Source organism: Phoca vitulina, unplaced genomic scaffold (assembly GCF_004348235.1).
Source record: "Phoca vitulina isolate PV1807 unplaced genomic scaffold, GSC_HSeal_1.0 scaffold2, whole genome shotgun sequence".
NCBI classification, from domain to species: domain Eukaryota; kingdom Metazoa; phylum Chordata; class Mammalia; order Carnivora; family Phocidae; genus Phoca; species Phoca vitulina.
The window spans coordinates 22085469-22157557 of NW_022589705.1; positions in this window are offsets into that span (position 1 = coordinate 22085469).

Sequence of the window (72089 nt, forward strand, 5' to 3'; positions counted from 1 at the left end):
CAGAAGTCTTTGTTGCAGTCTTGAGTCTGAAGGTAGTCTGGAGGCAAAATTTCTTCCTCTTCAGGAGACCTCAGTCTTTTCTCTTAGGGATTTCAACTGATTGGATGAGGCCCACCCACAATATGGAGGTTAATCTGATGTACTTATAGTCTCCTGATTTAATATTAATGACATCTAAAAACACCTTCCCAGCACCATATAGACCAATGTTTGACCAAACAGCTGGGTACCATAGTCTAACCAAGTTAACATATACAATTAAACATCACATTTGGCATATTTAGGAAAGTTCATGAAAACACTGAAAAATATCAAATTTAGAATACACAGCCATTTTTGAGAGGTAAGAGTCCAGTGTTTTCATTAGAATGTCAAAGGGGGTTCTTTTCCAAAACATATTAAGAAATGTTCAATTAAAAGCAACTTACAAAATGTTAAAGAACATTGCAATAGAGTACCATTTATTGAATGCCTTCTATGCGCCAGATATTGTAATGCATAAAGTGTGTTACCTAATTTTATCCTCACAGCAGCACTGCTTACTGAATGTCAACATCTAAAAAATGGGAATAAGAACTAAACCCATAATACCAAGGTCCCTATTCATAACCCTCACATTACCTCACTTTTACTGCTAGCCAAGACACAACTGCCCAGCCTAGAGAGCCAGATCCATTCCCTTCCTATTTTACTTCTCTTTGTTCTTCTATAAAATAAACCTTCTATACATTTTAACTAAGCCTAATGCCAAAGTTTTAATGTTAAAAGCATAAATTCCCACAAGTATTCCTATAGGTGTCAACAAACAATTTTATCAAATAATCCTTGAATTGAAGCAGGGGTGACAGGTCAAAGGGCACTGGGCTGCCATATTGTGTCATCACCAGCAACCACTCCACATGCCTGATGAAACAGTTGCCCCCTGAGAAACTGCTCCCAGCAATAGGACTTTGCCTTTGGAGGATGTAAAGCTAGTTCGATGGTATAGTTTTGGTGTTGGAAGTACTCTAATTTGTGTTTTCCCAGAGAAAGCTGCTATTGATGGAAGCCTCAAGAGAATAAGGCGTAGGATGGATAGTGCCTTTTTTCTATGGGAAATCCAGAATTTTCTTAGTAGATGATATTGAAGAACAACTACTTGATTGATATTTCATCTGTGCTCACCTGTCTTCCTCAAAATTATTGCCACACACTAGAACAATTGGTCTCATCCATCAAATGGGCAAGGCACTGCCTATGGGGATGGTCTGAAAGCATAGGGGAGACTACCTGTGAACACCCCCTAACGTCATTAATGGCTGAAGTTTCAAAACAGATCTATGTCTATATATATATATATATATAATATATATATATAATATATATATTTATATCTGTGTTCAGATAGTTGTTATTATTATACATACAAAATGCAAACATTCCTAGAAAGAGTACTAAGACACATTAAATGAACATTTTCAACTAATTTCTTCTGTGAGAGTAAAGATAGGAAAATGAGTTTGAATGTTAAAGAAGGGGAGGGGAGACAGAGGAACAGAAAGAGATTTGTAAGAGGAGAAATGTCACAGAAATGGGAGAGAAAATTAAAACCACATTTCCTAACATAAGCTCAAATCACATGAACAAATTAGTCTGTCAACTTCGGTGACTAAACTTAGGATATTTTTGAATAACCAACAACAGTGAAGTGAACCTTATTGCTAGTTAATGCCCTGAATTATATTAATATTACACAAACATCTTTCTTTGAGACTTTTCTATAAGATTTGGCTAGTGGAGTATTTGATTCCATTTCCTCATTTTAGGCAATCAGATTTCCCTTTGGCTTTAAAACATATTTTAATTGGATACCATCTATTTATTGTTCATATTTTACATAACTAAACCTGTCTTTAAGGATTTTTTTCAATGGCCATTTTTGGCTTTCTGCTGGGAATATACATGATCATAACTTCAATATATTTATTCTAAAGTATTGCAAAAACAACATTTGCTGTTGGTGGTGGTGCTGGTTCTTGTTTAACAAAATGTTATTGTCCAAAAAATCCTTTCCTATGAAATTCATAGGTAATAAGAGCCTTAGTAATTCTGTACCAAGTTATCTCTGATTTGGCCAACTTACCCAAGAGCTAGTTAATGAGATGCAAGCCATCGTTATCCTAATTTCCTGAGAGCTATGAAAAGAAGAATGTGCTTTTAAAGAAAAAAATTGAATATTAGCATCAGTCTGAGTTCTCACTTTTTCTAGCAAAATTTATTTCTTGGTTCAAATGGAGAGGGGAAAAAGACTCTGAAACTTGAAAGCCTCAATAGATTTTGGAGTTATCAAACTGAATAGACAAATAGAAATTCTACATAGACAGGATCACCTAAGATAATATAACACATCAGTACAAAGTGTCAGTACTAGAGCAGAACTAAATTTGCATTTAAAATATATGTGTTTTTCTAGATATCACAAAAGAAAAGGTAAAAATAAGCTCTGTGCATTGTTTGTGCTATCACACCTTCTCTATTCTTTAGCTGCTGTTCCATCTCCCCTCATTCATGGTAACTCTACTTTTCCTACTTTATACACCCAAAGTCTCTTTGCAAAACCAAAACTCCACAGGAAAGGATCTAATTGAAGTAGTTAATATCTTTTTTTTTTTTTAAGATTTTATTTATTTGAGAGAGAGAGAGAAACAGCATGAGAAGGGAGAGGGTCAGAGGGAGAAGCCGGCTCCCCACTGAGCCGGGAGCCCGATGTGGGACTCGATCCCAGGACTCTGGGACCATGACCTGAGCCAAAGGCAGTCGCTTAACCAACTGAGCCACCCAGGCACCCTGAAGTAATTAATATCTTAAGGAGAAATTAATTTAGCATATGACCACCATCTTAAGTCTTACCTCTAAATTGCATAATAGAAAGAATTTGCCAACAACTGAGGAAACTCATCCATGAGGACAAAGTATATGTAAAATCTGTCTTACCTTCTACCCTAGCAATGAACACAACTTGTAACTTCTGTCTCTGTACCTTAGCTCATATTTATCCCTTTACCTGGAGTGACTTTGCCCTTATCCATTCTTCAAAGTCCAACTCAAAATTACATCTCCTATGAAGCTTTCTGTGGCTGCAAATGCTCTCTGTCTGGATTCCCATTGCCATTTACTTATACTTGCTTACAACACATCACTTTCTACTTTGTCTCAAAATTAATTATGCTCATGTCTTATAACCCTCTAATAAACTAAAAGTCTCTTGATGGGATTATTATGTATAATTTTTTAAAATATTTCAGTGCCAGCAGAGTAACAAGCACACAATAGGGGTTTAATAAATGCTTGTGGAATAAATGAATTAAAATGAATATGAATTTAATTATAATGTTAAGTGATAGAGTATAGTTTCAAAGAGGATTAACTGATCCTTTGTGCCAGTATTTCTTGATCAAATGTGAAAATATTCCTTTCAACCTTTAACAAATTATTGTCAGAACCCAGAGACAAGACTTTACTGATTTTAGTTTAAAATAAAACTAAATCTTGATATACTGTCAATAGATACAGCAGTGAAATTAGATTCAAATTATATGATTTTTGTAATTTCTGGATTCCCATTCCTTAAGAATTGTAATTTTATGTTAAATGCAGTGTAAGAAAGGGTTGTGAATAACTTGATGAAAATTATAACAGCATATAACCAATAAAAGCAAAAAAGAGAAAAGTTCAAATAGAAACTATTAAATTTGTCTATGAACCAGGAGAATAATCCTCACCTATTACCAAAAGTAAATCATGCATTTACTGAGCCATCCGTATTTTTTTATCAAAAGCCCAGCATTAGGGAACTGCTGAGATACAGAAAAAGTGATAGGACGTAAACCCCTCTCGTGATTTAAGATATGTCAAAAGATGTAGTTACCTTCAAAAGAAATAAAGGCCACCATCACCAATATTTGCTGAAACCATCTTATAATTGCTTGTGGGGTCTGGGGGGTTGCTAAAGACTGCAGCTGCCTCCCCAACTACTGTTTTCCACTTTTCATGATAAAGAGGCTAGTCCCCATCATGCCTCGGGATCTCCAGAGCAGTTCCCGTTTTACCTCCAGGCTAAGAGAAACCTTGATTCAGGATACTCAGTTTGTTTTCTGCCTGGAGAAGGAAACTCCCACCAGTTTGCTATGGATTTCCCTTCATTCCCTTTGTTTCCAGGCTTTTTCTTCACGGTACACGCTGTAAGTTTGCCCTTAGCAAAGCTGAGGGGAGGCTCAGTCTTGAGCCTTGTGGGGTTCAGGGTGGGGAGGAGAGGGCTCAGCCCAAGTCTAATTTCTTCCCCACAGATAGTTTCAAGCTGATACTCCCTCGCAGAGGAGGGCTGTGTTCTAGCATCTACATATCTAGTATCATCTAGATAATGGCATAATCTGGTCTGCTCAACTCAGACTGCACCCTTATGCTAATCTGCTACCGTCCTGCAGCCCCTTTCTGGATGAGCCCCCTGCCTTACCTAAGGGGGATGTGCTGTTTCGTGGGAGAGATGATGCAATCACATCTCCTTCTTCTGATGAAGTATTTAAGATGACCTTGCTATAATCTGCAAATAAATTATTTACTCTTCTAAGGGCCAAAACTTGTCCAGGCAAGCTTAAGTAGCAATAAATTTCATAAATTATTACAGGTCAGAAAGCACTCCTGAGTGACTCCAGTTGGTAGCAGCCCATGGAAGATCCTATAAAACTCTGCTTCCCTCTGTCTAGGCAAGGCAGAGTGGTTCACATAAAGTTGAGTTATCAAATCTTACTTTTCTCTCATCTGCTCTCAGAAGCATACAAGTAATAAACTATTTCATATATTCTGCAGACAAATTGATGGTGGGGCGCTCTCCATTAAAAGGATAAAAAAAATGGTGCTCTGTTTTCTTCTTACACAAATGGCTACTGAGATTCATTCGGTTTTCATTTTCAGGATAAAACAGTAATTTCTGGTGTGACCTAAATGCACCACAAAATACAGTATTTGTGCCACATAAACATTCTTAGAGAAAAATATTTTATTTTTTCAATAAAGAGGACTGCATTAAAAGACCTATGGCTGCACAAGATATTATTCAGCTATTGTCCCTTTGCATCTAAGACAGCTTCATATCAAATTTCCTTTTCGGTTTAAGTGTTCACTTTTTGTCAACGACCTTTGCTAATATACCTGGGAGAGGGAAAACAGAGAATCGAAACCACCTTGGCCTCTATGCATGACCCTTCTGAATTTCATTTTATGAATCACTTTGGTTTCTTTTAGCAAAAGCAAATTTGCTAACTATCAAGTATTCTCAAAGCCAGAGCATCATGCAAAACAGAGCTCCTGACGGTTCAATTACCCGGTCATTGATTCTAGTGAGCCTTCCTGCGTTCCACTCTCGTGAGATGGAAAGTTGTTATTAAAGAATAATATATGGAGTTCAGGGTAGCTTAGGACCTACCAGAGAGTGTAAGAAACACTTCCCAAGGCCTCAGAAGCGGGCTCTTTACCCTCACTAAAACAAATGCATACACAGAAATGACTTACAAAACTGGTGAGCTCTCAAAGACTCTCACTTTAAAGAAGGAGAAATCTCCAGTTCCGGGAAATAGTGACAGAAAAATATGCAGAGAAATGCATGGCTGTCACAATCAGCACTTGCCTCCACAATTTCTCATTGTTCATAGTTACCTTCTGCTGCATGGGCTTGAAATATGAATATTTCCCATCATGCCCAACAAATACAGTGTGGGCCGCGGCAGTGGGCAGCTACCAAATACCAGGCACGGAGAAAAGAAGGACCGAGTCTCTTTCTCAACTAACAGTCTGAACGAAGACACTGTCCGCATTTTAATTTTAAACAAAGTTTCCATCTTAAATGAAGGGGATGGGAAAATTAAAATGAAAAGAGGGTTGGTGGGAGGCAAGGACCTATTTCTATTCATTTTCTTTGTTTCTTCCACACTGAACACACACTTACAAATCATATTCTTTGCCTGCTGAATAAAATCCATCTTTGGGGCGCTTGGGCGGCTCAGTTGGTTGAGCATCTGACTCTTGATTTCGGCTCAGGTCATGATCCTCCTCAGGGTCTTGAGATCAAGCCCCGGGCCTGGCTCCGTGCTCAGCAGGGAATCTGCTTGAGATTCTCTCTCTCCCTCTTCCCCTCCTCCTGTGCTCTCTCTTTCTCTCTCTCTCTCTCAAACAAATGAATAAATCTTAAAAAAAAAAAAAAAATCGTCCATCCTAGAGTCCTGCAGATCCATCGCAATCTGATCGGGCCCCTCTGCACCTTTTCAGCCTCTTCTCCTGACCTGTTTTTCTTCTCAGTTGTATTTACTTTCTCAATATCTGGCAACTTTGCATCTCTCTTCTCCATTGCCAGGCTTTTTAATGTTCCTGGGCTTGCTTTGAACTTGCTGCTGTTGATATCTTCGGGAATGCTTGTGCATCATGTTCTATGCCTGGAAAACTGCTATAACTACCCCTTTAAGATACCGTGAAAATGCCCTTTTCCCTAGGGGTGGCTTCCTGACCTCTGGGAACAGTCTTAGGCACACCCTCTTTTGGATCTCTAGAGCACTGTCTACATAATTCCATCACCGCAGCCATTTTATTAATTTGGAATTATGAGTTAAAGGATCTGTCTCTTCTCTTGGCTCAGAATTTCTCAAGGGCAGGATCCTTATATGCATAAGGCATAATAGAATCGATGACACATAGTAGGTGCTCAATTCAGATACCGATAGAATGAATGAAGAAATGATAATGGCCAACTCCAGTGTCCTCTACACTGACAACTGCTTATGTGGAATTTCTGTGCATCAAATCCTCCAGACCATTCCAGCTCTAGAGAATATCACGGGTGAAAATAAACTAAGATTTATTGAAGGTGCATCGTGAAGAAATACTCAGACACATGAAAAGATCCTCATTATCAAAAAATGAACATCACTCCTCATCAGGGAAATGAAAGTCAAAACTACAGTGAGTTTTGTTTTTTTTTTTTCAAAATTACAATGAGATATTACCTCACACCTGTCAGAATGGCTAAAATCAAAAGCTTAGGAAACAAGTGCTGGCAAGGATGTGGAGAAAAAGGAACCCTCTGTGCCCTACTGGTGGGAAGGCAAACTGGTGCAGCCACTGTGGAAACCAGTATAGAGGTTCCTCAAGAAGTTAAAAGTAGAACTACCCTATGACCTAATAATTGCACTACTGGGTATTTACCCCAAAAAATACAAAAACACTAATTCAAAGGGATACATGCACCCCTGTGTTTATTGCAGCATTATTTCCAAAAGCCAAAGTATGGAAGCAGTCCGAGTATCCTTTAACAGATAAATAGATAAAGAAGATGTGGTATCTATATACAATGGAATATTATTCAGCCATAAAAAGAATGAAATCTTGCCATTTGCAACAACATGGATGGATCTTGATGGTATGCGCTAAGTGAAAGAAGTCAGAGAAAGATAAATACCATATGATCTCACTCATATGTAGACTCTAAGAAACTAAACAAATGAAAAAAAGGAAAAAGAGAGAGAGAAACAAACCAAGATACTCTTAACTATACAGAATACACTGATGGCTACCAGAGGGGAGGTAAGCTGGTGAAATAGGTGATGAGGATTTTAAAAAAGAGAAAAAAAGAGAAAAGAAACTCATAACAAAATTTGAGAACAGTAAGATAATTTTCCAAAATTTGGGTGCCTGGATGGTTCAGTCAGTTAAGCATCCAACTCTTTGATTTCAGCTCAGGTCATGATCTCAGGGTCCTGAGATAAGCCCCCATTGGGCTCCGCATTCAGTATGGAGTCTGCTTGTCCCTCTCCCTCTGCTCCTCCACCGCTCATGCTCTCTCTCAAATAAATAAATAAATCTTTAAAAATAATAATAATAATAATATTCCAAATCAAGTAAAGCCTCTAATCACTCTTTTGTCTCTTTTTCCGTATAGACTATTTTAATATATTTCCATTTTGCAGAAGTTGAACTACATATCATGTTAATAAGTTACTAATTAATAAATGCTTCATTAAAATTCCATGTGATAATTTGGGGAAAAAAATGGACAGCAACTGGACCCTGATCATCTCCCTGTGCTTAAAACATTCCTGTTAAATCCCCCAAGTCTTTCCTTTCTCCAAAAATGTGTTCAAATTATTAATGCAACTATAAGTTATTTTCCTTTTTTATTTTCCACAAATAACCAGCACCAGTCAACTACTATAGTTCTTCTTCTTCTATGCAAAAGCAAAGCAAAAAATACATGTGATTATTACCAGATACTTGGTTAGTTTTATCTTTACAGACATAGGCTACACCTAGGGAGAATCTGTACTCAGATGATTGAAGTTATGCTTTTAAGGGTGGCATGGCCTGGCCTTTCATTTCCTTGACATCTTCTCTAATAAGTACCCAAATTCTCAACCTTAAATGTACCAGCATTCCAAACATAGTGTAGGCACATGTATTAGTTATGTCAAAGCTATGACCATGAGCCTTGCATCACCAATAAATGCACCTCCTCCATGATTTAAATTCTAAAAACCTAATCACTCCCCAACTACCATGTCCTGTGTTTCCAGCTTTACCTGTCTTGTGCATGTATTCCAACATTTACTGTCTTCACTGGAACTGTCAATCCAGTCCATGCACCCTACCATTCCTCCCCTCCTCCTCCCCCTCCTCCTCCCTCCAGTATTTGCTTCCCACCTTTACAAGCTTATGTCCCCTGGATTGTCATTATAAGAGTTCCTTTGTGTAAACCCACAACCCCTTTGCTCCTCTCTCCTTCATACTCATCTAGAAACCTGGTTAAATGAAGGTCTTTGCCAATTCTGAGCATACACTAAGGGAAGCTGAATATTATTGGGGGGGGGGACCCACACACATAATTATATTACATAGTCTTACTTAAAATACATGACTGTCAACATCAAGTGAGTTTTTAGTGGTACCTGGCAGTCCTATTATGCTACAGTTTTTTCACTCTACTGCTAAGTAAACAGCACTGCCATTTTCTAGTTACTCAGTTCCAAACCTTGTTGTCATCCTTGACTTTTTTTTTCTCCCAAAGCCTATATTCAATCTATCAGCAAATTCTATTAACTCTATTTTTCACATGTATCCAAACATCCGACCATTTCTCACCACCTCTACTGCTACCACCCTTATCTGGTTTGAGCCACCATCATCCCTTGCCTAAATTGCAATAGTCTAGCAGGATTTCATGCCTCCATCCTTGACTTCCCTATAAATTATTTTTAAAACATCCAGGGAGGGAGCCTGTTAAAATGAGGGAGATACAGAGGCAGATTTATAGTGGAACTAATGAAGCTTAAGCATCAGGGTCCCTTTCCTGAAACAGGTCACTTACAAGGCCATGAGAGGGGTCAAAGTCTAAGCAGTGTGGTCACATGGTCATAACTTTTTGTGATACTTTCAGATCGTTTCTCTCCTCTGTTCAAAACTCTCTAATGGCTTTCCATCTCACTCAGAGTAAAAGTCAAATGAAGGCTAAAAAATGCCCTTATTCCTCTCCTGCTCATTTCCTTTCACTGGACTCAGCCACCCAGGCCCCCTTGCTGTTTCTGGAATCTACCAAGTGCATCTCTATATCAGGGCCTTTCCATGTGTTGTTCCCTCTGCCTAGAGGGCTCCTTCTTGAGCAAATCATGAAGATCTCCCTTTTTTTTCCCCAGTCTCTCTGCTCAGAAGTTGCAATCATTAAAAGAGAGACCTTCACTGATCAAACTATATTTTAATCTTTTTGCCTACTGATCCTTGATGTTCTCTCCCTGTTAACTTAATTTTTTTAAAGCACTTATCACCTTCTGCTTGGTTAGTTGTCCCCCTACTAGAATATTTGTTATGTGTTTCCATTAGTAGAATATAAGCTTCATGAGGGCATAAAATATATCTATGATGGTTTCCTCAGGGCTTAGAACAACAGTTGGCACATAATTGGAGATAAAATATTCATTAAAAGATTGTTAAACAAATGTTGGAAGACTGATCTTTGGATTCATTCATTTAAGAGATATGTATCAAGTGTTCAGACACTAAGGAGAAAGCAGTGAACGCAACAAACAATGCTCCTTCCTGTGGCACATGCACTTTTGTAGATAGAATGCTCCTGTCAATTTTTTTGCGGGGAACTGTAAATGACTCAGGTATACCTAAGGTCTGACATGCTTGTGGATTATTTTGATAATGAATTAGTGAATATTCCCTATTTGATACTTCTCATTTCCACAAAAACCTAGGTAGAATTTAAAAAAAAATTCTAAAAGAGTTTTACTCATTTATTTAAACAATGAGCATTAGGGTAGGCTGTGGTAAAGGATGTAAAAATGGATCACATTGTTCTCATCCTGAAAGATTTGTTAACCCAGGAAAAGAGATGAGATACCCAAACAAAGACAATATAAAATATAAAGTGGTACAGTGTACACGAGGAGCCTATTCATTCATTCATCATTAATTCATTTAATGAACATTAGCTTCCTGTCCTACATCTTATCCCAAAGCGAATAAAAGAGGAATTATATAGGGGTATTGCCCCTGAGGTGTTCACAAGCTAATGTGGGAGTACAATTCTTTATTTGTACTATTTATTGCTACTTAAGGAGGAAGATTTTTATACTTCTATTAGTCAAGCTTTAAGAGTCTAAGCATATTAAAAATAGTTACCTCTTGTTTCTAAAATACTAATATGAGAAGAATCTTTGTACTGTCTATAAAGCATATCTTAAGAAGCATGTAATTTATTGATTACTTAATGGGACAATTTTTTGTTTTCAAAACATACTTGTAGAAAGAGTATATGTGCTATGTACTATCTTGTTTTTTTGTGGCAAATATAAATAGTAACGTCATTATGAACTTTTTAATAGAGTTTACTTTGTTTTAATATTTTCTACTCCAAATCTCAAGTTCGCTAGCTTGGCTTCTAAGTCTACGGTCTTCACCATTACACTGTATTGCAGTCATTTGCAAATACAAATAAGTTAGATTATAAATAGAAGTGAAACATAATTAGAGTCTTCAGCACTACTATCTTGGTAACTGAAAGAACTTTCACATATTGCTTGTGGGTATATAATGGTACTACTTTTTTTGGAAAACAGTTTGGCATTTTCTCATAAAGTTAAAAGTGTATTTACATATGATCTAGTAATTCTACCCTTAGTTATTTACCCAAGAGAAATGAAAACACATTCACATAAAGACTTGTGCGTGAATGTTTATAGGAGTTTTATTCACAATAGTATAAACATTGGAAACAACTCCTGTGCCCATCAATTGGTGAATGGATAAACAACTTGTGGTACATCCATACAATGGAATGCTACTTAGCATTGAAAGGAAGGGACTGCAATAAACACAACAGCATGTATGAATCTCAAAGCATAATGGAGAGCAAAGGAATGTAGGAACACAAAAAGGCACATACCAGATGATTCTTTTTATAAGAAACCCAAGAAAGACAAATTGCAATTGTGATTGCCTGGGTCAGGAGGTGGGAAAAAGGGATTGCCTAGGTAGAGGCAAAAATGAATTTGGGGGAGTGATGAAAATGATTTTATCTTGACTGTGTGGTAGGTACATGAGAGTATATATTTGTCGAATTCATCAAACTATACAATTAAAATGGGTGCATTTTATTGTTTTTAAATTATACCTCAGTAAATCTGATTAAAAGGGAGTGGAATGTGAGCGGACTAAATGGGCCTCTTCCTTAGTTTCAGGAAGCGATTTCTCAGTCTGCAAAATGGACGAGAATGCTCCTGTGGTTTATGAGTCTTCTGCTTCATGCTGACATGTTTCTCTTTGATTGCTTGGAAAATAGCCAATTTCCCAGTACTCTCTTTTTCATCCTAGAACTACTGGAAAATGACAGTATTTGACAATCCATACCTTTCTACATTTGAAGGATATAGGCTGCCACCCTCCCCAACTCCAAGTCCTCTGGATTTGTGAAGTTTCATCATGGAAAAAAGTAAAGGTAGATATCTGAATAAAACAAAATGCACATGATGGTGCTTTAAAATGAAAGGTGATGTAAATGTAAAGAGCAGTGTCAGATTCGTGGAAAGAGCTAATGAAATTCTTACTTAATTGAATTGAATGTTTATCATAAGATGCAAGTTTGGATTAATCACAAAATTGAAATTAATCATATTCCCTGGAAAGCAGTTAGTATTTGGTCCAAAGTCCAACCCTCTATCTCTTTGAAGAGGGATTTGGCAGCAGGAGAAAAATCTGGCAAAAGAAATTTGGGGGTTGTCAGCATTTGATACATGATACTTAGGAAAATATTATAGGATCTAGAGGTTAAGTGGATATGAGTGGTGACAAATTAAATGATAGAAAAGCTGGTTGAGATGATTTCACTGTATTTTTAGGTATAGTGCGATGGGGAATACTCTTAGAGCCATGTTATTTTAAAATTTAAAACAGTATTTGGGAATGGCTGACCCAATTCCCTTAGATGATAAAATGAAGGAAGAAGCGTGTTAAATAACTTGCTCTTGGATTCTCTAATGAGTAGAAGAATCTAGAAAAGAAACTAGGTTTTCTGACGCTTAGTTCAATGATTTTTCTATACTGCTATGTTGCCTCTTAAACATATCCTTAAAAGAAAGTGATAAAGGCCACTATCTAACCCAGAGGAAGGGCATAAGTGGATATTTTGAAAGTCAAGTATTTGGTGATGGTAACACAAATTTCAGGGTAGAAGTGTTTCATTGCCTATGAAGAAATTCTGTTTTATTATTATAATGTGAAAAAAATCACCAAAGAAATTTCTCCATTCAAGCCAATATTTTAAAACAGTATGAATCCACCTCGTACGATAGAAAATATTTTGTCACAATATGATACATAGAAATACAACTTGAAGCATCAAAAATTAACACTTTATACCTGAACTGAAATCCCCTAAAAGCAGGTAATGTGAATTATTTAAGGGTAATTTCGATCTGAAAAAAATTCTCCAGCATCATTTGCCTTTGGAAATGCAGAAAGCTTATCTTGTAATTCACTTTATAGATCTATAGGTTTGTTTTCTGGCTTATAGTATAGTATTCTTTTTATCAGTTTGTTTTTACAGTTGCACAATTTAGAGATGTAAGATCCAAACTAACTGCAGGAGGAATGTTCTTTTTAGTGTTTAAAAATTATTTTTTAATCAATACATGCTAAAAATTAATAAAGTGTTCAACTAGTACTCAAATAAGATGAATTTGAAACAGAATATAGAATAAACCATATATGAATTGAAGTGATTTCCTGTTATTTTAAACCAGTGTATCAGATAAATTTTGTGTCATTTTCTTTTCCTTTTAAAAATAATAATACTGTAACCACTATCTAGAGGAGTCAATGATGAGCGCTCCTCTGCTGTGCTTTATTCTGAAAAGAAAAAGAGAAGCTCATGATAAACTGAAAAAGATTTTGGTGAAATGCAGTGGGAAAAGATTAATATTTGAATCCTCCTCAATGCTAGCACTTCTCTGAGGAAGAGAAAAATTCCTTTTTAGATAAGAGGACATTTAGGGAGGAAACAGGAGAAAAGTTTGTGCAAGAAGAGAATAGTAACAAGGTTTGAAGGGTTTGAGGGCGAAACTCACAAGTGTATGTTTACAAGAGGCTCTAAGGCAGGGCACCAAATAAGGAAATGAGACTGGGTTTTTAAGAGGAGTGTTCAGTACATAATGTTTAGCTTTTTGGAAAACAACTTCTGCACTTTTGCCTGCTTGAAATTTTTTAGAATCCCAGTTTCCTTTCCAAGTGTTAATGAAGCACTGAATTTTAGTGGCTGTCTCTAAATAGTAATGTTTTAGCTCAACTTTTGTATTTTTCTCCTCAAAACTAAATGAAAATACTTAATTGAGACATCAGTGTGAAGTATTTATTTATTTTTCAAGTATTATGAATATTCTGGCTCCTTCTGCAGAGAATTAGATAGGACCCGAGTCACTGAGAGAACCTTCACAAGACAAATCCGTGTGGGATTATGGAACTTCAGCACGACTCCCTGGGTGTTTGCCAAAACAAATGGGGTGTGTGTGGTCAGCTCTGAGAATCTATAGCAAGATTTTGAAAATTGACCTTAACTGCTGAAAGGGCTAGCCAGTCATGTAAAGTTCAGAGACATCTCCAACTGTGTCTTAAGATTCTTCCACAAGGTCTGGAAGTAGTTAATGTAGATGTTCAACATCTGGGGAGAAGAGAAACTGGATACAGTGGCTTTTATGTATGTTCTGCAGTTGGACTGTATTCTTTAGCTAATTTAAAACCCTTGTGCATTACTTTGATATTTGAACAACCTCTTTTTCCAGCTACTGTTGCAAGATATTGTCAGAACTTTTGGTGATATTTATAAAATAATTTTCTCTTTTGCACAAAGCTGTGTCAACAAATAGGAACAATAGTTACAAAGCACCTTTTATTTATAAGTTACTTTTCTGGGGGTGATAGAAGAAGTAGAAAATGTCATAATTCAAGACCTTCGGGGAACTCAGGCAAGACCTACACATAGAAATCGCTGACTTCAAATGCCATATCCTCCCAGAGGATAATTTCAGTACCACAAACAGCCTCTGGCGTGATTGGAACTTTTTTTCTCTGTATGAGGAAAACAAAATAGAGGCCGAAGAAAATAACAATCCCAATATCTCATTCAGTGACACTAACATGATACCACAGTCAGACCCTGAGGTTTAAAGTTTACCTCAAATGAGTCTCATTCCCTCCTCTTTTGGTGTGGGCAAACCCTACCGGAGGGAACAACATCTAATTGAATTGGATAGGATTTTCAAGGGAGAATTGAAAGCATACTTAGGGGAGAGAAACAAGTTTCAGAGAAAAAGTCAATGTCTTAAAAGGTAAATTTAATCACATGGTTAGAAGCTGGAGGAACAGAGAAGTGTCATGCAATGACTTTAGAAAAGGGGTTCAGAACCAAGGTAAAGACCAATGAATGAACCAGTATTGAGGGTCCACTTGATCTATATGGAACAACAGAAAGTGTAATGGCTTAAAACAGTCATGAGATTAGGCATCTCCCGCTAATACTAGTTCTATATCCTAATTTTCAAATAAGCCATAAGGACATTAAAACTGTACGTATACATGATATGTGAGAAAAAAAACTGAAATAATTTAGTCAAATGGATACTAGTCTATTAACTAATTCATAAAGAAATATTTCTGGAACCATTTAAGTGAAGTTATGAGTCTGAAAGGCATTACATGAAAAAAATGCTCTTGGAAAATTCTGATGAACAATAAAATGGATATCACCAAATGTTATATGTTTGTGGATATGTTTATAGTTTAGATATTATACAATAATATGGTATAGGACTGAGCATGAAAGACTTTATAAGGAGGATCTTCCAATGTATTTTGACAAAGTAGACAATAATAAATCCAAGTATATATGTACCATGCTAAACAAATCCTAATCTCTTACGACTTAAAGTAAATTAATCGAAGTGTTAACTTAAAACTCTGGCAGGAAAAGGATAAAGAACATGTAGTAGCAAGTATTTTGTATTTAAAGGTGGTTGTTAAATTGAACATGTAATAATTCAAAAGACAGCATTTTATACAAAATAATTTTAGAATTATACTCCCAAATGAAATTTTAAAACCAAGCATTAGAAATCATAAGAATATTATCAGAGAAATATCTGATCACTCTGAAGTTGAATATGCCCCCTAGAAATGAAAGGACAAAATAATCAAAGGAGAACAAATTTCCTTAGAACATAGATAACTGGTATGAAAGATTATTTTTCCAAAAGTTGAGAGAAAGAGGAACACAGAGATAAATTTGTAAGATGATAAATGAAAGGACTCTAAAGCAACAGAACTGCTTTCTCACTCATTTTCATATAAATTCAGGTGAAAAACTGCAAGTGCATTAAGACATCAATTATGAACACAGCATATATGATAAATGCCTTCGTTGTCAATACCTTGCATCTTGCAGTTATCAAAATTTGGAAAGCATTCATGAATAAAATACCATTTCCAGTTTGAAGCATTCAATACAAGTATTTGATTTCAGCTTTCAGCTCCTTTATATGTCTATTTCCAGCTAACCCAAACAACACCTGTATTTTCTTTCTTTGCATTTTAGAGATAACCCACTGTACAGTGGGTTAAAAATCGATAGGTTCTAGTTCCACACTCACCCCCAATAAGGTGTAACTGTGGGAAGGTCATATCACCTCAGGGAACTTTAGTTTCTTCTTCCACAATTCAAGGGAGGAGGGAATAGAAAACTGTTAAATTCTAGAAAATCCATGATTTTTATGTCACTCACTGACTACTTGGTTATGTACCATTTTGAATTATTCAGTAGTCATCTTGGTTAGATTTTAAGTGCTTTAGATATATTTCCTGTTACCTAGCACACTGCTGGGTGATAACTAGATATTTTAAAAAACACTTTTTGATGGACTAAACATTCTCTGGAAAAATATTGGAGGCCAAAAAAAACCTTATTCACTTACTTGAATATTCTCTAGAATTGTCCTCCATCAGCGGTGTGAAACTGGATGGTTGAAGAGTTTGAAAAGAAAGACTTGCATTATCAGTTTAAAATACACTATCTCCCAATTGTTATGTTACGTTATCTAAAACCTAGAGGACTTGTTCATGCATAATTTTTTTACACATCTGAAAGTAAAATGAGTTAATGTGTGACCTACCTACAGAAATAGCAGAAAGTCATTTTAAGACAGCCTGGAAAAGGTGGAGAACTTTCAAGCCACATTCCTATGTAGCTGGCATATATATAAACTTTATTATCTTTTCCTGTCAATTCTAAGATATATGTATATATTAGGAGAAAAAATGTACTCCAAAATTAGCTTCTTTCTTATCCCTGATAAACTGATTACGCAATTGAGATTTTGTTTGTTCGTAAGGTTCTTCATTGAGGATGAGCTATGATATTGTTGTTGTGATACAGATAGTGGAGGAATCAGCTAAATAGCATACCAATGAACTTCAAATGTTGCAGCAATAGTTACAAGGAAAATATGTTAAAAATACTAAGAAGTTTAGTAGGGTTATCAGAAGCATATGGCATTTTTTTAAAAGTTTTCCTGAATGCAGCAGGGGTTCTGTGGATTCATTAAGAAATGAAAAATGATGAAGGAGAATGTGAGTGAGAAGTAACCTTTTATCTTGTGAGCCTTTTCCCTCTCAGCCCATCTGCCTCAACCAAATCACACTTGGATGTGTTGAAACTATCTACAGAGGTCACATTTATTTTTGAAGTTCAGTGAACAAGGTTATGTCTCTTGAGAAAAAAATGCAATAGACTATACTAACCACTGAAGAGTCAAATAGCAGATTCACCTACTAATACAGATTTTTTTGTAAGATAAAACATATGAGAAGTATGGGTTGTAAATAGAATTGTTTTGCTGTCAAATTAGAAGTTCTTTAAAGTCATAAGAGAATATGCAAGACAAAGGAATGAGAACCTTTAATATATTACGAAGTCACATTATCTTCAAGGGGCAAGGGACAGTTTTCATTTGGGAAAAGCAAGATGCGTGTTTTTCTTTATAGCCCCTTTTCTCTCCTCAGGAGAAAACATGCCTCTCCTTTTCTACAAGGGGTCTTGTAGATCTAAGTTCTTTCCAGTTTTGGATTTCTTTTGCTCCTGTATTCATATTCTTCTCCAGTATCTCCCCATTGTTTTCCATCTGCTTCCAAAATGCACGTCTCCAGTCTTGAGAAAACCTATATGTAACTTGTAACTATGAAAACTTTCTTGTTCATTCATTTACTGTTAAATGATCTTGGATGAGTTATCAACCCCTAAACAACTCATGACTGAGCTGGCTTCTTTCTCCCCTACTCTGCTAACATAGAGTGTTCACATCTTTCACATGTTAATTCTTTGTGTCCCCATCTTGTATGTATAATCTTTGTAGAGAGAAACTGTATCATATAGGTTTTTTTTTTTTTTTGTATTCTTACCACTGTACATTGAAAAATAAAAGAATAAATGAATGAGTTCAATTTACCAGTGGCCTTTAAATGCCTAGTTGAATCCACACAACTATTAGAGTAAGAAAATCACCCTTTTTACAGTGTACTCTTCTCTGACCTGGGAGATTTTCCCCCTAGCCAACTCCCCATCTGTACTTCCTCAGGTAGAAAAACACTTATGATTCTTTCTTCTTTACACATTCAGTGTCAATTCCTAGGAGTCTCAGCCTGGAAATTACAGTGTACAGAGTAACAAGTGTGGGGTCATGAGTTTCTAATATCATGGGAAAACAGGATGGCACCAGGAGAGAAATTCAGATGTCCTAGGCTTCTATCAAACAGTATTTATTAAGTGCCTAGTACCTTCTCTCTAGCTCTCAACAGGCGTGGAAAATATATTTGGATATGAACCTTGATCTGAAGGAGCTCATACTTTCATAAGGCAAACAAGAATATGGGAAGTAATTTAAAAATTATTTTAAGATAGACTGTCCAAGTCCTCTCCTAAAAATGGAAATACTGTGAGCTACCCTACCTAAATTATGATATTGCTCTGAAGATCAAATAGACATGAAATTAATTGAAAATGTAAAATTATAAACTACACATGTGCAAATAATTTTGGCATCATGTTACTTATAAAACTTATTGAATTTTTAGAAAACTTACTGAATTCTTGTACCTACAGATAGATATAGGCTTTTATATATGCTGTCCTAGAAATGAAAGAATAGGTCTTGAAGACATAAAGTTCAAAAGACCAAATCAGAGTTTACACAATTTGATGCTTTCTACTAAAAACTCTAGGAAATATTTTCAGTTAAAACACACTTCTAGGGGCGCCTGGGTGGCTCAGTCGGTTAAGCGTCCGACTCTTGATTTTGGCTCAGGTCATGATCTCAGGGTCGTGAGATCAAGCTCTGTGTGGGGCTCCCCACTGGGTGTGGATTCTCTCTCTCCCTCTCTCTCTCTTCCTCTCTCTCTGCCCTGCCTCCCTCTGCCCTCTCTCTCTCTAAAAACAAAACAAAACAAAAACAAAAACCAATCAAACAAAAACATACTTTTAAACCATACAGAATCTCAAAAGCATTTAACTTTTTTTCTTATTCAGTAGAGGGTGGGACACAGCCTCAGTCGTCATGACTAAGGAGGTGGAGTTAAGTGCTTCGAGATTTGGCCACTTTTGAATTATGTGGTAGTGACCAATCATTTTAAGTCCATTTTGATTCCAGTTACAAATATTGGATTACAAGGTACAAAACTTATTTTTAAGAGTCTGCCTTTTGTTTAAGCTACCTTTATTTTTCTAACATCATTAGATGTTATGGATTTGACCTTTTAGCACTAGAAAGAATTTGAAATGTAAAATGAAGTACAGGATTGCAAATCCTAAAGTCAGAAGAGACTTTAGAGGTGCTCTAGTCTAATTTGTAAGATATAAAGCAATGAATCTCCTTGATCATGTCCCAAATAAGTAATGATCTAAGGTTGTCTTGCACAACTGTAGTGGCACAATGATGTTCTAACTAATCTACTGTTCCACAGTTTCCTACACAACAGGCAAAGTGATTCTTTTAAAAGTTAAGGTGAATCAAGTCATTCCTCTGCCCCAACTCCTTCCCTTCTTACTCAAGTAATTCTAAAGCTTAATCTAGAAGGTCCTACATAATCTACCATGCCTGCAACTGTCTAATTTTATCTGCTATTATTCTCCCTCTTGATCACTCCAACCCAGCTACTGGCCCCTTCGTGTTCTTCAAGTCTACCAAGTGCGTGTAGTTCAAGGCCTTTGTACTTGCTGTTTGCTTTGCCTGTAATACTGCCCTCCCTAATAACACAGGTTTCTGTTTCTCCACTTTTACCAAGATTCTACGCAAATGTCACCTTTACAAGAAGTTTTTATTAAACACTCCATAAATTAGCACTCTCCCTAAATCACCTTATGTTCCCTTGTTTTTCTTCATAGCCTTTAGCACAGAGTGGCAGTATTATTTATTGATTTATATTTCCCTTATATATAATTTTATATATTATACTTATATATTTATATTATATACTCATTTATAATATATAATATATTTATTTATAATTTATATACAAATATGAATACATAATATTTTATATAAGTCTATAATAAATATTACATTTATTATATACTTATATGTAAATATACTTATATTACACATTTATTTATAATATATAATTTATGTTATATATTTATTTATATATCTTATACACACACACATATACCTAATTATATTTATCATCTGTCTTACTCCACTAGAATGGAAATGCATGAGAACATAGGATTTGCTAGCTCTGTTCACTCATGGCTCTATCCTAGAAAAGTGCCTTATATCTGGTTTGATGTTCAGTAATTGCTGATTAAATGAAAGGAGAACTCGTAACCTCATAAGTGACCCTATTGTCCTTTAAGATAGGTCTAATGATTAGAAAATTCTGTAATACTGAGTTAAAACTTGTTGCCTTCTATGGACCTCTCCTGCCTGCAGAATTAATCCTACCTTCTAAGTCACAAAGAACAATTCTAAACTTCTCTCCCTTTTGCCAAGGCGATGGGTTCTGGGATCCAGCCCTGCCAACAGGCTCCCTGCTCAGAGGGGAGCTTGCTTCTCCCTCTCCCTCTACTGTCTCCACACCACCCCCCCAACCCCCTGCTTGTGCTCTCTGGCTCGCTCTCTCTCTTTCTGTCAAATAAATAAATAAAATCTTTAGAAAAAATAAGGATGATGATAATAGTAAGTATAACTCATAGGATTATGATGCAGATTGAGGATTAGTACACAAACATTGAGCAATGTGTCCTCCAGAGTCAGCTGCCAGGTGGATAAGAGGGTGTCTCCAAAGAAGAGAAAGAGGGAGAGGAAGAAGAAAGAATGGGGCTTCCTTCACAAGGAGCAGACTCGAGGCCATGCCTTACTTCTCCAGGTTCAAGGCAGGAAGGAGAGGGAGAAAGAAAAGGGGAGAATAGGCTGGTGTCTTCTCACCTCAAGAGGGAGTGGTCAGCCCTTCTTAATCACTGACTCTGTGGAAGCAGGAGAAGCCAAGCTATCCAAAACCCAAAGCACTTAGCATTGAAAATGAAACCATTTTTGAAACATTTTGCCATCAAGCCTGGTTGAAAATACCACACACAGTCTTAAGCATTTAGTTCCATTATTACCCACGTTACAAATGATGTGTCTAGATCACAAGTCCAGACTTGTAAAGGGAAAAATATCAAGTAAATGCAATAATGTTGTCCCTAATGGATTTTAAAGCAATGGACTCCAGTTTCTAGAGTTCAGTTCCGTGAAGTTGCATGTTAAATCATTTTCCTTCTTTAAGATGGGTTTTAAAGAAGCCTCACTATCTCGGTCCATCATTAATCTCTTCCATACTCTGAAATGTACTAAACAACAAGCGTTGCGCTCTTTTTAAATGAAGTTAAAATGGTCAGACAGCTATGTGATAGGTTCGCATAGGCACTAGTTTTCTTCTTGGAGTTAATCATTGTAGATTAATTCTGTTCTAGTCCCTGGAGATAGAACCCCTTTCATGGCTACCAAGCTGGGTTTGGATGAAACTTTGTAAACTGAATTAAGACACAGCTTTTCTGAGACCAGCACTCCTGGGAAAAGAAACAAGGAAAGTGTCTCCCTTTTGCCAAGAGATTTACACCTGCTGATGAGAAAATATGCCACAGTGCTCTCTGAGGGCACAAACCCTATTCACCCCAATGCCGATTTTCACTCTTTCAAGAACAACTCTCACAGAAATTCCAGAAATATTGCCTTTAATATTATTTTTGTAGAGTCCTGGTTGACCTTCCTCTTATTCACATTTTCTTTACAAAATAGTGAAGCATTTTTTTGATTGCTATGCTTTTGGCATAATTGCATTTAACTTGTCTACTAGATCACTGCTATTTGAGCTTTTTGGGTTTCCTACCTGCATTATTTTGGAGACTTCCTAACTGGTTAGCCCATCTCAAGTCTCTCCTTTATTTTCTGCAAGCTACGCAACACTGTTACATCAATCATTTGCTAATCACACTCCAGTGGACAAAATCCTTCAGTAATTCCCCTTCACTGACTGGAAGTATACCAAATCTTTGCCGTTCTGTCATCTGGCATCAAATAATTATATCTCCCACTATCTTTTACCTTCTTATCCATTTAGATGAATTTCTGAAGTATGAATTTCATGTTTCTGTTCATGCTGTTTCCTTCACCTAAATGCCTTTGGTTTAAATCCTATAGATATTAGTGCCACCTTTTTTGCACAATCCTAACCTTGTCACTAATTCCTCAGGCTTTGGAGTTATTCCCGTCTCCTCTGAACCTCCTAGCATTTTACTTGTATCTCTCTTCGTAACACTTTTTACGTTTAACCTCAATTAAGACTGTGGAGGTACACAAGTGCCTCTTTTATCAACTGGAAATACCTTGGGAGGGGGAACCATGTCTTGCTTAACTGAGTGTCCTTCAACGTGTCTAACACAGTTCCTGCCACATGGTAGATTTTTATCCATTAGCTTTTATCCATTAGATTCTAGACTATGAGCTGCCTAAGTGCAGGAGAAACATGTCCGTATTTATCATCTTTGTAACCAGCTGCCTAACAGTGTGCCTTGAACAAAATAATGCATAATAAATGTTTGCTGACACACACACACAAACCCCAAAACCACAACCCTACCCGGTGGCTTTTTTATGGAATTACTAAAAATAGTATGTTCAACAGACAGAAGTTCAGATCTCATCCCTTCTTATGTCATTTAAATAGAAGGAAAATCATTTATAAAAGAAGAAGCCTCTACAAACAACTTTCTTCATTTTCTTCATACAGAAAACCTGTGATCTTTCCTTTGAAGGCTCCAAGAAATGTCAGAGGCATTTTTTATTTATCCTTTTTCAAAATAGGATGCATACACTTTTTATAAGCTTCTTAACTTACTCATAAACATTTTTACAGGAAATACAGTGACCACTAGCACAAAGGGATAGGGATAAATAAATGGGAAAAAAAGGTAGAGTTTTGAAATTTAAGTGTTTTGTGCGAGTTGTTGAGGATGCTTACCTTACTCAAAACAATCAAAGGCTATTGCCACTCTGTTACCAAGTTGTTTTCATCTGACATTCTATTTCTTATTATTTGCTACTGAATTTTCCTAGGCTGTATTATTTATGCTTAGAAAAAAAATCAATTCTTTCCCTTTTATTGAAAAATTATGTCCAACAAATTGTAACTATAACCTAATCTACAAGGTTTAATGTAGGCGGCTTTGATTTACTGGCCCGTTCATAATCTGCTGACGATTAGCCTCCCTGGAAACAATCTACTCACTTGTCTAAGTGATATCAAGGTGTTTGTTTTTAATCTGTCCAAAATCATCCTATGGACAAATGCATTACCGAAGAATTATATTTTAATTTATCTTCATGCAGTGCTTTTGAGGGGCATTTGCATTAACACAATATGATTATGCTTCTTTCCACCAGTATCTTTTCAAATCAGAAATTACCTGCACATACAGTCTCAGATGGTGGTCAAAAATTGTACAAAGAAGTAAGAAAGGACTTCTTAATATCACACAGCCCTGCTGCTCATCTGTGAGGCTTTTTCTGTTCTAATGCTTTTGTCATGTATATGAAAGTCATTATGTAGTTTAGAAAACAGAAGATGAAGTGAAAGAGGAAGATCAGGGACCTAGGATGCATTAATATTCCACCAGCATCAAAGATATTTCCCTCGAGGGGCTCCTAGAGGCCACGCTGTTATTACAGTGCCTATCCATTATCTTGTGCTGTTCTTGGTATTAAGACAATAATGGAGAGAATAGGATTATGTGCAGATGATAGGAAATGTGAAGGCAATTCAGCAAGATAGGAAATGAATGGAGACATGATTCTTTCATCGAACCCAGGGATGGTTTAGCGTAGGGTAAGAGAGAAGATAAATGAAGCAAAATGGAATCTTTACAGGTTAGCAGGGGTAAAATGAGTGTTTTCATCCAATCCTATGAGTTTAACCTTCTTGATAGAAAAATGCCATGGCATCTTTCTTTAAAATCCAAGTATATGTGCCTGAAGAGATGATCTGTTTTTGTTCTCAGAATTCACTTGTTGTTGGAAAAGCTGTCCAGTGCTTACATGGTCAGAAGGTGGCCTTAAGGAGTGGCAGAACCTTTTAATTCACTCCCATCCCTGAGAAATTCAGGCCGTTATTTAAGATTCCCCAGTGGAAATGATGAGCCCAGCAACTCTTTCGACCCATCCCTTACCAAACAATGCCCAATAATCAAGACAGTAATAAACTGGACACCAGACAGGAGAATTCCATTATGAAAATGCTTAATCTAGTTGCTTAGAGCCCCATTTTTTGGCACTAACCCTCCCCGTTCCTATGCAGACAGAGAGCACACAAAGTCAATCACCCAGACAGACTTTGAAAACAGGAAAGAAAAGCCCTGGCTTTTTGAAAAGATCACCTATATTGGATGCCCAAGGCTAATGTGACTCAAAGGTTGGCATTTATGATGATGGCGGGGAAGCAAGAGCGGCAGATTGTGTCATTTGCAGGGCACTGGCATAAATAAATGTTTCTGTTTATATATAAAAAAAGAACATTTAATTAAATGAAGGCACACTCATCTACAGACAATATGATGGGGCCAGAGAGAGTGCTTTCTGTGTTCACATACACTGCTTACTCTCCAAACACTGCATTTGATCCAGACTTAAATTGGATAGAAATTTAACCAAACTGAGATCAACAATATAATAACATCCTCTAACTCAAAGAGTTGCCGAGGGGAATTGAAGAGAAAATATTAGAGGAAATCAGCATGTAGATACACTGTATCTATAAGCTTATCTAAGAATGTGAAAGCTGTGGATAGCCAGGCTGCATATGAAATATAGATTAATATATCCTGCATGGCATTGCACTGCAGCCAACACAACTTAGTTCAATATTCGTTCTTCCTAAACAGGGTTAAAGACTAGTTACAAAAATCATATATATATATATATATATATATACACACACACACACACACACACACACACACACACACACACACATATGTGTATATATGTATCCTCAAATAAATAGGTGACTGAAGAAAAAGCAAGCAAGAAGAGGAAGAGGGAAAAATATATATATAAGTTTTCATCCAAAGCATGGACCTGCTATTTGTATAGGAAAAGAATCGTATATAAAGAGAAAAACGTAATCAAGACTTTGGACAGCTTTTGGACCTTTTCTCCCCCCTCCCCCAGCCCTTTCTGGGCTCTTTGGCGCTCCTTCCTGGTTCTCTGGTTTTAAAAATGGCTCCATACTGCTCTCTGCTGCTGGTTTATAATTTTCTCCTTGGAAAGCTCAGAGCAGTTCCTGCTGCTCTTGCTGTATGTGAGGTCCTGCTTGGAACTCATACCTAATAGGACTGTCTCCTAATTTAAAACAAGGCAGACGGATATTTTGTAGATTTGGACTGCAAAATCTAGCTTCCTGACTACATTTTTTCCTCCAAATTATCTGTACTCTCTGACCTTAAGGAGATCTCATTCTAGCCACAGAATCATTTAAATTTAAAAGATTGTCCTCCTAAGGAAATTATGTGTTATTGAGAAATCCCACTGTAGATTCATATCTCTAAAAAAGTGAGGTGGAAAGGAAAGGACATTTTGGAGATAGATGTGGAGACTAATTAATATCACTCCTTAATATCCACATCACATTGAATTCAATTTCAAACAAGGAAATTAATAAAATAATACATGTGTGATAGAGCACAGCACAATGTGCGCACTCAATAAATGTAAAGGAGATTTGAATCAAATCCAAGAAATTGAAATAGATAAAGAATTGTAATTTGGGAGAAAAAATTAACCTCAGGAAAAGTACATTTTAAACATTACATAAAGTATTCGAAGTGTTTTTTCCTCTCCTTCGAAAACATAAGAGTGGGAAAAAAGAGTGATTTGTTTAATATAAAATACCAGAATGTTAGGATTTTACCAAAAATTATATTATTTCATGGGGGCTAATCCATTCAAGCATAAAAATGTTTACTGGGGCTTATTCAATGATAATATATTTTCCCCTTTGGAAATAAGGATGATTATGAAAGACAGTTAACAGCTGTAATTGGACATTTTAATGTGTGGCAACATGACCACATGACTTAATCCAAGAGCATATGGTCAATTGTGTGACCCTGCTTGACAGACAGGAAGTTGTTATAATCCATGTCATTGTTTTGAACTGCATCTAAAGCACACAACCTTATTACCCTGCTCAAGAGAAACCCGAAGGAAATGAAAAGGACAATGGGAAGTAAGATGTAAAATTGGTGGGTATCACTTACCACGGCCCTTGTCCTTGAAATTTATTGTTAATCTAGAGGGATTCTGAGTTGTGTAGATACCCCACAGAATCAGGATGGATTTACACCCCAGATTTGGTTTGAATGTCGAGACTGATAACACCACACATATATCAAAAGATATAAAAAAGTTCGTTACTCTCATAATGAGGCTTTTTGGAGACAGCAAGGTGATTCATAAGCAAGTCTAGGCAAGTCCCTGGCTTTATAGAGCAGGGAAAAGAGACAGAACTGGGGTTTTTATGATATTTAGGAGGCATGGCCAGGCCGGGGGTTCCAGACGTTGTTTGAACTTCCCACAGATGCCAAAGGAAGGAGAACCTGGCCTCTCTAACCCACTTGCCCAGGGGTCGGGCAGAAAGGGAAAGAAGGGAGAGTTGGCCTTAAAAAAGCTTTCAACAGGCAAACATTAAAAAAAAAAAAAAGAAAGAAAGAAAAGAAAGTAGAGGCAAACACTTTACTACAAAGGCCTCCAACTTACATTAGCAGCAGTTCCGATTTAGTTATTTAGATGATGGTGAAAGCTCTCTAAACATCATCGAAGATACCTCTCTGAACCCAAACTAGTAATCTCTAAATTTAGATCATCTCTCAAAGGTAATAAAAAGCAGCCAATTCTACACATAGACAATGAGGGCTTCAGATTCTAGTTTTTGAAGTGAAGAAACCAAGACAAAAAGAAAGAGATTTTGTTTTATAAACACCTTTATCCAAGTGATTCTGTTCAGTAAGCACGTATTGAAGTGACCACCTGTTTCAGGTGAAGCTGATCATTACGGACACCGGCCCTGCCCTCAAGGAGTTTTCAGTCTACAGGTGAAGAGTGCCTCCGTAAAGAAATAATTTCAGTATCGGCAGTGTTAGGAGTACATATGAAGGACGGAAGGAGCAGACAGAGATAGGAACTCTGTCCTGAGGGCTCAAGAAATAAGAGGAATTTTGAGAAAGCAGGATTTTCAATAATGAATGCAAGATTACCAGGCAAATAAGAAAGCAAAGGGGATTTGAGGCAAAGAAAAACACCATGGGAAATCAATGAAGGTATAAACCTCGTTGGCGTTTTCTGGTCACTACAGGTAGTTCAGGCTCACGGATGCATAGATTGTAAGGGATGTAGTGAGTACAGATGAGACTGAAGAGGCTAGAGTGAAGGCCAGAGCCTGGATTTTATTCAGCAGTGCAACAGCTTTCAACTTTTTTTGGTTTTTGTGGGTATTTTTTCAGCTTCTTTGATCACACATTCCTAGCAGTACACAAAATTCGATTATTAACCCCCAGTGTAAATACATGAATTTCCCAAATTATTGGCAGGTATTGTCTTTTGCAGATATTAAGGTACAGTAAACATCTAGTACAAATTCATCATTAATGAAATTTCTAAATTGATTCAACTCAAGCATGTGGCTGTCACTAAGACATAAACAAATATCGACTTCCATTAAGTCAAAAATAATCACTTGGAAACAGAAAATAAGAAATGGAACTAAAAGTTAAAAAACAGAAAACCCAGCAAACCATTAAAATGACAATTCCAGAAGCTTCAAAATTCTCCTGGAAACAACCTGCATGTTTTTGAAAGTTTATTAAGCCATGATATGAATTTTTTTCATTTCTCTTAGAATTGTTGTGATGGTTAATTTTGTGTGTCCACTTGACTAGGCCATGAGGCGTCCAGATTAAACATTACTTCTGCATGGGTCTGGGAGGATGTTTCCAGGTCGCTCAGTACATTGTCCTCCCCATTGTGAATGGGCATCATGCAATTTGCTGAGGACCTTATTAGAACAACAACTGGAGGGAGGGAGGATTCACTCCCTTTCTGCCTGCCTGCTATAGAACTAGAACATCAGTCTCACTCTACCACTGGGCTGGGATTTACACCCTCAGCTGCCCCTGTTCTCAGGCCTTTGGACTCAGACAGGGTATACACCATCAGCTTTCTTAGGTTTCTAGATCTAGGTTTCTAGATCTGCAGATGGCAGATCATGAGACTTCTCAGCCTCTGTAATCATGTGAGCCAATTCCTCATAACAAGTAACCTCTGGGCGCCTGGGTGGCTCAGTCGGTTAAGCGTCTACCTTCGGCTCAGGTCGTGATCCCAGGGTCCTGGGATTGAGCCCCGCATCGGGCTCCCTGCTCCCTGGGAAGCCTGCTACTCCCTCACCCTCTGCCACTCTCCCTGCTAGTGCGCGCTCTCTCTCTCTCTCTCCCAAATAAATAAATAAATAAAATCTTTAAAAAAAAAAAAAACCTTTTATATGTTACTTGTTTTGTTTCTCTGAAGAATACGACTAATACAAACCTATATAAGTAAACTACCTTCCTGGGCACAAGGAGAACATCTGCCTACTGCCTGTAGGTAAATACAGGTATTTTAAGGCTTGGAGTTTATACAATTTGGGGAATCTTCTTAATGAAAAAAGGATACAAAAAAACCTCACTTTTGTAGTTTTACAATATATGATCATGTAATACATTGCTAGGATCATACCCCCATCTTTGTAGATGGTCCATGTACATGAAGACGACTGCAATTCGGGGTTTAGAGGATAGTGAATCTAATTCCTTCTCTGCTGCTGCCTGTATCCTGGAGTGGTGGCCTCCTTCTCCCTGCTTGGTTACTCCATTTAAATTCACAAGGAAGCTGAGTTCCTTGAAGATCTAAGTCAACTTTATGGTGAAAATTTTTCTTTTACCAAGGACTGAAATAAAATACTTAAAAAATAACTAACAAAAAAAAAAAAATACCTGGGCTGTTTACTTTGGGGACTATTTTACTAGCATTCCTGAAGGATTAAAAATGAAAACATTGGAGATGGTGTCGGGAACAGGTATAACAATACTGGATACAAATTCCATAAAAATACTGCAGCATTGCATAATACTGTTGGGATCTAACATTGTGTTAGAAAACTGCTTAGGAGCCATTTCTCCAACAGTTCACAAGTTAAAAAAAAAAAAAAAGGTACATACAAAGCACTATTAAATTTGCAAATAAATATTTGCTACCAGCTCTGTGCACTGGCTTCATGCAATATGTTCAGCAGCATTTGAGTCTAAGTCCCACAGCAGGAAACTTTGGCAACTGGTTTACTCCGCTAAAGTAATCCTAGGGCAGAGAACTTTCCAATTTAGAAAGGAATGTACAACATATTATAAATTGACACTTAAGAACAAAGCATGTAACATTTCAGCACACATATATAAGATATTTCTTATCTCCTTTTTGTTCCACGTTTCTAGATGACTGATGCCATAAGGATACCTCTGCAGGACTGTGCATTGTGTTTGGATAAATGGTAAATGTCATGTATATGGTATCACCCTTTTTTCTACAAAAAATCATTATAATTGTTATTTTATCAAATGTCAGTATTATTGATTGTTATTCTTTTCCCCCGTGCTGTGTGGTGTCAGTTACCAGAAGCATAGCCAAGAACAAGCACAAACTTACTATGTGAAAGATTGCTTTTACACTGAACCCAGACGTGGCATCTAGTGAGTTGTTGTAAAATTATTCACACCTTCTGGGTTAAAAGCCAGACACAAAGGGCAGGGATTATTGTTATACCTAAGTGTGAATTATCCTAGAGCAAATTGGAAACAAGGTTTATTCTATACTGCAATTACTAACGTGCACTCTTAAGCACTAACAAGAGTCTGGGGCTTTTCTGGACAACTGTCTTCTTCTGGGACTTATTGAAGCAAATGAGAAGAAGGTATTTCATGGTTCCATTTTTACCCACCGGCCTAGAGTGTCCACTATAAAACATAAACTGTGAGTGCATGTTGATGCACATTGAGTAAACACCCTGCTTATTTATTCATGAGAATGATGTCACCAATCAATAGAAAACGTATTTTATGGAAAACTAGTTTTCTATCGATCAAAGAGGTTATAACCTTTTGGTGCTATTTTGACTTAAAGTATTCCAATGACTTTATTTCAATGTATAAAAAAATAAAGCCTCATGAATCCTAGGACCCCCCAACCAAAACCCCTAAAGATCCCCCATTCTACATTACAATATTGCCAATAGGATTCTTTCTTTCTTGTTTTTTGTTCCTTTCATTATCCTACTTTTTTTCTATTTTATTTTCCTCCTTTTCAACAATTATACCTCAACTCTTATTAATTTTCTTTTTCTTAAGATTGCAGATTTTCTCTTTCCAAGACTCAGTTAAAATTTCATTACTTCCATCTTATTTTGTGCACATATTCTAATTGATTTCAATCCCCACCGCCATACAGTAGTCTACAGAAACCACAAATTTCTAAACCGCCATACAGAGATCTAACCACCTAAGGAAGCATTTTTATCTTCCACCAAGTCAGCTTTTCTTTGGAAGTGTCAGTGATTGACAGTGAGGACTGCTGAGGGTGGTACTGAGTCAGCAGAACCACCATCAGATGAATAAGCTAGAGGAATGCCAAATGTAGAAGAAAAGGGAAGCTGAAATAATGGACTAAACTAATAACAAAAGAACAGTAACTGATTAAAGTGTTTCCTAAATTTTAGGTAGCCATAACCATATAAACTTCAATGAAATAGATATTCTATTTTAAAAGCCCTTGAGCCAGGGGCTCCTGGGTGGCTCAAATCGGTTAAGTGTCTGACTCTTGATTTCAGCCCAGGTCATGATCTTGCGGTCCTGGGATGGAGCTCCCCGTGTTGGGCTCCCCTGTCAGTGTGGCGTCTGCTTGTCTCCCTCTTCCTCTGTTCCCTCCCCCTGCTTGCTCTCTCTCTCTCTCTAGCTTTCTCTCTTAAATAAATAAATAAATAAATAAATCTAAAAAAAAAAAAAAAAAAGCCCATAGGCCACATATCGCTTGGGCTCTTGATATTCTACCTAGAGTTTGCCATTTGCTAAAAAAGTTAGGCATTTTTACATATAAAAAACTATCTTAAAAATAAAAAAAAGTGAGCAATAAACTTTTCTATGAACAAAAGATACAAGTTAATTCACAAAAGGAAAAATACAAGAATGATTGATAAATTAAGAAAAATACTGCTTTATTAACCATTAAAGAAATGCAAATCAAAGACATCATCTATTGCTTATCAGACAAAATAAAAGAATCCTCAGTGTTAGTCATATATTGCAAATTTAACTAGACATGACTTTTTGAAAACAATTGGACATTGTAGCAGCAATTTCTCTTGCTGCTTAGCTTATGAAAATAATTGGACAAATAGGCAAATGTGTATGTATATACACATGTTCAACTAACATTGTTTAGAAAAGCAAAAAGCTAAATGTCCAATAGTTTGGTATTAGTCAAATACATTTTAGCATATCTCTATAGCTGAATATCATGTAGCCATTAAAAAATGATCATGCAGGGGCACCTGGGTGGCTCAGTCGGTTAAGGGGCTGCCTTCAGCTCAGGCCAGGATCTCAGGATCCTGGGATCAAGTCCAGTATCTGTAGGGCTCCCTGCTCTGTGGGGAGTCTACTTCTCCCACTGCCCCTCCCCACTGCTTGCTCAAAAAAGTGATCATGCAAGCTATATAAATGGAATACAGATAGAAAGATGGCCTAATCTACTATTAAACAGAAAACAGTTTAAAAATGTGTATGATTCCTTTAAAAAACATGTCTGTGTAATAAATATTTTACAGAAAAGAATTTGGAATGATTTATCCAAATATATCAGTGATTATCTCTGAAGAGTGAGATTATTCATATGTCCTTTCTTCTCTTTGATGATCTGTTTCATCTAAGCTTCTACAACAAATATCAATCTATACTAAAAACATTTTTATTGAACATATTAAAATAAGATTAAATTATGAAGTTATATGAGTATTCAGAGTTTAGGAGTGAGTAATAGAATTAATAATTTGATAAAAGAGGTACATATAAAAGGTGGTCTAAGTTAGAATTTTTATGTTCTGTCCCAACTTTTCAAAAGAAGAAACTTTTCCTGTAAGCAGGAAATATAAACAAGGGTCTAAAACTAATTTTTGTCAATCACCAAAAGAAAAGGTGAAACATAAATAATCCATATCCTAACATCTAATGAGATTCACATGCTTCAGACACACAGACTTAACTAACTTTTGTAGAATGTCTGGTCTTTTCTGCACACACTTCTTTTGTGAACATAATATTTAAAACCCTGCCACATAAGAAGTAGCATTATTAAACCTAATTTCTGAATGAGAAAAAAATGGCTCTACCAAGGTAACTATTAAATGTATTATGCAGGAATATCATGGAGGATGTTGTCCAGTACTGTTTGTACAACTATCACAATCATCTCTGAAGATGTTTAAAACCACAAATTTCTAAACCCTACCCCAGATCTACTGAACCTGAATCTCCTAGGCTATTCTAATGATTAGGTTGGAAATCCCTAGATGGTATCATTCAGGATGTCCTTTTGAAGACTTAAAGTAGAAATCTCTCTCTAATCTGGATTTTCCTCTCCTGAGATATTGATATCTTTAATCAAGTATGGTCATTAAACTCAGCAAGAGAAGCCTGAGCCCTGGACCCCATGTTTTAGTGAGCCATTCACATCTAACACAAAAGTTAAATTTCTGAAGAATACTTGGTGTCTCTGTCACTCCTGATCCAAATTCAGCATTGGCATAGTGAGCTCTGACACTTAAATATAGGCAATAGATTCTTGCATAGCAAAATAGCATTTCCCAGTAGTACCAAGAATCCATTTTCCTTTTTCGCTTCATATTCCAATTCATGGTTCTTGGGAAATACATGAGTTAGCAGGGTTTTCACAACTATTGCATCTGGTGACTCAGGAACATTTTACAGTGTTAATCTATCGAGGTATAGCATCTTAAAATTTTTCAGCTTTGTTATTTGAAGGTGTTTTTGTCAAATTAGAAGGACATAATTTACTTAAAATGCTGGATTGATTTTAACATTTAATTATTTGGACATGTATGGGCTTCTGTGTGTAGTCTTGCCCTGGGATTCATGAATGTTAGAGTTGGGACTGTTTTTAGTAAATGTGTAATGTATATCTGATCATGCTTCCAGTTTTTGGCAACTCAAATCTAATTTTTTGTAATGTCCCATCTTAGTCAGAATAGGCTGTAAGACTTAGCTTTCTGTGCAGTGACTTTCTCTTTTATCTTTCCTAGCTACCCTAACTTTATTTTTCCATTGCTTTTTAAAAACTTTTTACACTGATTTATCTATCTATTGGTATATTGATCTAATAATCTATAATCTTATTGAATTTTATGTGTTTTTGTAAGCAACTATAAAGTGTTTTAGAAATGAAATAGCTTAGAAAGTAAAAGGAGGGGAGGAAGAAAGGATAGAAAAAGAAAAAGATTTACCCAACATAAGTTATCTGTAATGTAATAGAGTACAAATTTAAATGCAGTCCTGTCTTCAATTTCAATCCTTATTCCATTGCATCACATTATCAGTGTGGTTTTATAAGCTAATATCATTACCAAATGATATGTTCCAATACAATATGGAAGTTATTTTTCCAGATAAGTTGAAATGACAATTTAAAAAATGTTAAACATTTTATGAAAAAAAAAACTTTCAAAAGCTATTAAGCACTCACATGCTTTAGGATCAGCATTATAAACATAAATTATTGTTGTGTATTATATACAGTTGATCTCAATTATTCAAATGTTTGATTTTTATAAAACTGCCAAATTCACAACTTCTTTATTCATGGTTTGATTAATTCAAAAAAATATTTATTGAACACTTAGGGTACTTAAAATACAGCAAGGAACAGTAAAAGACAACAATCTCTTTTAGCTTATTTCCTAGGGGGATATAGACATTAAGAAAAGACATTTAAAAAATAAGTGGATAGATGGATAGATTATAGATAGATAGATGATAGATAGATAGATAGATAGAATGTTATATGGTAGTTAGTATAGAAAAAAGAAAATTTGATGAAAATAAGGTGGGCTGAGAGTCCTGACGTAGCTGAGTGGGAATTAGAATTTCTAAGAGTGGTCAGGTCAGCCTCACTGAGACAGCAAGAGCTGAATAAAGGCTTGATAAATGTGGTGTAATTATCCAAGTGAATATCTGGGAGAAGAGCGTTCTATGTAGAAGTAATGGCTGATCCCAAACGCAGGAATAGGCTGGAGCCCAGGAGGCAGTAGAATAAGCAATATCCCTAAGTCATCCTTCCTACATCAAATTCAATGTTTTATTCACCAGCTGATCAATGATGATATTTTTCTGCAGCAAGGTGTTGCTTTCTGGCTTGTACTTTACTTTCAGCGTAACCATCAGGGACAGTGTTTGCAGTGTGACTGTTCACACAGCATGCCCTTTGCCATGAGTGGAGCTCTTCCAGAAGACAGTGGATAAACTGGGTTTTATGAGCTTCTCTACTCAGTCTAGCCTCAATACCAGCAGAGGCCACTTTGCTTGTCTAACCTCCCTGAAGTCTTCGTTTGTCCTCAGTTTCTCCGTGGCAGTGGGGAGCAGAGCCAACAACAGACTTGCATATGTGTGAGGAGGCTTACAGTAAACTCTGAAGAGATTTTATAAGTCTGCTCACTCATGTGTTCCAGATAAGTAAGGCTCTTGGGGGAGAGGTTTAAATATGGGGGCTATCTTCCAATTTTTCTGACACAGCCTCTCTGGATTTTCCATATCCAATGAAAGAACTACCAGAAGGCCAGAATCATGGGTTCAGGAATGCTTGGAAGTTTTTACCTATCTGTCTGATTACCCAAAGCAGGGGTATCATAATCGCATTATACTATGGCTCTCTGGGAACAGAACACTGCCTTACACATTAGTCTATTTTTCAACTCTGGAGTGGTCATTATTGAAATTAATTTTCAAAAATACGTTTGTGAAATTAGACGATTGACTGAAATTTTTATTCTTTTTTTTTTAAGTTTATTTATTTATTTATTTATTTATTTATTTATTTATTTATTTTTAAGTAATCTCTACACCCAACATGGGGCTTGAAATCACAACCCCAAGATCAAGAGTCACAAACTCTTCCAACTGAGCCAGCCAGGCACCCATGAAATTTTTATTCTTATGAGAATGTTTTGTTGTTTGTTACCATGCTAGCAAAATTTCTGCCACCTTCAGTCTTTTTTTCTTCCCTTTACCCCTTTCTTCCTTGCTGAAAAAAAAATATTTCCATAATAGCATATAGAAGAAATATTAGACTGGAAGTCAGTAGATTTACTTGTGGTCTATTTTGTTATAAATTTGCTTTTTAATCTCAATTTATTTCTGAAGGGCATCAGAATATGCCACCACAAAATATGCCACTTTGGCATACAGATTATTTTAAGCTGAAAACATTTGAGATTCAACAACTGCAAGCAAGCAAGAAAGAAAAAGAGAAAGGAGAAAGAAAGAAAGAAACCTCAGAACTTCCCTCACCGGACAAAAAGCAGCAATCAAGTAATGCTGCCATAAATTATTCTTCAGGGCAGATCTCCTCCCAGAAGGGAGAATGTGAAAAGCACCCACCACCAATCTTTTCTCTAGGGGGATTCCATGGGCCTGAAGGAGATGGAAAGACTGCTCATACCTATATACACAAACATTATCACAAACGTTCTTATCTTCTGTTTGTTATCCTCAAAATCTATGTATCCAACCACAAAAATCTTCTGATTTACCATATGTGCCTTTCTTCTTCCTCCTCTTCACCTTTTTTTTTTTTAAAGATTTTATTTATTTATTTGACAGAGAGAGACACAGCGAGAGAGGGAACACAAGCAGGGGGAGTGGGAGAGGGAGAAGCAGGCCTCCCGCCAAGCAGGAAGCCAGATTCGGGGCTCGATCCCAGGACCCTGGGACCATGATCCGAGCCGAAGGCAGACGCTTAACAACTGAGCCACCCAGGCACCCTCCTCTTCACCTTTTAAGATGGTATAGAAGCCTCAAATTCTAACCATTCCTCTCAGTTACTCGTCACTGTATTCTGCCACATGTGAGTTGCATGTATAAGTTAAGTCCTTTTTCTTCTGTTAATCTGCATTTTGTCAGTTTAATTTGCAGCACTCTATAACTGAACCTAAGAGAGTAGAAGAAGAGTTTCTCCTCCCCTGCAGTTCTTTGAACCTTAGTTTCCTCATACCTATAATGGGGATGTTAAGAACTAGCACACAAAATTATTTTGAATATTACATGAGAATTATAGGAAAGTATGGTGAGAATAATTAGTTCCACACAGAATTGTAGTTACACATGAGTTTTAGTAAAATGAAATGTGATGCTGGAATTTTTAAGCTCCCTGGAAAACAATTTAATTTAATCATAAAATAGCATTATTAATTGCTATTAGATCTTGCTCCTAGAAAATGCTTGGTTTCAGGCATTTATTTTAGAGACCAAAGGCACAATAATAATACATAGCCCCAAGCTGAGCATCCATGACCAAGTACCATTAATAAAATGAAATGCAGGAGAAATTTAATGCCTTCAAGTTTGTTCTCACTGCAGCATGGCTACTCTGGGAAATATTGCAGCCTCTCTCTGGGATGCAAAACCTTTGTGATTACAAAGAGAAGAGCTGAATTTAAAGAAAAAATGTTGTGTGTTCACCTGGTGATAAAAAATTCTATTGTTTAGAAATTGTCTCTCTCCCATCCTTTCTCAGCTTGTTGCCACTTCTGGAAATACAAGTCATAGTAATACAATCTCTTGTGAAGAATCTTTGAATTTTAACATTAGTGCTGAAAATTAGAAAAAATAGGCATTAATTAATAGGCTTACTTTCCCTCTGATTTTGAATTCTTCTTGGATTTATTTTAAAATAATTCTTCTTTGGTTTATACCTGTGAAGAAGGCTTTTTTTTTTTCCTTTGGTGGGAGTTTGCTTTATTTGTCTAGGAAAGTCTGCAAAAGCTCACTGGTATTTCACATCTCAAAGGTAGGCATGTGCAAATCTCTACTCGTGATAAAAAGAAGGAAATATCCACAAAGGTACTGGGCTCCATCTGGTGTAAACTACTGTAAGAAAGTGAATAATCTATTGCTGAATTTATAGGACCTTTTGTTTTGATCTTTCTTTCTGTATTTCTTTCAAATACAGCTTCTATAGTGAGGATGGTGGAAAAAAGGAAGGGAGTAGTCAGAGAAAGGAGTAGCAAAGGGGAGTAAAGGTTAAGGGACACAGCAAAGCTAGAAAGATGCTGTTGCAGCACCTTACAGGAAATCTTCCTTGTGAGTCACTCTGAACTGATGAAACTCCAAGTTTCTTGGGTTGAGGGAGGGCAAAAAGGCAGAAAGAAATATTGCTCCTTCACCTTGGGAGTGACAGAACCTGAGGCTCTCAGGTGAAAAACTAATGAGTGAATCAAATGAAATGCATGATTACATCCTCTAACGCTTTGATTCGAGGGCAGTTTTTATTAAATCACAGACGAAATTATTGCCCATCCCCAAGCAAGGAGTAGGAAAGAGGAGTGCTTGTCCCCCAAGGAATGCAAAGCCAATACAGTATCTCTTTTTAGCGGGCACCGACTCCTGCTGTCTGCCTTCTAAAAATGTAGTATCGTTAGTTAAAACTCCCTAGAGTAGGGCGAATAGTCATTCATTTAAAAAACGAAACAAAAACATATATAACACTTTAGTCTTGGATGTAGCCACATGCTCATTTGGGTCACGATGATTTATTTCTTTCAGTTCCAGAGCCCTCTCGTACCTCCGTTGTATGGGGATGTGTTCATAATTGTTATATACACATATGTGCATAGACATTCAAATACAAATATGAAAAACTCTTTTGAAAGGATAAAGAAACAAATGATTATTTGTAGCCTGTGAGCTCTAAAGCAGTGTTTCACAGAATATTATCCAGGGACAAGCTACAGGAGAATTACCTGGAGATGTCTATTAAAATGCAAATTTTTAAGTGGCGGCAGACCCAGTGAATCAGAATCTCTGCCACGGGTCCTAGTTTGTGCCGAGGTGGGGCCTGAGGGGCATTTTTAGCAAGCAAACCAGTTTATTCTTATGTACAATAAAGTTTGCGAATCACTGTTCTAAATGTGTCTTGGGATCTAACTGTAGCTCTAGCTGATGTGTGCAAATCAGTACACATTTTTTGAACACTGTATTAACCCTTCCGGGTGAAAAGTATTAGGTTTTCTGACACAGAATTCAGGCAGCTACAGGAACAGAAGAATGCATACCTCTCAGAAAAGAATTCCTATACCTCAGTGTAGACATTGTTGCTATTGAGTCTGTATATAATCTAGCCATTCCACTTTCAGTTATCACTGTGCAGAGGAAATGAAGCTACCTGGTATGGATTCACTTACAATGTACTGGCCTGAAAATATCTGGGCAAAGAAATCACATAAAATAATTTCCCAGAGTCAAAATACTGAGCTCTACTGCTAAATGCATTGCTATCTCATTTATTAAGTACCTCCTGCATGCAAAGCCTGTTCAAGAAGATTTTGTGATTTTTATCTTCCTAGGCACAAATCATAGTACTTTCTTTTAGAAAAAAAAAAAAAAAATTCATACTCAATCTTATTCTGGCACTGGGAATGTGGAAGGGGTAAAATAAAAACTCTGACCTCGGCTTGCCTTGGCAGAAGAGAAACCTGAAATTGCATGAACTATTACTAGGGATTATTTACAGGTTTTCTAAACTTTCCATTTTATGGGTGATAATGACATGTATTTATTAATCCATGTTTATATGAATGACTGTGTCTGTTACTTTCAAATATTTTAAACAGTATTTAGATATTAAAGTAGGCATGCCTGAAAAACATTCTTCTAGCAGAAAAGAAATTGTGTCATTATTTGGTTATATGTTACATATATTCCCAAAATATATGTGCAATCTCATTAGAAGTCCAGGGCAAAAGGTCTAATTATATGCCATTATTAGTCTCAGTAACTTTACTCAATTTTGCTTCAAGCAAAAACAGAATAAGCAAGCCCCTGAAACTTCTGTGAATTATAAAGGAGAAAACTGATAATTCTGAAGGCCCAAACATAGTAAATGATAGTAGTGAATAATATTGGGAAATAGGAGAGGCAACAAGGGAAGGAACCATAACTAGCTGAACAATGTTGAATGATTGCATTATGCAGTATTTGAATTTGTGCTCTATCTCTTAATTATTCCTGTCATTCCATCCATTGTTCTCCTACCTTGCAGGAGAACAGAAATTAATAGCCAGCCTCCTTAAAGAAGTAGATCCTGTCCCCTTGTTCTTTAGTGCCATCTGCATCATCAGTAAAGCAGATGTCTGATAAGGCAGCTATTCTGAGCACATGGAACAAGAAGGAAGATTCCCCTCCCCAGTAAAGGCTTTCTCCTGAAAGTTCTTGAAACAACTCGCTTTTGCCCTTTCAGCTACCACAATTCCATGAGTTCTGGTTTCCATACTAAAGCTGACTTAGAGAGTCAGATGAACAAGTAGAATCACTGGTTTAAATTCATTGCGGGGACTGAACCAAAATTGAAGAGGAAATTTCCATTTTGCTTGCCATCCATTCAATACTGCAGAGAAAGAGGAATGTGAAAGCTTTTCTGCAGTTCAACCTATCTCTAGGAATATCTAGAGATAAGAATATTTTAAAATTACACAGAACTCAGTTTTCTTTTAACCAATGGCTGCTGAACGTAGACACCAGCCTGTGAGCGGGGAGTGATAGGATCACATGAGTATTCTGAAGGGAGATGCCATATTTCAACCTTCTCTGTATTACTTTCAAATGCATCATAGTGGTGGGGGGAACCCTAAGTCTTAGAGATTTATGTTAAAGTACATTCCACTGGTATCAGATCTAAAGAGAATCCTCTACAGAAATGGTTTTCTTTAAGGTTAGACTAATAAAAAATGAGACAATTGGATGCCATCTTATGGAATAATCTAGTAGGTGCCTGTCTTGTTCCCAGTGCACCCACTCATTTCAAAGAAAACTTGAAAGGAGTAGACTCAAAGTCTACATATACATGAAAAGAATGAGTGTGACCAGTCAGAGTACATTGTATTTCAAGGAAGCTTGGGTTCATCCTGAATATCGTTTGTTATTCCCTTTGGAATCTGGAGTTCAAGAGCACTGAGTTAATTTAAGAACCAGCAACTCTGATGTGTTAGCAATTGGGAAAATTGTGTGAGTGTGCACACACACACACACACACACATGCACACAGAACACACTCAAATGCGTTAAATGCCAAATTAAATTAGATATGGTTAATGAGATCCTTGATTTATTCTTATTTGACTCATCAATTTATTTCACACCGATATTCCTATCCTTAGTTATTTATTCTTATTATTTGTATCTCTTCAATACTCATTGCTCTTTTCTTTCCATTGAATTGTTTCCTGTATAAACATTGATCTTGCTTTAGCTTTTAGGCAGTTTTACCCAGAGGCTTGGATGAATTCACCATAATTATTCCTCTGATCCTGAATGTTTCAGAAAATTTGAGTACAGAGCAAAATGTCCATGCAGTTAGTTATAACTTCTTGGATAAGATTATAGGCATAGAATTCACACCCTGGTTTCAGTATATTTGTACCTCTAAACTTTTGGCATTGGTAATGAGACCTTCTGCACAGATATTTAGTTCTAATACCCCCATCAACATTTCCAGCTCAAAGGAGTTTCCAGAAATTAGACTGATTTTGACACCTTTCTGTTACACCAGTCGAAAATTGTCAGACTAACCAGATAGGAGAGTGAAATAGAGTCCACAATTCTTCTGCAATTCCTGAATCTTGCAAAGTTCTAAAAAAAAAAAAAAACAACCAAGATTTTAAATAAGTTTGACTCAAATCTCATCACTGAAACCTGATCTTAATTGAGAAGAGGCTCTTCATAGTTTTTGTCGATACCACTTAGCATGAATATTCATATGTTTCTCCCCAGAGATATTAATGCATTTGTTATAATAGATGCTATCTCAGAACCTGCTGGGATATTACATAACACAGCACATGGTATGACACAATATAACATAACATGAAAAAAAAAAGATTAAATCCTAGACTCTTCTGGTCCCACACATTTCAAATAAGGGGTTGTGAATTTGTACCTATTTTAAACAGAGATTCCACATAAAGAAATTAGACAACTTCCTCCAAAGTGCAATACTTGCCCCCAATGAGTGTGTTATAAATAACACACAAAGACAAAGCAATCATGAAAGAGCCACTGACTCATCCACTCCTCAGAGCTCATCTCTCTCATGTAGTGTATGTCAAATTTTTCCTCATTTAAGCTGAGAGTTGGTTGGCCATGATGTGCTGTGGGGTTGGAAGAGTTCGGTCTTTGAGCTGTAGAGACTGCTTGATCATCACACTTAACAGAGGTGCTACAGATAGTTTCAGCAAGAGGGATGGTTCAGGCTGCCATCAAGATGACAAAATTCTAAATGTACTCCCCCACCGGAAGAGAGGGTTCAGAAGCAAGTCCTTGGGGAGGGGGGCTTGACAGGGTTCTTTTCTGGAGCTGTCTTTTGCATTTCTATACACTATTATCGTGCTAAGAATTACCAGTTAGAGGTGACCCACCCTTTTCAAACAGAATCTCACAGGAAAATCTGCAAAACAAAAACTAAAAACCTGTGAATTAAATGATAATTCCTTTCTCCTCTTCACCAATATTCAGTTAATCTTTTTCGATACATTTCCTCTTCTCCCCTGCTCTACTCCTTGCCGTTTTCTTCTTCAGCTGTCCTCTGATAGCTAACCTCTATAAAAGATTACTTTTGTAAAACGAAATGGAATCCTTTGCCTAGAACCCTCACCAGCGTCTACATTACCAACAGATGTTTCAGCAAGTCACATAGCTCCTCAGCACTCAGCACTGGAGCTGCTTCTCCAGCTCCTTGCTTTGCTGTCACTCCTGAAAGCGGTCCTACAGGCCCCCCCACTCTGAATTGCTTGCCTTTCCATGTGTACCCCATGCTCTCTCACACCGGGTATGTTTGAGTGTCTCAGGCTTTCTCCATCTGGAATGTCCCTACTTCTTCACTTGGTGACTCCCTATTCATCCTTCAGGACTCAGCTCCCAGAACTCCCCATCCTTTGTAGAAGACACTGGCGCAATGACTGAGCCACTTTTTTCTGCCTTATAACATCTTAGACATAAGATCATTTATCCCATAATATTGTACTTAGCATGTCAATCTTCCGTAGACTCTGAACAACTTGAGGATAAGACAGGAATCTTACTTCATTCGCCTTTGTATTCTCAGTGTCAGGTGCAGTGCTTGGTTCAGAATGCGAGATCATTAAATACTTTTCGAAAAAAATATCATTCATGAATATCACACTCAAGGAAAAAACTAATAAGCTCTTCCACCAAAAATCATCTAAGAACTACTGACTGTACCTATGAAAGGCACAAACTTACCTAAAAGACTGAGAATTAGGCCTTTCATGTTTTGGTGTTAAGCCCTGAGTTACCAGTTTATAATTGCTAAATGCAGAATGTGCCAATTACCATAGTTTAACGGAAGGTATTTTGCATGGAGCCTGCTTGATATGTGAACTAAGGAAATAGCTAATTACACTACACTTTCCTTCCTGCACCCCACCATCCACTTCCAAATCACAGAGAGGTAAGTTTGTTCTTAGAAATTAAATGCCAGTCCCTTTGGGCTATCCTGAAGAGAGCCTCATTTTAGAACATACATCATCATAAGCTGAAAGTATCTTAATAATACTTCATCATTCCTGATCCACCTTCTGTGCTTTCATTGCTTTTGAGTGTTCAGATTCCATTGCATTTTATTTTAACTGGAAATACTCGTTTCTATGCATGTATATTGTGTGCATTATACTAGAATGGCTGGGACTGCCTATATAATTGGGCTAAGGCTTTTCCTCGGGGAAATCCAGTAAAATTATCTTCCATTACATTTCTAAAATACTACTCATTAAAAGCAGAAATAAACTTTTATACTCATGGCTAACAATGCAGAAAAGAGTCTCCACCCTGCAGCTTATCTCAATTTCAGAAAGGAGGAGGTATTTTCCAGATGAGTTGCTGTTTGATTTGATTTTCACCCGCAATTACTATCAAGATCTTTTTCCCCCAGCTTGTTTTGTGGTGGTTTTAAGCTTTGTCCTTATACCCCATTTTCTGAATCAATGTGTTTTCTAAAAACACTGCCCAATTACTGCTCATTTGAAGTTCAGAAATCTCTGCAATTTCCTTTTCTGATGAACCTTCACTATTTATAGTCATGGATGCCAAAAGAGAGAACGAAAGGAAGAAAGAAACCCCACTTCTCCCCAGAATTCTATGTCCTTCTTTCCCGCTGCTGAATTCATTGTTTTGATTCCTTCATGCGCTGGCAAACTTTCAAGCATGCCATATGAGAATTTTCAAAATGAAGCTCTCATTTAGGAGTCACACAGTGGTGATATACACACAGAGCTTCAATTTAAACCATTATTGCATACCATCTTTTTCTTTTTATAATAATCCATTAAATGCTTTCAAGTATGGAGAAGGAATAACAACCTGTAGATCCAAATGGAACCCAGATGACCTATAAAATATGTACTGCCTCCCTGCCTGAGTTGTTAGAGCTCTCATCTCTAATGGATGGCATTGTTATTTTACCATCCAGACAACCACACACATCAATTATACATCCTCCAATGTCATGAATCACTTTTTGAAGGCAACCTGTCTTTTGGTTGTTACATATGTCATTTTTTTTTAACCTCTGAGCAGAACTTGTGTGTGTGTGTCTGGGTGTGTGTGTGTAAAAGATGATGTCCTTGTTTTAAATATACTGATTGATAATTGGAAAATACTTTGGGGGAACATTTAATGTTTATTCTCCCAAGCATAGACTGCACTAATATTTGTTCAGTAATTTTCTATGACAATAGCAGCACTCAAGAGTACAATGTATGGTAAGATATTTTCTCCCAGAAAAATGCCATTTGCATTGCTTTGTGTATGCGAGTTAAGGCTTAATTTCCCAATTATACACGTACACATATTCACACTCACACACACACATGTACTTCCCTATCTACCTTCTTAAATACATTTACACTTATTTTATTACTCAAGATATGCAGTGTCTTATAAATAGCACACAATTAAAGACAAACAATTATGAAAGAGTCACTCCTTCATTTTAAAATCATTTCTCCAAATGGTTTATATCTCCAAATGGATGGAATATTGTAGCAAAACATTTAACCTTCATTTGTGGTATAATCACCTAAAGGTTCCAAATCATCTCATTACTCTAAGTCAGCAGGTCATTACAATACCTACAAAAATGAAACTTATAGAAAGCGTGGGGCTATCTGAAGCCCCTGGGAAGTCTAACACATAATAAAAGCAGCTGCTTATCAATGCTATTCCTTAAAAAGATTTAGAAAGGAAATTGTGCAGTTTTTTTGTTAATAATTCATATTACTCTCAACTAAGATTTCTTACTGGGTTGCTGTTAAGTGTGTTGTTTTGTGGTGTTTAGATTTGCCTTATCTAAGAACAAGTAAATTTAAGACATTTTCTTATTTTTCCAGTCTCAGGGAATCAAGGATATTTGTCTACCATCTTACAACACATACTACTGTACAACTGCCAATAATACTATAATTATCTAATTCTTGCCATGTTACAGGCAATGTGCTAAGTCCTTTACAACCATTAGCTCATTCAATCATCCTAAAAGTCCTAGGTGTAGCACTCCATTTGACAGATGAAAAGCCAGGCTTACGAGGCTAAGAACCCTTATAATTTTATAAAGACTGAGTCAGAGCCTTTTTAACTTTTCCCATTAGGCTATATCAAATAATAAATAGTTTTAACATAGAACATTTAACAATCAGTTAAAATAAATGACTGAGAGTTTACATATATATATTTTTTTCTTTTTTTAGAGAAGAAGAGAGAGTGTCTAAGAGAGAGTGGGGGAGGGGCAGAGGGAAAGAGAGAATCTTAAGCAGGCTCCACACCCAGCGCAGAGCCCGACACAGGGCTTGATCTCATGACCCTGAGATCATGATCTGAGCCAAAATCAAGAGTCAGACACTTACCCAACTGAGCCACCCAGGTGCCCCTACATTTATATTTTTTGTGGCTAGTGGAAAAAATGGTTGCTTTCTATTACAGAAAGCTGAGAAATTCTAGAACTTTAGGCATTGTCAATGAAACAATCATTAGTGATTTTTAGACCTTTTCATGTCTCTCAATCCTTGCCTCTAAGAACTTTATATATTTTCTTCACAAAGCCCAGTGTTTCTCCTAAGTTCCAATGCCACACTTCCAACCACTTGTTATACCTCTCCACCTAGATGCCTTACCAATGCTTTATGCCCCTAAATGCCCAGTTTCTCTAGACTTCCTTGTTCCCATAAATGGAATCATCATTCATTCAATATACCTATCTCAGTTTTGTTCTTTTCTTCCTTCTCCTTGTGCATTACAATCTGTAGTTATCCACTTGGTTGTCAAACATCCACTTGGTTGGATGTTGCCTTTCGTAGCTATCTGGCCCTCCTTCTCATCCCTACAACCATAATCCTTTTACAGTATCTTTTTTTTTTTTTCATTTAGGACTCTGTATTAACTCCCACTTGGCCTTCCAGCTTTTATCATATTCTAAATATCTCTCCCAATTCCAATATATCATGCATCCTGTAGCCAAAATGATCTTCCTGAGATCCACTCTCTTCACATCACTTCTGGAAAATCCTTTGTGTTTTTCTACTGTCTACCAACTAAGTTCTTCATTCAGGTTTCAAGGTTCTGGTCTTATCTCTACCACTTTGCTCTTTTATTCTTCTTATAAGGACACTAGTCTCAGTAGGGGAGCCTGACCCTAATGACCTCATCTAAACCAAATTATCTACCCAAAGCCCCACCTGTCAAGTATCATCACACTGGGGCTTAGGGCTTCAATATATGAATTTAAGGAGTACACATTCAGTCTATAAGCTGTGCCCCATTTACATACTTTATCATGCTTGGAATGTTCTTCCCCTCTTTCTCCCTATCAAGATTGCCCATTCTTCAAAACCCAATGAAGCCTCATTTTTCAGATCTTTCCTAAGAAGTTTTAATATCTTCTTCCTTTGAACTCCCTTTGAACACTGTGTTTTTCTTAACAGACTCGCCTTCACTTGTAGTATAACCAGTCATGTACTTATTTAAGTCACCCTCTGGATTATCAGTACTTTATGGAGAGGAAATGTATTTTAATCATATTTGTATTCCCTGAAGCACTTAGCACAATGTCTAGTATCAAAAGAGAACTCAAGAATGTTTATGAAATTGGATCATAAAAATTGTTAAACCTGGACAGGAACTTGGAAAAAAAGCATAACATTATTTCTGGGAAAGAAGAATTATCAGCAAAGTACAATGACATACCATCATTTAATTATTAAAATTCAAGTAAAATGAACACTATTCATTTTTAAAAAGAGGGCGGGGGGAGGGATAAGAAACCAAATTTTGTATTATTAGCTCAGTGTTGGAAGTCATTAGAACCAGGAGAATTTCTTATTCTTAATAGTATGGCAAGAGGGAGAGAAACAAATTTGAAACTACACTGGAAAGGGTTAAGGAGGAGCCATGGCGTGGGACCTCTTTAGGTTGGAATGCTTTTTTTCTTTTCTCTTTTTTTTTTTTAAATCTGATTTGTCTCATTCCCCTAAATTATGTAGGTACTACTTTCTCTTAACCTCCTCTCTAGGTCTGTCCTCTAAGATATCTGTCCTCTAAGAACTAATTAGCATCCTGTGTTGTTTTGAATGTTTCTTTGCAAGATGTTGATTTCTTGAGGGTAGAAATTATTTTATAAATCTTTACATATTCAGCTCAACCCAGTGCCTAGCACAGACTAGATGCTTAGCAAATATTTGTGGGTTGAGTTAATTGATTAAACTGTTTCCACAGTCTGCTATCTTGTGATCCTGGGTCAGTATATATCATTGAATCTCACTCTCCACATCTGCAAAATGAAGATCAAGACTGTGATGAGGCTAAGACTGTGAGGAGGCTCAGTCAAGATAATGCATATAAAATATGTGGTACTATTATACATACATTATGGACTATTACTAATGTATATAAATCATCAATTTTTAAATTAATTATGACACTTTGACTTCACTCTTACCCAGAATGCTTTGGAAACAGTTCTCCCTACAAATCACTCAGCATTCCACATTATTATTAGGAAGTAAATAAAATGTTGAGGCATTTCTCTACCCCATTATCACAGTTAGTTAAAAACTGACACATGAACTTACACTTCCGTGATGAAGGCTTAACTGTCCAGGGAATTATGCTCTCATCATAACCAGGAAGGCATCGGATGGCAGGAAATACAGGACTGTGATCCTGAGAGAAAGTAAATAAAGTGGGCCCCCAAACTGCACCAGTTTACCACCTGGAAGCAGTTCGCAGGCCACAGCACAGAGTGAGGGGACCCACACAGAACTTGGCAGTCTCGGTGAGTTGAGGATACAGAATTCATGAACACAGAGTCATTTAGATTGGCAGGTCAAAATATGAGCAAGAAGGGAGCTAGCTGTACATTGAGGTTTGCTCTGGAGAACAACATAGAAGTCCCCTCAACCTTTAGCTGAGTAAGGATCTGTGCATTAGGTGGAAACATCTACAAGGCTGAGAAAAAAAAAAACACCAGAAAGCAATACACCAAGATATATCTAGAGTTCACAGAAAGCTGGAAATAGTTTGTAGTCCTACCAGCCAAAAGAGAGAGACTTGTGAACATGAGGGCACTGGGTAGAGTCTTCAGCATGATATGGGTTTGAAAGTATTGTTTAAAGTACCAAATGATCCCAGATAATCTAAGTACTAGGTATTTCACTGAAAAGAAATAAAAACATATATCCACACAAAGATGCATGCTTGAATGGTCACAGCAGCATTATTCTTAATAACCAAACAATCCACTGTCCCTCAACTGGTGAATGGATGAAATAATTGTGGTATGTCCACACAAAGGAAGAAAAGAAAGGAACTATGGATACACAATAAAAGATGGATGAATCTCAAAAACATTATGCTAAAGATAAGAAGCTAGACCAAATACTATATACTATATGATTCCATTTATATGAAATTCTAGAAAAGGCAAAAGTACAATGAAAGAATGCAGCTCAGTCTTTGGTAATGGCAAAAGATGGGGAAAGAAGTATTTTGGCATAAGAAGAGTTTTTGGAATGGTGTACAGGTTCTATCTAATGTGTGGTGGTGGTCATATGAATACGTACATTTTTTCAAAATTCATCAAATTGTGCACCTAAATTGATGACATGTATTGTACACAAATCATATCCTAATAAGTTTTATTTTTAAAAACTGACTGTATGTCTAAAAAAAAGCGTTCTTTAGGCTATTATTTATGTCTTTAGTCCTCCACAGGATTCATTTTCCAGCTTTACAGTTACGCTTCAGTGTCCAATGTGCACTCTGTAGCCATCTCTAGTTTCAGGGAAGACTAGGAAAGTGAACAGGAATAATGGAACTCTTTTCCACTCTGTGGTAGAAAGGGGCAAGGCCAAAGAGAATGGGGAATGGCTACTGAGTTATCCAATCAACAGCGCCTGCCACTGTCTCACACTAAATTTTAAGTAGAAAACAATAATTCTTAATATAATGGGGCTCTCAAGTTTGCTCAGTGCAACCTAAATTAATCAGCATAATCAAAGCATGATGCATTCTAGTTAACTGCATTTTCTGGTTAGCTAGAAAAGTATTTCTTTTAGAGTTTTATCAAAAATCTTAGACACATAAGAGTCTTTCCTTCTTTACTAAGTAAAACATAGTGAATGTATTTAAATTTTGTTTTTATTAATACTGAATCTTCTAGTGTTCAGATTCAGTACTTTGAGCATAAGTCTGCAGATGCAGGTAGAGATGGATGTAGTGAAATATTTCTCAGTTGGGTTCCACAGAATGCTGATCCTGCAAAATCGCTTCCCTCTCTTTTCTCTAAATAAGTGTTCCATAATCATGTTTGAATAATATTGCCTATTATAGCCACCCTTATAATGTCATAAAGCATATTATTAAAATTTCTGAAGTATCCTACCAAAAAGAACAACCACAAAAAAATCATTGATTCTGTTTAAACTAATATATCTGAGTAGAGAAGTTATTGTTTTTGTAATTTATTTATGTCAGCTTCCTAAGAACTGGAATTCCAGTGGGGCATGCTGCTGCTATTGTGGAAAGACCCACAAGCAATGAGGCTGACAGAATTGGATTTGAATCCTGACTTGGTGACTTAACAATGACCATATATAAGTTTTAATCTCTTTGATTCTCAGTATTTTCACCTATTGAGTCAGCATTATAACATAAAAGTGTTCTTGTAAGAATTAGAAATCGCAGGGCACCTGGGTGGCTCAGATGGTTAAGCGTCTGCCTTCAACTCAGGTCATGATCCCAGGGTCCTGGGATCGAGTTCCGCATATTAGGCTCCCTTCTCAGCAGGGAGTCTGCTTCTCCTCTCCCTCGGATCCTCTCTCCTGCTCGTGCTCTCACTCTGTCTCTCTCAAATAAATAAATAATCTTAAAAAAAAAGAATTAGAGATCATGTCTATAAAGGATCTAATGCAGTGTCTAAGGAAGGTAAATGCTCCAGAATTCAATTTATCATCAATTTATCACCACTACCACCACCACCACCACCATCATCATCATCATGCAGCTTTCTTTCTAGGAACTCTAGAACTTGGATTTGCTTATTTATTTAATTATTCCCTAAATTATAGATATTACTTTTTAAATGAACTTCTGCTCTGAAAGGGGGTTGGGGAAGCCTAGTTAATTGAAGTTCCAGTTTTAGTTGTTTTCTAATTAATGAAAGTCATTACACTTTGGACAGTGACATCACATTACTCTATCAATAGGGTATTGGACTCTAATCCAGCTACCTAATGTATCTTAGGCTGAAATCAAATTCATAGCTTTCATTTAATTGTCTTTTATTCTTGTGTGGTTAGGAGATTCTTAGATATTATTCCCACATCTATCATAAGGACCTGTGGAGATTTCAGGATGGTTGAGCTAATGGGAGGGCTGTAATAATGTATTATGGCTCATCTGGTTCATTATACTTTTGAACATCCTACTCTGTCCACCTTGTGGGTCTTCTTTCACATTTTTCCAGTGGTAATAAAAACAATAATAATTGATGGCAGCAAAAGCAATAAAAGTAGTCTTAATATTTTATACTATAAAACACTGTATGTTTAAGGTTGTCAAGGCATTTTCTAAATAAATGTTTTCATAAAGCAATAACCAGGCTCTCTGAACCATTATGTAATGCCAGGGAGAAGGTCATATAACTTTCCCATAAAACTCCTTTTTTTGCATCAGGTAAAATGTTCCACAATAATTGTATTGTCTGTCCATCACAGCACCTCAGGGAAGCATGCTGTTAGCAGGGTCATTTCTCCTTCACAGTTGAGGATACTGAAGCATAGACACATTAGTGGTAACTTGTCCAAATGAACACCATGAACTAGTGAACCAAATCACTGTGTGACAACGACACCACTCAAAGGCAGGTGCCACACAGCAAATGGCATCATGAAGGTTAATTTCAGATTAAACTGGGGCAGCAGGCACATTGGGTCATCTTGGGAAGATGTGCTAAAATGCACAGGGACAAGGTTAGTCATGGTTCATAAACCTTACCTGAGAGTGTTCTCTGATGTGTTTAGGCATTCAACTTTATTTTCACAAAATAGTTGTGGCAGGAAGACTGTCTTTTATTATCAAAGTGGAAATAGAACACAATGATTTTTCTTCTTCCTAATAAGTATCAACAACTTCATCCACTTTGGACTGCCAGACTTAAGTCTACTCTGTTCATAAGGAGTGATTTTCAAAAATTTTTGACTGAAATCACATGAAATAATAAAGCCTGCTGGTTACATGCTCAAGAGCTGTTTCTAGGAACATGAGTTCACGGCAGCTGGCCTCACTCAGCCAAAGGAGTTAATTGCAGAGGGCAAGCAGAGCCTCTCGTAACAGAACAATCTAGAAAGTACCAAGATGGAAGAAAGTTTTTTTAAGTCATTTGCTCATAAACTTTTTTGAGCACACACTCCTTCCCCCCGCCCTACAAATTCTGATGCACTATATACCCTAAATATTGCATAATATTTTAGAATGACCACAGACTTTATGATGCCCTCCATAGACTCCCTAGAGTGCCATGAATTCCAGATTAATCTCTCTCCCCTCCCCCTGCATCTCTCCCTCTTCTTCTCCCTCGCATCATTTCTAGTTTCAAAGAGGAAAACTAGAATCCAGCAAGGATAAATTATTTCATAATTATTCCTCATTGAAGAGATTCTTACCTCTTAGTTTTCCACGTCTCCAGAGTTCTTGCAACATCTAAGACATTGAGTACAACAAATATTAGAAAAAGATAGGTTTTTTCCAGGCTCTATATTAATTCTAAATACACTTACATTCCAGCATCCAAAAGATGTGGGTATTCATCTTAGCGAGCTAATATCAATTCACGATATTTCATTGAGGTAATGGGAATATATACACTGACTTATCAAAGGAAAGTAAAGATGAATGCCAATGAAATTCATTTCACTGTATGATGAATACTAATTTCGTAAAGCATACCTCTATATTTATAGCTTATAATAATGCTTTGAGACATACCAGTATGATGTGAATAATTGTAAATAATTTTAAATTTTGAATTACTTCTGTCTCAGTTGTTTTTAGGTTAAAATCTATATTTTTAACTGACAATACCAAGTGTTGGTGAGGATGTGAAGCAACCAGAACTCTCATGCGTTGCTGGTGGGGACATTTAGGAACATAGTTTGGCAGTTAAACATATACATGTCCATTGACTCAGTTATTTAACCCAAAAGAAAGAAAACATATGTCCTCCTAAAGAATTGTGTTAAGAATGTTTATAGCAACTCTATTCATAATAGCCAAAAAATGGAATCAACTCCAGTATTCATTAATTTTTGGAGAAAGAGTAAACATATTGTGGTGTCTATACACAATACAATACTTCTCCAGAATATAAGGGAATGGATTAGTTATATTGTCAATAGCTGGGATGAATCTTAAATATATTAACTTGAATGAAAGAAGCTAGACATGAGCATGCATAATCTATGTTTCAATTGATATAAAGTTGAAAAACATACAGAAGTAATCTTTGGTGATAGAAAGTAAAATATTGGTTGCCTATGGAAAGGAGTGATTTTATTTGGAAAGAGGTACAGAGAACTTCCTACAGTAATGGCCATGTTCTAGATTTTGATAAGGATATGAGTTAGATGGATGTATATATCTGCCTACATTCATTGAACTACAGTAGTCCACCCTTATCTGCAGTTTTGCTTTCCACAGTTTGAGTTACCGTCAGTCAACTGCGGTCTCTTCTAATGAATCATCAGAGGTCCATGGCAGCCTAACACTCTGTCCCATTGCCTGCATCATTCACCTCAATTCATCTCATCATGTAGGCCTTTTATCATCTCAACATCATCACCAGAAGAAGGGTGAATATAGTACAAGATACTTTGAGAGAGAGATCGTATTTACATAACATTTGTTATGGTATATTGTTATAATTGTTCTATTTTATTATTAGTTATTGTTGATCTCTTACTTTGCCTAACATATAAATTAAACTTTTCATAGGTATATATGTATAGAAGAAAACATAATATAAATAAGTTTTGGTACTATCCATGGTTTCAGGCACCACTTGCAGTCCTGGAACGTATCTCCTGTGGATAAGGGGGGGACTAGGGCATATACTTTTTTTGTTTTAACAATCTCCATGCCCAGCATGGAGCCCAATGGGGGTTTGAACTCATGACGCTGCGATCAAGACCGGAGCTGAGATCAGGAGTGGAACACTTAACCGACTGGGCTACTCAGGCACCCCAAGTGTATATACTTTTAAGACCTGTGCATTTTACCATGTGTAAATTACACCCGCCTTCCCCCAGAAATAGAGCTTCAGTCTGCTTCTGCATTCTCTTATCACTAGAGTTTCCGTGATAGCCTCTATGCCTTGCATGACCTCTGGGGCCTTTCCCTGGGTTTCCACAAGATGAGCCTCATGTGAACTCACCACACACCTGTTTACTGCTAATAGGTCTTTCTCATCTAGCTACATTTCCCTTATTACTTAAATGATTTCCTTCTAGGATCCTCATTTCTTTTCACCATCATAAATAAATCAATAACAGGACTTTATTTTTTTTAAACTTAGGCTTCAGGTCCTGAAATCTGTGGCAAGTCTGTCTCCAAAAGAGTTCATTTTAATATGGTAGTCATCAGCTTACTAAAAGCCCAACTAATTTTATATAGAGAAAGGTCACTATTATGTTATGAAGTAACATGTGAGGCTGATGGACTTAACGGATGACTCATGATATTATGAAGGTAACGCTAAGACCAGTGGATGTCATTCATATGTGACTCTTTCACACAAAAGAATTTGGCATTTGGTAGCCTCGGACACTGTCTCCTCATGGCAGAAAGGGAGACAACAGCTAGGAGTTGGCTCTTCACTGTTTCAATAGAGAGGACATCATCTGCACTCAGTTGTGGCAATTTCTAGGTTACTTCAGGGAAGGTGGAGGAGTTGTCAGGGTGAGGACCGTGCTTCAGAAATTGATGCTGATCTCTTGCCACCGTGGCTGGCACTCTGTGGTTTGCGAGCCGAGAGATACTTTTTCTGGGATTTTGAGCTTGTCGAAATAAGAACAAAGCAAATAAGGGGGGAAAAGGCCAGGTGCTTTACCAATGCTACACGTAAGGTGTTTTATACTGTATTGTCTGGCAATTACTCTACAGTCCCAGGGCATAAAGTCATGCCATGGCTTCTAACATGAGCTTTGATCTCCATAGGACAATTTCACTGAGTCTAGAGATGTGAGGTAGCAAATTCCATCCCACACTTCATAAATTTGGGGCTACTATTACTTTAGTGTGGCTTCTTTATATTCCACTTTATTATGACTATATCTATATAAATGCAAACACTGTTTCTGTGGGTATAATTTCATAAAGCAAAACTATCTTCTATCTTTAGCAGTGAAATTCAAGTGGCAACTATGACAAGCAAAGAAAAATGAATGCAGTTAACTTCAACCATCCCTGCTCATCTGAAAGCTTATGTCAGTTTCTAAATAAGCTTTTCATTTTTCTATTCAGTCTGCTGATCTTTGTTGATTTACAGCATGAATGAGCATGGCACATTGCAACTTGTATAGTGTATTTTTCCTAAATAATAAAACATTTATTGCAGACACATCAAGCTAGCTAGTGGCTCTAAATTATTGTGGCAATGAAGTGCCATGTTAACAACTCATTTACATCCTTCTGGTAACTCTCCATTACCAAGGTAAGTAATTTAATTCCATCTAGGAACAATGACTTTACAAAGTGTATTTACTGCAATTTGGAAAAAATATATTTAAATTGAATTAGAAATTATGATGAGATCATTCTAACTAAACACAAACAAAATAAAGTATTTAGTCAGGATAGACTGAATTATCTCATACAATTTTTGGTAAAGATGTGCTAAAATACCTTCAGAGAGCTTTATAATATATTTTCAGATATGTTGAATGTATGCAACTTGTGAACGTCCATGCGTTATAAATTCAATTCTCTCATTCATCTTTGACTTCAATTCTCTCTTTGGGTAAATTACAAAAAGTTGAGTTAGTTGTATTCCTCCTCCTCATCCTACACTTCATAAATGTAGTGGGTATATTCACCTTATTGCCTATGCAGAGCACTTGCATATACCTGCACAAGCCATCACATTGATGTGAGGCCCCTCTCTTATTTTATTCCCTTCCTCCTTCATCCTAGATCCTGATCCATTCATCTTCCTGTACCCCACTAAGTATCTATTTTAATGTATTTAGTTGTGTCTTTGTGTATGTATCCTTTTAAAATAGTGTTTCCTATGTATGTGTTTTGAACTTATATAAATAATATTGCTTTCTCCTACCTTACTCCTTCAATAGAGTTTTTATATGCATCCCTTTATCTCTGATACCATTAGTTTGTAGCTTCTCACTGCAGCGATGTATTCTAAAGTGTGCATCTTCCACATTTACTTAACTATTCCCCAACTAGAGCACCTCCAATTCCCTGCTATGCAACATGATGAGGACTCTCATATGTCCTCTTATGAACCTATGAACGAATTCCTCTATACCGAGAGTGGGCTTCCTGAATCCCACTCAGAGAGCATGCACACGTATTCGGTAAGGATGAACATATGGCACTAGGATGAATCCATGCTTGAAGCATGTTTCCATACACAGCAAGGATCTAGAGATGTGCACATTCTCAGGAAGGAGGAGGACATACTCATTAAGGTTGGGCTCAGAGTGGGTGGGAATAAACAGAAACTCCATAATCAAGATGCCCACATACACAGTACTCAGGAGGTACATACACTCAGTACAGATTACCCCTAAGTATGAGAATGTGCTTAATTTCATAATTGCTGCAGATTGTTGTTTAAAATAGCTGCAATTTACCAGCAATGCCGGTGTCCCCATTCCATATTCTTTACATATTTTGTTTTATTCATAATTTTTGCTTATCTCATGAGTGCAAATTATTATTCCATTTTTGTGGTATTTATCTTACTACTAATGAGTTTTTAAGATGCTTATGATCAGTTTGAGCTTATTTTTCCATGAATTGTAAATGTAGAAGCTTTGCATGTTTTGAATTTATTTTTTATCATTTTTTGTTGTGATTGCAGGAGTTCCTATCATATATATATATTATTATATATTGTGTATGAGTATAATATATTACATATATTATATAATTGAATAGTATGTACCATGTACTATATGCTACAGCATCCTTCATTATGTAACAGTAGTTAATTACATATACCAAAATCCATTCATGTTTTGGGTTTCTTCATACCACGAGTTTTGCTTTGGGGAATTTTATTGAAGACTTTCCCCACCCATGGTCCAAGTTACAGGGTAGTTTTTCTCCTTTTCTTCCAGTAGTTTTATAGTTTACCTTTTACATTTCGATATGTTACATCAGAACTGCACTCTTGTATGCAAGGCAAACTAGTGATCTGGGTTTATTTATTTTTTGATAAATAATAAGCAGTTTCCAAACACACTTTTCTAAATACTGCATACATGCATTTATAGTGCTGTATTTATCATTTTTCCCACATATAAATAGATTTCTTTCTGAGTTTTGTTCCTTTGGAATTCTTATTTCTTAGTGAACACCGTATTATTTTCACTAAATGGCTTTGAGGTTCATCTAAATATCTGGAAGAGAAACTATCCCTCTTCACTCTTCTTTTTATGGATCTTTATTCTCCCATATGAAATTTAAGAGGAGTTTGCCAAGTTTCTAAGATTCATATGCAATTTTTCCCGGGGTTGCCTTGAGTTTATAGATTCATTGAAGGGAAATTTATCTCTTATAATGATAAGTTGCCCCATCCATAAATACAGAATCTTTTCCCATTTAGGTAGATCTGTCTTTAAGTCCTTTAATAAAGGCATTAATTATTATTATTGTTACATTAATTTATACATATATAACAATTTTTGTTACTTTTGTAAATTGCATCTTATTTTTCTATTATATTTTCTATCTGATTATTGTTGCTTTAGAGCAGGGTTGGGCAAACTTTCCTGTAAAATACCAGATAGTAAATAATTTAGGCTTTGTGGGCCAGACAGTCTCTTTTGTAACATTCAACTCTGCCATAGTAGCAAGAAAGAAACCCTAGACAATATATAAACAAATGGGCATGGTTATGTTCCAATAAAAGATTATTTACAGAACAGGTGATGGCCAGATTTGTCCAGCAGGTAATAGTTTGTCAACTCCATGCTATAGAGGAATAATATTCATCTGCTTATGCAGCAAATTTGCTGAGCTCTCTAATTAGGATAATTGGAGTACTGGTTGTATGTAGAGGGTTTTTTTAAATATTGATAAATATATTATCTGTAAATAAAGGCAGTTTATCTCTTTCTTTCCAATTGTTAAACTTTGTTTCTTTTTTCTTAATTAGAAAGTTGGCTAGGATCTTCATCATTGTATTAAATAATAGCAGTGATAGTGGGCATCCTTGTCCTGATCTTAGCCTTTATGGGAATACCTCTAAAGTTTCTTCATTAAATATGATGTTTCACACAAGTTTGGGTTTTATTCAATTTTATCATTTGATGAAGTTAAGGACATTCTCTTCTGTTTCTGGTTTAATAATGTTTTATCAGTTTTATCAGAAATGAATACCATCATTTCATTCTTAAACTGCATTAGAACATGGTGTATTTTTCTCTCTAAATCACCTTTTTTTGGTATAAAAATTATATACAATGAAGTAAGTCCATTTTAAGTGTACAGTGCAATGAGTAATGGCAAATTTATATAGACTTGAAACCACCATCCCAGTCAAGACATGGACCATTTCCATCACCAAAAAAAAATTATATTTATACCTTTGCAGTGATTTTATCCCAATCTCTAAAGTCAGGAAATAATCTGCCTTGTGCTACCATAGATTAGTTTTGCCTTTTTAGAGTTTCATATAAATGAGGTCATACACTACGTTCACTTTCATGTGTGCCTTCTTTTGATGAACATGTTTTTAATTTCATTGATGTTGAAAATATAAGTAATTCATTCCTTTTTATTGTTGAATACTATTTCATCTTATCAATCCAGCAAAATTTGTTACATATATGTTTCATTTAAAATGTATTTTTCATCTTTATAAATTCTATTAGGTCTTTTTAATATATTCTCTTTCTTTCCTTGTTATGTTTTCACTACATTTTTTGGTATATGGAACATATTAAGATAGCTGTATTAACATCCTTTCCTGCTAATTGTATTATTTCTGTCATCAGTTGGTATTTCTCCTTCTTGTGGGTCACAGCTTTTTGCTTTTTTGCATGCCTGATAGCATTTTTAGATGCTAAACATGGTTAATTTTATATTGTTAACTATTTGGATTTTTTTTAATGAATGTTGGGAAATGTTCTGGATGCATTTAGTTTAGTGGGAATCAGTTGAATCTTTGCAGTCCTCGCTTTCAAGTTAGTCTGTGTCAGTCTGAAGGAGCTGTAGGGCCAATTTAGCTCCATTATTTAAAAAAAAAAAAGAAAAGAAAACTACCTAATTCTCCATGTTTCCTGAGACAACTTCCCTGTGCCTATGGAAGCACAAACATTCTCAGCATTGTGGGAGCTCTGATAGTTGTTTGCTTTCCAGTGTCTCTTTCCCCAGCTTCATGGGGTTCATCCCACACAAGTTCCATGAGTACTCAGTCCAAGACTTGAAGGGACCTCTCTGTAGATCTCACGAGTTCTCTTTCTCTGTGAAACTATAAACATTTTTCTCATATACTTTGTTCAGTTTTGTCATTGTTTAAGATGCCATAAATTTCAATCCTTGTGCCTCCATCATTAAGAGAAGCAGAAATCTTAGAGATATATAGATACATACTTTTTCCAGTTGCCTCAGTCTCCTCAAACTCTGCTCTTTCTCCCGTGTTTTCTGCTTGGGTTTCTTCTCCCTACATCATAGTCTGGAAAGTGCCTCCAGAAAGAAAGAAGAGAAGATAGCGAGGTTTGCTTCTTTCTTTACCTTCTCTCAGGGATTCTATGCTGTGCTGTCTGTTGCTAAATCTGAAAAGAGGGCCGTTTCATTTTTTTTTTTTTCTGGTTTTCTTGGTTATGATGAAATTATTATTTGGATACCACTTACTCCATCAGGACTGCATGGATGTCTGATGGAATCTTAGGTAATGCACGACTGCATTTGCTTAGCCAATGGTTTATTTAGGATTTTTACATCAATGGCTTTTCTGTGAAACGGAACTTTTCTCTATTTGAATTATTCCATGTTGCTGTGTAATTGGTATTATACTAATTTCATAAGATGAATTAGACAGCATTTATTTTCTACATTTTGGAAAAGAATTGTGGGAGAAAACATTGTCTGTTTTGTGTAATTTTTTTTTTTAAGATTTTATTTATTTATTTGACAGAGAGAGACACAGCGAGAGAGGGAACACAAGCAGGGGGAGTGGGAGAGGGAGAAGCAGGCTCCCCGCGGAGCAAGGAGCTTGATGTGGGGCTCCATTCCAGGACCCCGGGGATCATGACCTGAGCCGAAAGCAGTTGCTTAACCGACTGAGCCACCCAGGTGCTGTTTTGTGTAAATTTGTTTACAACTTACTTTTAAAGGTGTAACAACAACTTTAAAGGTGTCTGAGTCAGGAGATATTTTTAGAGGAAGGCTTTTAGATAAACATTTTATTTTCTTTAATAGGTTTTGATGTGGTCAGATTTTCTACTTGTGATGATTTTGGCATGTTCTTATTTTCCAAATATTACTCTACTTCATCTAAATTTTTAAATGTTCTTATTTGTTATATTGTTTTAAAAATCTCTGTTATATCTGTATTTTTCTTTCCTTTCCACCCCATATTTTTAAAATTTGCGTCTCCTCAGTAAACTACATGAGTACAAATCTCCATCTCAGAGTCTATTTCTTGGGGAATCCAACCCAACAGTTGTTATCCCCATAGTTAAAAAAAAAAAATAGACTCTCAATCTAACAATATTAACAAAAATAAATTTAAAGTAATTAGAAACAAGGTAAAAAACAATTTTTTTAAAGAAAGCAGAAAATAATGTTATGACCTCAGGATGAGGAAGACTTTCTTGTACAAGTCAAATTAGCTGATACATGAAAAGGAGATTGTCAAGTTTCTATATGTTAAAATTCAAGTTTCTGTATGTTAAAATTTTCAGGTGCATTTTGAATAACCATTTAAAAAGTGAAAAGCCAAGCCAACAACTGGAACAAGTTCTCTGAGATGCATATATCCAATAAAATGTTAGCATCTGGAATATATAAAGAACTCCTATAACTAGGTAAGAGAAAAGCAAAGCAGCACCAGAGAAAATTGGACAAAAATCTAGAAAAGGCAATTCAGGAAAACGGAATTTGGTTGGACAAAATAGATAGGTGAAAATATTCTCAAACCATGTTAATTAGGCAAATTAAACACTACAGTGTTATATTGCCACTTTATACCCATCAGATTGACAAAAATTTATAAGTTTGACAGTATCAAATGTCGATGAAGAAGGAGAAACTGCCAGCAAGTGTGTAAATTTATGCAGTCATTATGGAGAACAATTGGGCATTAATGCACGCTTAGGAATGTATGTCACATAATTATTACTCATGTTCACAAAGACATATGTACAAGTATGTTCATAACAACTGTTGTTTATAATGACAGAAAGTTACCAAAAAAGGAAATTATCCATAAATAAGGGAGAAGATAAATAAGTTGTGATATCATCATATGAAGAGGTATTATTACTCAGTAATGAGTGAGATAAAGCAACATGTTCCTGCATGGATGATTCATAAGTATGATACAACAATGTTTTATATCCTTAAGATAGGCAGTGAGTACACAGGTGTTCATTGTATTATTCTTCAGACATTTTGTGTGACTAAAATGTTTCTTCTTTTTTTTTTTAAGATTTTATTTATTTATTTGACAGAGAGAGACACAGTGAGAGAGGGAACACAGCAGGGGGAGTGGGAGAGGGAGAAGCGGGCTTCCCGCTGAGCAGGGAGCCCGATGCCGGGCTCGATCCCAGGACCCTGGGACCATGACCTGAGCTGAAGGCAGACGCTTAATGACTGAGCCACCCAGGCACCCCATCTAAAATGTTTCATAATAATTCTTTTAAAGAAAGAAAATATGAATTACCTTAAGTTACTAAAGAGATACCCCATCTGGCATCAAGGAAAAGAGGATCAGAAAATATTTTATTAAAAAGAAGGTATTTGAGTTGGAACCAGGAAGATGTTAAGATTTCAACCCTGGAATTAAGGAAAAGGGCAAGATTCCATAGGAAAATTACAATGAAAGAAATTATGAATGTATAAAACAAAGAATATGTATGGGAATTAAAATGCAATCCATTTCTTATTTATTAATGTCATAATCAGCCAAATTCACCACATTTTACAGAAGAAAATGGTGAGATACAGAGATGTTAAGTAATATATCCAAGTTTATTCAGAATATACGAGTTGGGAATTGAACGCAGGTGCTCAGACTTGGAGACTCTCCATATCCCAACTACTATGCTATATTGAGTGATAAACCACATTTTTGCCCTTGACTATTTAAAAAAATTTCCGGATTTTGTGAACATTCCTATATAATCATAATTTTTAAATATTCAGAGCTAATATACACAGAAAAAGAAGTCTTTTTCTAATTCGCAGGAAACAGTCTTGAACATTCTGTTGACAGTGTAGCCAAGTAGAGGGGTTATTAATATCATCCAAATAATCATAATCAGAGCTACTTTCATCCCTCAGACATTGGCACTTAGCTGTTCCCAATTCTCTGGTATACTCCTCTTCTAGATCGGTGCTGTCCAATAGAAATATGTGAGCCACAAATATGAGCCACATATGTAACTTAAAATTTTATAGCAGCCACATTATAAAAAATAAGAATACAGGTGGAAATAATTATAATAATGTATTTTATATAACTCATTATACCCAGAATATCATTTCAGTATGTAGTCAGTATAAATATTAATAAGATTCTTAACATATTTGGCATGTTAAGTGTTTGAAATCCAGTTTGTATTTTACACTTATAGGACATCTCAACTGGGGCTAGTTATACTGAAAGAACTCAGTCGCCACATGTGGCTACTGACTATCATATTGGGCAGCACGGCATGGACGAAGCCACTTTGTCCACACAGTGTTTGCTGTGGGTAAAATAAATTTCAGAGGAAATCAGGGTCATCCTGAAGGGGTCAGCAAACTTTTTTTTTTTTTTTTAAAGATTTTATTTATTTGACAGAGTGAGACACAGCGAGAGAAGGAACACAAGCAGGGGGAGTGGGAGAGGGAGAAGCAGGCTTCCCGCGGAGCAGGGAGCCCGATGCTGGACTCGATCCCAGGACCCTGGGATCATGACCTGAGCCGAAGGCAGACAGTTAACTACTGAGCCACTCAGGCGCCCTAGCAAATTTTTTTTCTTAAAGAGACAGATAATAAATATTTCAGGCTGGTGGGAAATGCGCCTTCTGTCACAGCTACCTAACCCTGCTATTACAGCAGGAAAGCAGCCACAGATAATGCACCAGCAAGGTCATCCCATGACTAGCTCCTTCTCATCATTTAAGTCCCAGTTCTGATGCTTCTCCTACAGTGAAGACTTCTTTGAGCACATCACCTAGACTAGGCCCCACCAGGCATTCTCCAACCCATTACCTAGTTTTGTTGATTCGTAACACATATCGCCAACTTTAATTAATAATTGTTTACTTCCTTAGTATCTATGACCCATATAACATTAATGATGTCACATTATCTTTAACATTTTGAAAAATTAAAAATTTCCTAATAAATGAATGAGTGAATGTATGAATGAAAGAATTTTCCAGGCAGTTTTCTAAGTATTTTACAGAACTTATGTTATTTAAACTTTATAGAAATGCCACATTTCAGGAAGGCATCTTACCCCATTTTATTGATGAGAAAGAGGTCAAGTTACCAGCCTGAGTTTACAAATCATATCAATAGTCAACTAAAATTATAATAAAGTGACTTCAAAATTCATGCTTCTAACTGATAAATCATGTATTCCAGGTATCTAAAGCTAGGTATAGGTGATAGAAATTAGGAGATTAATTCAAATATTATTCAATAAATGGACTTCACAAATCTTGGAGTATTCTTGCCTGTAATAACTAAAGGAAAGTGATGAGTTATTGATTACTTCTATGTTTCTAACTAGAATAACCTAACGTACTATGCACTATTAGCTTTTCCAACACTTCAACATTTATTATTTTATTTGATACTGGTAGGTATCCTGTGATGTAAATAAAGCAAAAATATTACTTATGAGAAAAGAAAAAACACAAATGTTAAGTGAATTGTCCAAATGTAAACAGTAAATTAGAAGCAATACCAGGACCATAACCCAGATCATCTATTTCCCAGGCATCTGCCTGTCCCACTAGCTACTTCTGGCATCAACAATTTCAAAAAGAAAAGAAATTAAGGAAGGAAGGAATCATCATCCATCTGTATGGTGATGGTGATAAGTATATTTATTGTGGTGCTCATTTCTCAATATATACAAATATCAAATCATTATGCTGTGCACTTGAGACTAGCATAATATTATATGTCAATTGTACTTGAAAAAAGGAAGGAACTTTTTTTCTCGTGGTCTAGTACACCTAATTGTGTTTTCAGGGTGAATGGCTGTAATTTGAGTAAATGATATCCCTAAATTATCTCTCTCCCTTTTTTGTACTGCTTCAAAGAACCAGATGAAGCAGTAGAATCAAATTTAGGATAACACACTGCTTTTGTGCTGGGTCCTGGGGAAGTGAGTCTGTACATGATCCCTTTACGAGTAGAATCTCCAACCCTACAGCCGTATGGTTCTCCTAGATGTAAGCCCCGTTGGTTATCAAAGCCAGACATTTTGGAGAGTTCTCTCCAGCTCAGCTCCCAAGGGTTGGAGTGCCTGATGTGGGACAAAAGCCCCTCACTCCGCAGGGAGGAGGTTTGACTTGTGAGGTACCTCCCAGTTGTGGATCACTGTACCAAGAGTAGGGTTTTTGGTGAGACCAGGTCTCTGGCTCTCCTACCCATCTAGATGTGGCCCTTTTCTCTATTGTTGTGAAGGAGCCACTCAGCTGGTTTTCAGGTCTTTTTCAGAAAGAATTGTTGTATATGTAGCTGTAGATTTGTTGTGTCTGTGGGAGGAAGTGAGTTCAGGATTTTTCTATGCTGTCATCTTGAAAAGCCTCTAAAACAGTTCCTTCTTATTGAAATGTATCTGGTAAAATGCACCATGCAAAAGTCCTAACTCTTGTCTGTATTGAGCCTCTAGGACAGATTCTGAATAGGAGATAAGACACCAAACTACTGAAATCTATTTCACCAGCTGAATTAAAATAAAAAGGAACAGTTTTTCTTTAGCCCAGTGCAACTAAATATATTTTTTAGGGTAATGCCTGAAAAATAGGACAATGACTTAAAATGCTTTTTGGGTTTGAGATTCCTTCCCTTTGAGAAAATTACATGTAGGCACGCACGGGCATGCACGTGCACACACACACTCTCACACACACACAGCACACACAGCACACAGAGTACACAAACCAAATTTTTCTCCAAGGAAGCTTAAGACTATTTTATTGGACTTGCTCCACCTCTGAAGATGAGGAATATTGATGTGGGTCAAGATAAAGGTCAAGACACTAATAGTTGGTTCACACTTACTGAGACCTTTGCATGGCAAAGGATATATTTGAGAGCTGTTGTGAGTTTATATTAATGAGTATCTTTCAAGTCTGCTCCTTGGTCATCTCCTGGACCACATTCTTTTCTGTACTGTCTCTTGGAAAACACCTAGTGGTTGGTCCTGTAAAGGAACAAGCAACTGCTCCTAATTTTGAGGAACTCCTTGCTGTAGGAAAGGCAGTAGAGCAGAATGGGGTCTAAAAGAAAGATATATCACCTGCCTTCTGGAACTGCTTTTAATCTGAGCTAAAAGTCTGTGACTCACCTCTCTGGGAGACCACATTTTTTTGGATGCCAGTGACTTATTAGTAACAGCAGTGTTGCCTCTCATTGTTTTCATCGGTTCATAAAGTAAGAGGCTAGTTAATAGTCTGATTAAGCATATGTTGAGGGCATTATCTAACACAGGAGCATCAACAATAGATTTTTTTTTTACAAGAATAGGCTATTCCCTAGAAAGAAGCCAATAGTCATCATAACAAAATTGAGAACTTTGTTAAATTTCTTAGATTTATTTCAGAACTATTATTTGGAAATAATAATCACATTACAAAATGGGTACAGTAACCTTTTCAGTGTTTAGGTTCCATAAAGATCTCAATCTGAGTCCTGATCCCAGGAGTGTTGCTATAGACTGTTAATGTCCCTCCCAAGTTCATTAGTCGAAACCTACTCCCTAAGGTGATGGTGTTTGGAGGTGGTGACTTTGGGAGTTGATTAGGTGATGAGAGCAGAGCACTCATGAATGGGATTAGTGCCCTTATAAAAGAGACCCCGGAGAGCTCCCTCAGCTCTTCTACCATGTAAGTTTATAGCGAAAAGATAGTCATCTATGAACTAGGAAGTGGGTCCTTACCAGACACTGAATCTGCCAGCACCTTGATCTTGGACTTCTCAGGCTCCAGAACTGTGAGAAATAAATGTTTGTTGTTTACAAGGCACTAAGTCTATGATATTTCTGTTATAGAAATTGTGTGGACTAAAACAGGTATCTTAGCAGTGTTTGGATGTCATGTCATGATCAGACTCTACTCCACAGTTTTGAAGTTCTGTTCAAATTTGCTTGTGCAATTAGGTCAAGTTTGCCCTGGAAGTTGGCATATTTTCTCACTCATCTCTAAACTGTAAGTCTTACATTTCCCTTGCCATTTCCCACATAAATACCCTGGGTAGCTCAAACGAGGTCTTAAAAATTTGGTTTTTCAATTTTTGCAGTAATTATAATTTTTTTAAGTAAAGTAATTCTTTGGGTTCCACCCTATTGGAGTCATTGGATGAGTTACTTAACTTCATTATGACTCAGTTTTTTTATCAGTCAAATGGAAGTAGTATAATACCTACTGCACAGGACTGTTATAGGGATTAATTGAGATAATGCACTGAGGTCAGCACCTAACACATACGAAAGGCTTAAAAAATACTGACCATTATTATTTCTGTTCTTCAGTACCTTGTTGTATTGTCACAGATTTCCAGGTAGAAAAGTTCAAAAGGCATGAATCACAGAGGTGCTGCTTTTGAAAATGATAAAGCCCCAGTGCCAGGAGGAAGTAGATTTCAGGAGACATTTGAAGAACAAGAAGGTACTTTCCATATTGAGAAACTGTTCCACTCCTGAGAGGTGGTAAGAAGTAAGATGTGAATAGGAGGGCAGGTGACAACAGGGGCATTGGGAGAATGTGGCAGGTGAGGAGAGGTGAGGATAAGAGAAGACACAGGAACTGAATGTTTCTGGTGACTTTGTGGAAATAAGCTTTGAATTTCACTAGGTAAGGTAGAAGGATATTAAGAAAATGTCTCAGAAATAAGAGATTTTGAGCATAATGGATCAAAGGATGGCTGGGTTTAGAAAGAGGTAAGAAAAATTGTAATAAATGAATCTGAAATGACCTGAACACCAGCTTGCAATAAAATGAAAACTCCCCACAGACCAGTGAGAAAGCTAGCAAATGTGGGATAAGGAAAAAATTGAAGGGATTGACGAATAAATAGGTAGACGATACCTTAAAAGAGTAACATATCTGTCATAAACTTCATAGTTCTAGACAATCAGCATTGCTACCTAAAGTTAATAGCTCTTAAGAAATTCAAAACTAAATATCACTTCATAAAGTAAAAGAGAACACAGGAGCGAGCAGCTACTTTCCCCCAGCCATAATGAGAAAATGCAAACACGAATTAAGAACACACTGACTGTTACAGTAGCCTTCATTATGAAGTGTCAGTTCTGGGTTCTGCCACTTGAACAGAACAAAACAAAAATTTTAAAAATTATTCTCTTTACTGCCACTGGGTGAGTTATGAACCAAAGAAATTAACAAAGGCAAATGAAAGCAACTGACAATTTAAGGCTTGCTTACCTGTTGCCTTAGGGTGGTAGGTAATGTAATGATGTCAATTAAGGAAGAGTTCTTTATTCTCATTCATGACTCCTGCCCATAAAATGGTGGGCAGGTTTTTTCCTCAGTGCTATCTTTCCAATGATTACCTGAAGTCATCATGCCATTAGAGTCTTTAGTTTAAATTCTGCCTGCCACTTCTCATTCCAGAAGGAAAGAAAACAAAACAAAACAAAAGACAGGATCATTTTGTCCTTCAATTACTGCAACCTAATCAATGGTCCTAGAGACAGAAGGATTTTTCTTCTTTTTCATCATTTCTCACTTTACTCTTTCTTACCCTGAAGTCACATTTGCCTTTTCTAGTTGAGCCCTCACCCTCTGCTCCTTCATGAGTGGGTGGAGCATCACATCTCTCACAGTATCTTGACTAATAACCCTAGAAGTACAACCAAAAGAAGACCAAGCAAAACAAAAGTTCATGCTATAACTCACTGAAATAAATGCAATATTCTAGGACCTAGAACATATTGACTGGCAGGTCTTGTATTGATGATTTTCTTTAGAGAGGGTGTTTGGGCAGGGTGTGGGATGTTGGGGTTGCAAGCTAAGTGGAAATATAGTTGAATTTTCTAAAATTACAATGTATGACTTGGGTGAACACAGATTTGTTCAACAGAAAGAGTTTTTTAATTTAAAGCTTAGAATAATAAACTTTGGTGCAATAAAAGAGGAATTACTGTGGTCCCACTCCACAAAACTGATAAGAGTGCCTACTACATGTCACATATTGTTCTAGATGCTGGAAACATGAATACTTTTTTTTTAATTTTTAAAAAGTTTGTGTAAAACTTAGAAAAATTATGGTCTAAAAGAAATATACACAAATGGATAATTTCCATCCAACCTGATAAATGCCATGATAGGAAAATGCACAAGGCATTGTGGATACACTGAACTGAGAGAAGGGTCAAGGAAGACTCATCCAGTAGGTCATGCATGAGCTGAATCTTGAAGAATGAATAGGAATTAGCCAGTAGGAAATGGAATGAAGAGTGAGAAAAGCATTTCCATGCAGAAATGTCATGAGCAAAGGCAAAGAGGCATGAAACAGCTTGGTGTGAACAGCCAGGAACTACCAGCAGTTTGCTGTTGCTGGAGCATAAAATGTGAAGAGGAGAGGAGGCCTGAGCAGTAGGTAGGAATGGTTTGAGTTTTATCTTGCTGCAGAAAAGATAATTAAAGGGAGTGACATGAAGTTTTGCTTTTCACCAAGACCTCTTTGGAACTTGTGTAAAGAAAGGATATTCAGTGTGACTGACTGGACTATATTATCATTCTCATCTCCTCATTCACTCCTTATAATAAAATTAGATGCTCATACCCTTTGCTATACGAGTTGCAAGGCTTCCTCCTAGAGTCTATAATTTTCCCATTCCATTGATGTTGTGTTTGGGTTTGGCCAATGGAATATGGACAAGAATTGCAATGTTTCAGTTCCCAGCCAAGGCTCTATGAGGCACTGTAAGTTTTCTCTAGCCCTCTTCAAATTCCTTCCCCTGCCATGAGAAGAAGGGTACCAATTAGCCATTCTTCTTTAAGTCTGAGTTCCAGATTGATGAACCTGACTCAAATCCTGGAACCAATCCAAGCTCAGCTGGACTCAGCCAAACTGCAGCAGATCTACAAATTAATGAGCATGACATACATATTTGTTACTTAAATCATTGAGATTTAGAAGTTACTTGTTACACAGCATTATCACAAGTGAAATCAGATTAATACAGGGAGGAAAAAGCAAATACAGGAAGATCAGTCCAAAGGTTGTGTCTATAGACAGAGAGAAAGATGATCAAGACTTGAACACAGCAATGATAGTAGAGATGAGGACAAAGAAGGTAGAGGTGGAGATAAGAAATATTTTAGAATAAAAGTCTACGTTTGATAATTGATAGTGGGGCAGTGATGAGGAAGAATAAGAATTTAAGGATGGCTTTTAAATTTCTAGAATGGATAATTAGATAAATGATAGAGCCATTCATGCAAATGTGGAATAGAAAACAAATTTATTTATTCATTCTAGAAAATGTTTATTGGGAAATAATTCCTTGCCAACTTTAGCCTAGACACTGAATATATATATGGTCAATAGATCATAAAGTTTGCTGCCCTTCTGGACTTTACATTCTGTTTGGAGAGATGAGAACATAGGTAAGTAAGTATGAATGCTTTTAAGTACTATGAAGCAAATAAACAAAGAATTATAATTTTTAAATTAGTGAATAAGTAGAGAGGGCTCCTTCATACAGGACAGTCAGTGAAGGACCCTTTTAAAGAGGTACCTGGACTGAGGCCCAATGGGTGAGAATGAGCTGCCTAAGGCAGATGCAATGTTCTCTCGGAAAAAGGAATAGTGATGACTAAAAGTCCTCAAGGCAGGACAGAGCTTGGCATTCATTTCTGAAAAGAAACAGGGTTAAGGGAGTGGGGAAAATATGTTTTGGTCGTGGAAACCTTTAATTTGAGGTGTCCATAAGATATCCAGGTGGAGATATTGAGTTAACAACAGGAGGTACGAGTCTGAAGTCCCTGAGGAGAGGCACAGGTCAGGCTAGGAATACAAACTTTGGCTCACCACCTTGTAAGTGTCAGTTTTAAACATGACTGACTGAGATTGTCCAGGATAATTTAAAAAGTTAAAAGGGATGTTGTCCTAAAAATAAATCCTAAAGGTCACAAATATTTTTAGGTTTTTTTAGAGGGAAGTACATCCAAAACAGACTGAGAAGAAAATCTAAGAACTAAGAGAGGGTGAAACAACAGAAGTCTCGAGTATATTTATCATAGTTTTTGTTGTTGACATTGTTTTCCTGTGTAAAATTGCAAAATCTTACAACAAAACCAATTTATTTTTATGCTCATGGGTCTGCAGGCTGGCTGTACTTCGGTTTATCTAAGCAGTGCCAAGCTGCACCAGGCTGGACCCCAGACCTCTTGGTAGTTTCAGATCTACCCACATATCTTCATTCTGGGGCCCAGGTTGAAGGGTTAGCTGCTGCCTCTGGGATGTTTTTATAATGGCAGATCACAGGAACTCAAGGCTCTGAGTAAAGACACACATTGCCTCTTAAGACTGTGCCTTAGAGGGGTGCCTGGGTGGCTCAGTCGTTAAAGTGTCTGCCTTTGGCTCAGGTCGTGATCCTGGGGTCCTGGGTTGGAGTGCCACATTGGGCTCCCTGCTCAGCGGGGAGCCTGCTTCTCTCTCTCTGTCAAAAAATAAATAAAATCTTTAAATAAAAAAAAAAAAAGGCTGTGCCTTAGAACTGATAGATTCTTACCCTCCAACATTTCATCAGCCAAAGCAAGTCAGGTGGTCCAGCCCATCATCAGTGTCGCAGGAAGTATATTTTACCCACTCTAGAGGGAGGTTCTGCAAAGTCACGTGGTAGGGGGCTCAGATACATACTTCTAATTCAGAGAAGAAAGGAAAAATTAGGAGCAATGATCTAACCTACCACATCAAGGAAAGTTTCAAGGAGAGAATATCAGCAGGGCCAGTTATTGCAAAGATACCTAATAATATAATAACATAAGACTGGGCAGAATCTATCTTATTGGCCTAAAAAGTTACTTCTGGTAATGCTAGTGGGACCTTTTCTTAGAGAGTAGTAGGAACAGAAGCTAAGGAATGAAGAGCAGTTTAAGAAATTGAGAGAATAGTAATAAACTACTCGCTTAAGTTTGGATACTAAAAGAAGGAAAAGCAAAATTAAATAAGAATATTTTGTTGTTATGTATATACGCTTGTTTTTGGAATGGAAGAAATGGGAGCATACTTTTTCATCATCATTATCATCAAAAACCTTTATTGAGGGCTTCCTATGTAGCATACTCAGTTTTAAAAGCCTTATGTGCATTGTTTTATTTAATCCTACAATAAACCAGTATAGATATTATCTTACCCACTTCATAGATGAGGTAACTAGGACACAGAGATTAAGTATATTGCCTAAATCAGGAACCTGGTAAACAGCTATCAAGACTTGCTCCTCACAGTGTGCTCATAGACCAATGCCTTGGTGTCATTTGGCAGTTTGTGAGAAATTCAGAATTCAAACCTACTAAAGCAGAATTTGTGTTTGCAGCAGGATATCTTGGTAATTTTACATATTAAAATTTCAGAAACACTCTTTAATAGAATATCTGGTGCTTTTTTAAATCTAAAACCTATTACCCCATTTTCTGGTAATAGCAACTATTTTTTTCTAGAAACTTCAGACTTTTCTTTAATTCTTCCTCTTCTTTTTAACATCTTCACATTTAAGAAATTACCAAGTACAGTATTTCCTCATTATCTGTGGATTCCATTTTTGTAAATTCACCTACTCACTAAAAGTTATTTGTAATGCCTAAATCAATGCTAGCTTCACTTTCATAGCCATTTGTGAACATGCACAGAGTTGGAAAAAGTTTGACTCGTTGACACACATGTTCCCAGCTGAAGCAGAACAAAACATACTCTGCCTTGTTTCAGTTTCAGTGATGTAAACAAGTGTCCTTTTTCTGGTCTATTTAATGCTATGTTGTTCACATTTTGTGTTTTTTGTTGGTGATTTTGATGTTTAAAATGGTTTCTGAGTATAGTGCTGAAGGGCTGCATGGTGTACCTAAGTGGAAGACAGTTGTAATGTGCCTTACAGAGAACATACATGTTAGATAGGCTTCATTTAGGCATGAGTTCTAGTGCTCCTGGCCATGAGTTCAGTACTCATGAGTCAACAGTACAGTACATCCAAATTCATCTATCTGTATGTGAGGCCAGGCAGCTCCAAAAGTACTAGAGTAACATGTATCATGCATGATGAAACTATGGAAAAGTGGCTAAAGTTTGTGGATTCATGATGTGACAACCAATTAAAAAAAAAAAAGTAGTGGGCAACATTATTGTGAGGCTGGAAGGAAAAGAA